The following is a 72,089-nucleotide window of genomic DNA, read 5'->3' as shown; positions in this document are numbered from 1 at the left end:
AGATTGGGCTCTTGCCATCCTACCATCCTTGCAGTTTTAATTTCCTAGCTGCCAAATCAAATACCATCCAAGGGATTGGCTTAAAGACCAAGAATTTAGTGGCTCATGGTTTTGATGCTAGGAGAAGTCCAATATCAAGGTGAACATTGTGGCGGGTTCCACTGACCTTCAGCTTCTGGCCACTCTCTATGGCTTTTCATCTGATTCTCATTCTGTTTATAAAGGACTCCAGTAATCTGGATTAAAACAACCTGATTCATTTGGGCCGCACCTTAACTGAAGTAACATCTTGAAGAGATCTTATTTACAATTGGTCCACACCAAGATGAAGGATTAAGTTTAAGAACATGTTTTTCTGAGGTTCATAGCTCCAAGCCACCACAGTGTGCCCCCTGGACCGCAAAATACATGTTCTATCCACATGCAAAATACATTCATTCCATCACAATATCCCAAAAGCTGTAAGTCATCTCAGTTATGGTGCAAAGTATGAAGTCTCACCAAAATTGGCTGAGTGTAGTATCTTCTGGGGCACAATTCCCCTCTGTCTGTGGACCTGTGAGATCTAGAAAACAAGATATCTGTTTCTAATATAGATTAGAGGAACATGAAGAAGATAAGTATTCCCATTTCCATGGGGAGAAATTGGAAAGAAAACAGAAGTCACAGTTTCCAAATAATTCCAAAACCCATCAGGGCAAACTCCATCAAATTTCAAGGTCTGAGAATCATCAGTGGATTGATATTTGTCCTCTGCGCCTGATGGATTGGCAACTCCAACCTTTCCAAGTGCTTGCACACTGGTCATGTTCTTTCTAAATAATAAGGTGAAGTCTCCTCTCTTTTGAAGCATCAGGATGGTGGCAGTTTTCTCCATGAAGGCTGGAGCACAGTGCAACCCTCTCTGCATTTGGGTGGCATCCCTCTCCCTGAACAATGGATGTAAAGCCCATTCTTTCCAAACACCAAAACGTATTATCTGCCCCTTCCAAACACAATTGGGGGAAACCTACCCTTTCCACATACATGGGTGGGGCAACTCTCTTGACCTGAGGAGATTTCTCTCAGGTTACATGGTTCTGCCCTTGAAGTCATTCTTCTTTCAATGCATTCCTTTTCTTTCCCTTTCAGTCCAGGTTGGCAGTGGTTCTGCTCATACAAATTTTGCAAAAAGCTTGTTGGCATTGCAAGCAGTCCAACAGGGGTCCAAACCATCAAACAATGAAACTTCCATAGATCTTTCTGGCATAACTGCATTTCCAATTTTGACTTCCACTGAAATGGCTGACTGGATGTGTGTTCAGTTAAACCCTCACACTTGCATTATGCATATAATATTTTCTGAGATCCTGACATTTCTAAGATTCTGGTGTAGTCTGTTGCATTTTATCATGTTGCTAACCTGGAGCTCCATTAGCAAATACATTAAGAATATAGAATGTACCTTTGGCAAAGCAAAAACTGCATTTGTGCCAAAGTAACCTGTATATTCTATTTTCTAATATACACACACATGCACATATTTACATGTGCAAGCACACTACATGATAGTTACTCAATAAAAATTTGTTGGATAATTAACTCAATATTACCTTCTCAAATCCTGATTGTGTTCATGGTATTCTAATAAAACCCCATCTTCACTGAAATGTGTCTTCTAAAATCCTACCCATTCTACAAGGCCATTTTCCAATAATACCTACCTCTTAAAGACTTAATTTTAATGTCCCCAAATGGGATATGAAGTTTTCCTTCTACAAAATCCCCTCATAATACTTATTATATCTGCCTCATTCAATAACATCTTCCTTTGATGGCCTACAATTACCAGTGTATTTTGTATTCTTTGAAGACAAAGACTTTGTCTTACTTTAACAGCAATTTTTACATTATAAGAGAAATGTATATGTTTACTGAGAACCTATTACATAGCAAGTAACTTGTAAGAAAAGAGAAGAAATTAATATGTATATAGTTTACACAAGCTGTCCCCTGTTCTATCTTTATTCTCTTTTAATCTTCATGATCAGATTATTAACAAGGTCATGTTACTGCAATTCTGTAGGTGAAAAACTAAAAATGAGAGAAATTAAGTTAATTGATCTTCTCCAGCAAGTAAGAGACATGGACAAGTTTAGTCTCCTTAAACCAAAATTAATGCCCTTCCTATTGTAAAACATTTAATCTTTACTTAGTTCTAAAGGCATTTTTTAAAACAACCTTTTTGGACACAATTTATTTACAAATCAGGAACAAACCCTTCTAAAATAATATGCTTAGTGAGAAAAGACTTTAGTGCCTATTATCATAGTGACAGTGTCCTTGACATCCTTATTCCTGAAACTATAGATCAGGGGATTCAACATGGGGATCACTAGTGTGTAAAACACAGAAGCCACTTTGACCATGTGCCTGGAGTTTTTGGAGTTGGGAACACAGTAGAGGAAGAGGATGGTGCCATGGAAGGTGGTGATGGCAGTTAAGTGTGAGGCACAGGTGGAGAAGGCTTTGCGACCCCCGCTGACTGAGTGCATCTTCAGGATGGTGACAATGATGAACACGTAAGAGGTGAGAATAATGAGCAGTGTGCTCACCACATTAAAGGTGGAAAAGATGAACAGTAGCAACTTGTTGAGATAAGTATCAGAACAGGAGAGAGAGAGTAGTGAGGAGAACTCACAGAAGAAGTGATTGATTGTGTTGAAACCATGAAAATGTAAGTTGAAAGCAGAGCATGTGAGTATCGAGGAACATGCTAATCCCCATGCATATGATCCAACCACCTGCATGGCACAGAATTTCTGGGACATGGCAACTGTGTAGAGCAGAGGGTTGCAAATAGCCACAAAGCGATCATAGGCCATCATGGATAATAAAAAGGATTCAGTCACCACAAAGGTACAAAAGAAAAAGAATTGTAGTACACATCCTAAAAACGAAATGGATCTGTCTTCTACAACTAGGTTCACCAGCATCTTGGGAGCAGTGATGGAGGAAGAGCAGAAATCCACAAAGGAGAGATGGCTGAGGAAAAAGTACATGGGAGTGTGAAGTTTGGGGTTAATTCTGATGATCACAATCATTCCAAGATTTCCTACAACAGTAATGCTGTAGATAGCCAGAAATACCAAGAAGAGAGGAACCTGCAGCTCTGGGTAATCTGAGAAGCCCAAGAGGGTGAACGTGGCCCCACTTTTATTTCCCTCTGACAATACCATGTTTTCTGTCTGTTGAAAACTGAAAGTCAATCCTGGAAACAAAAACATTAAGACAAGTGAGCATATGGGAAATGACTTACTATCACTTTCTGATACTAGAAGGTGAGACCTGACATATATCTTTCAGAATCTCTTTATGTGTTTATTATACAAAATATGCTGAATGTCTACAATTACAAAGGATGATAACTAGTCATCTTTTAAATTTTCTTAATGAAAATCAATTGCAATTTTTGAACTCTTTTTAGTTTAAATTTTTGCCTGTAATTTTTAATACATAAAAATAAAGGAAAATGCGTGCAAGGGTTTTGATGGTTTTGATGATAAGTTTTAATGAAATCATCATAGAACACTTTCAGATCTCCTTGAACATTATGAGTTCATAAAAGACAAGTATAACATTATCTCTAGTCCTAATTTTCAAATATCCCATCAATAAAGATGTCAGTATGGTTATACGCAAGACTGGGACACTCAATGGTCCCATGTGTTCCTGTACTAACAAATCTGAAAATTAAAGATGACCTCAAAAAGCAATCCATCACACAACTAACATTATAATTGTTACATTTTTTTCTTAACACAATATTTCATTCATCTAAAACATTTAAGAATTAAATGTTTATGTTTAATATACTGGCTCTTTTCTGTCTCAACAGTTCTTATTAAGTTGACGGTAATATTTATTATATCGTTGCACCCAGGAAATGTGTTAGTCAAAATCTTCCCTATAATTTCTTCCCATTTTAATGTTTACTTTGCTCCCAGGAGCCAGCATTTGTTCTGGGATTTATAATCTTAATTAAAGCTGGGTCCCTTTTAATTTATTTTTCATGTAAGAGTTCATTCACTCTCTGATTATTCAGCTCTACTTATATAATTTTCTACCTTGACAACTCCTCTAAAAATCCACAGAAGGAAGAAAATACATATTTCTAAAACTCTCAAGGTATCTTCTATTCCTCCATCCCAGATACCTTTTGTTCATGGCACTGCTATTTAGGAGCAGAGCTGAGCCAGCACTTCTATGTAAAACTCTGTTTAGAGCCCAGTTCCTGTTCCTAGCATGTTCATATATGAAAGTACTGTAATGACTGAATATCTCTCCAAAACTATCTTACTCTATAGATAAGTTCCTCCCCCACCCAAGTTGTGTTCTAGACATCCTACACTGAAACTCATAAGGGTATATCTTAAGAATCTTAAAGCAAACCTGGTGATGACAAAGGCATGATCTCTCTTGTCCCTGGAAAGCTTGGTTTGGAGTGATGCCTGTGATCTTATATCTGTAGTCACAACTGTTGGGACATGGACCCTGGACACTTTCTATTGCCTGTTCTCCAGAGACCACAAAGTAAACAATTAAAATTAATCACCTTTCCTTGATGTGATGCTTGTGTTCTAGAAAACTTGAGGGAAAATGTAGTGCAACCAAGAGCTAAAAAATAATTATAACTTATTGAATTGGGACTCAGTTATTTATCAGCCTTATGATATATTGTGCCAACAGCAAATGCTTGTAAGTATTGTAACTCACTGAACTGTAACCCAGGTTCCTTGAAGCTTTGCTTTGTAACTCTAACTGAATAGCCTCCTAATAACCTTTTGGCTCTGGACTTATCCTCTTACCTTCTTTTGTAGCTTGGAATCTTATGATTCAGCTAACAGGCCCCTAAAATTTATTAATGAAGAAAGCTGAGCCAACTCACCTCATTGTGCTAGATAAAGCCTGCTCTAACCAGAAGTAGCCTACCTGACATTCACAGTAGCAAAAAACTTTAGTCTAGAGCTAACTATACCTCACTGTCATACTAAAAATCCATACCCTTCATCATTTTACAGTTGCCATCTTCTTACATGTATCCTACAACTAAGTATGTAATCAATCTGCATATGCCCAAAAAAGTGCCACCTCTTACCTCATCATTTCAAACCACTGGACTTATTATCATGAGCCCACCTTGGCCAAGATGCTATAAAACTCTCAGAAGCTCTTCAGATTGGGGAGACAGATCTGAGGCCTGCGAGCTTCCTGTTCTCCTTATACTGCACTCTGTTCTACTTTATAAAACTCTTTCTCTCTTTCACAACCTGGTGTCATAGATTTGGTCATTATGTGCACAGCGCAGAGTACTCACGTTTTGTCCTGTAACAGTAGCAGTATTAGGAAAACAAAACATGAAACTTGTATATATTTTAAATTCATTTTCCCTAGCCCCATGATCACTCCCGTGTACTCTCAGTTATAAAAATACATGTAATCACAGGATACATCATTACCAAATAATAATGAGTGACTTTATGTGCTGGGTATACCCTCTTCCTCCATACCACCCACTCAATCCATTTTGGAGAGATGTGAAGGGCCAGCTTTCAGGTGATTATGAATTATTGAGAGTAAATACTTAACAATGGTAAATATTCAATTGAAAAAAAAATGGTTTGCTCTCTGTTAAATCTCGTTTCTACTTTATTATTATTTCTCCCTGTGTCTTTTCCTGCTATTTTGACCTCTTTTAAATTCCTTTATGAAATAGCACCCTCTTTCTTATGGTTCTTTCCACTGGTGTTTCCTCTGACTGGAATGCTCGCCTTTTAAGTTTATTCTCAAATGCCTCTCTAGTCAATAACACACACATCCATGAGCACACTAATGCACTTCAGGTGTCATCCTACTACCCAGTTTTAATGATTAGAGTACATAGTAGCCTTCAAACATATTTTTATTGCATTTATTATACATTGTATTTCCTCTAGCTAGAGTAAAATTTCCAGGAAAGCAGGGAATTTCAGTTGTTTTGTACACTGCCCTATTTCATGCCCCTAAACAGTGGCTAGCACAAAGTCAACATTTTCAGAATATTTACTGAGTGATAAATAAGATCTTCCATGGGTCTGGTGATAGAACTATAAACACTAAAACTCTGCAAATTTGATTGTGGAGAGAAGATGGTTCAAAAAACAAAGAAAACTTGGGTTGGTTTTAGAAGTGATTATTGAAATTGGGGAATCAAAACAAAACAAAACAAATAATATCCATTCTGTTTGATTTCCTAGCCCTAGTCAGGTTTATTAAAATAGAAATATTGAATTTTAAAAATTAAATAAAATGATTTAGTGGCATACAAATGAAATGACTTACAAATGAATACCAATATCTCAAATGTTCTCCTTTAGGAAAAGTTTGGCAAAAAATAGCCCATCAAAGTTCTATTGTGGCGCTCACTTCAGTAGCACATATACTAAAATTGCCACAACTCGTGCCCCTGAGCAAGGACGGCATGCAAATTCTTTAAACATTGTATATTTTTATTTTAGGATCTATATATATTACTGGAAAAAACTTTTTAAATGTCCAGCTTTACAAAAGTTAAGTTTTATTGTGTCCATTATTCAACAAATATTTCTGCATAACTATTACATGCAAAGATATGCTATTGATATGAGAAAAATACAGAAAAGAATCACATTTAAATTTTTCTCACAAAGATATATAACCTCTTTGTAGTAATGATAAACACCATGGATCATAGATTGATTGAAGAGAATGTATGCATTAATCAGCATTAAAACAGTTACTATTTTGTGACATTTGTTTCCTAATATGGGAACTAGGGAAAGGAGGTTGAGTAAATAATGATGCTAGGTATGTATTAATTTATTCATTAATTCATTCAATACCTATATATTTATAATATATAGTTTAACATGAGTCAGACACCATTTTAGGTTTTGGGGAAAAAGAGAAACAAAGTTCCTTCCTTAATCAAATTTACATTTAATAGGGAAAACAAAAATAACAAAACTAATATGTAACTATTTTCTAGTAATGAGGAGTGCTAAAGAGATTAACCAGAGTTGTCATTTTTAGTAGGGAGGTCAGGCAAGAACACAATGAGATGCTGTTTAACAGAGACCTTTAGGAGGTGAGGGAGCAAATTATGCAAATATATTGGGTTCCAATGACATCCAGCTTCTTTCTTCTCCCATGGCTTCTCTCTCTGTGGCCTTCTTTGTGAGGCCTCAGTAATAGGATTAGGACCCATTCTGATTCAGTTGGGCCATGCGTTAACTGAAGTAACCTCATCAAAATATCCTGTTTACAATGGGTTTATCTCCATAGGAATGGATTAAGATTAAGAACATGTTTTTCTGGGGTACATAACTCCAAACTACCACACATATCTTCTCTGATATTACAGCTGTAACTCTTCTCTTATGTGGACAATTTTGGTTTCAATGTCATGTATATAATTATTTATATACCTTATACTAAAATAAACATTATGGTACATGAGGTACAGGCAAATACTGTTTTTAAGATCCCTTAAAAATGTTTTACACTAAGGGGTGTGTTTGAAACATATTGGGTTAATTTATCTTGATTTGTTTTCAATTGGTACAGATTTTTTTTTTTTACTTTTTAATATAAATCTATTTTTAAAAAAATATGTAAAATATCACCTTTTCCAAAAATTGAAACTATATTATAAGGTGCCTTCCCAGAAGTTTTCATCCTTAGTTTGCCATTTCATTTAGTTTTTGATTTTCCTTTACCTCCTCTTTCCTACAATTTTCCATACTATAAACACTTTTCAGCATCTTGCTGTTTTCACTTAACAATATATGTTGGCAGTTACTCCGTAGCAGTATATAAAAATAGTTCTCTTTCTTTTATTACATTTATATTGTATTTGATTGTGACCCATATATTATCCAATCATTTTCACACTGAATTTATCCATCCAGTGTTACAAATAATGCTTGTTAATATGTTACTTCATATATTTTGCTACACTATCTTCAGAATGGATTCTTAGATTTGTGACTGCATTGAAAAGGGATAACTGCATATGTAATTTTTCTAAGTGTTTAAAGTCTCTTCTGTAGGAATTGTAGCTTGTTACAACCATGACCACAATGAATAAAAATGTCTATTTCCCCACAGCTTCACTTACAGGATATGTCATTTAATTCTTGTATTTTTGTGTCAATCTGATACAGAAGGAAATGATATCTGAGGGGAGTTTTCATTTGCTTTTCTAATTACAAATGAAGTTTAAACACTTTTCATGTATTTAAGGGCCATTTGTATTCTTGTTATGGGGACTATTTAATCAAATGTCTATTTTTCTATAGGATTCTTGATTGTTTACTTTTCCACTATATGTGAAATATGGTGATATTTTCCTCAGTTATTCATTTGTCATTTTAACTTATTTCTTTTGTTTTTCCCATGAAGTTTTGGTGCATTTACTTAATCTAAATTTTAGACTTCATTTTCTAGAACTCTTATTCAATATGTGGAACAAAGAACATATACAATTCTATTTTTTTCATATAGTTACCTATTTTTCCCAATATGGCACTGTTTTAATATGAAGAACTTCAATAATTTATTTTAAATTAGTAAAGGTTAGCTTTCCTCCTCTAATTTGTTTTAACTTTTAGGGTTTTTCCCTGGATTTTGTGCTTGCTTGCTCTTTCATAGGAAGTTTAGTTCAGACATTTTAAGGTATGAACCCTTCAGTATCCTTACCTAATGATTTAATGCATTCATCCTGGACCTAATAGCTATGAATTAGAGAAGAGAAATCTTGAGATTTTCATGTCCAATAATCCTAGGAATGCAGCCTTTGGAGTCAATACTATTTAATCATAATCTGGGTATATTGAAATGAACTCATCAGTTGTCCTTTCTGAAGTTCAACATTAATTTCTCTGACTTCTTATACTGAGTGCTTCAAGGGTAGTATAGTGAAAAGGCACTTAATTTGGGCTCAAAGAGTTAAGTCCCTGCCTTCACTCAGTCTTTTCTAGTTATATGAACTTGTGGAAATGACAATGTCCTTAATCCTGGATTGTATCACCCACACATCAGGTATAATGGTGTCCTTGTCCTGTGATCTCCTCAAACATTAGAAGTTACTGCCTCAATGGTGAGGACACCCATTCATGGAATTCACAGAACCTCAGGATGGTAAGGAATGAAGGTGTCAAAAAAAACCCTATTCCTCCTTTTACCACACAGCACATCCACCTGTGTCTCCCTTATAGACTCAATGCTTCTTACATGAGTTTGAAAATCACCAGTGACAAGTGAAACTTTAAAGTTTCACTCATTATCATATGCATTAACAAATCAGAAAGCCCTTTTTTACAGTGAGTCAATACTATTCTCTAAAAACTCTATTTCACACATTCAATTAAATGAGAAAACAACACAGCCACTCATAGGATTTATTGACTCTGTGGATGATGGTTTAAATAGATCCATTTAAAAGAATCCTCAGATGAAATAGAATTGTTTTAAGAAACTGATAATGAAAATACCAGGTATTGTGTTACCCCGAACAATCTAGACTTCATGGTATAGGATTATTAGAAGGCTGATGTCCAGCTTTTGGATTTTAACACATTTCACCTTCAAAATAACTTTTGGCTCACAACAAACTTCTGCCAACTCACTGTTTAGCCAGGTTAGAATACTAAAATAGAATTTTAATTAATTAATTAAACCCACATGCAGATATAAACACAACTCCTTTCTACTGGAATAATTATTTCACACAAGAATAAATATTTCAACACCATGAAATAGAAAACACAATATCAAAATGATGTGCCATTCCTTAATTTTTAATAATATGAGAAACAGTGTTATTCTTTTATCATCATTTTTAAAATTCTACCACAGATAATCACCTATCTCTATGAGGCTATACCTGTTTATGGACTAATGTTTGGATACACTGGACAAGAGTCCACATCTGCTGCTCAGAAATCCTGAAGTACTTCATTTAGACCTTCTTGTTCTGCCATGGATTCAGTCACACTACAGCCAAAATTCTGAATGGAGATTAATTAACGCATATACCTCTGGACACATTATTGAAGGAGGCTTGTTCTAGTTTGCTAATGCTGCTGGAATGCAAAACACAAGAAATGGATTGGCTTTTATAAAGGGGGATTATTTGGTTACACAGTTACAGTTTTAATGCCATAAAGTGTCCAAGGTTATGCAGCAACAATCGGGTACCTTCAATGGAGGATGGCCAATGGTGTCTGGAAAACCTCTGTTAGCTGGGAAGGCACATTCTGGTTTCAAAATGGCTTTCTCCCAGGACATTCCTCTCTAGGCTGCAGATCCTCAAAAATGTCACTCTTAGTTGCTCTTGTGGTGTTTTTCCTCTCTTAGCTTCTCTGCAGCAAAAGTCTGCTTTCAATGGCCATCTTCAAACTATCTCTCATCTGCAGCTCTTCTCTCAGGCCCTGTGCATTCTTTGAAGTGTTTCTCTTGACTGTAGCAAGTTTGCTCCTTCTGCCTGAGCTTATATAGTGCTCCAGTAAACTAATCAAAGCCCATGCTGAATGGGTGGGGCCACACCTCCATAGATATCATCCAATCAGAGTTATCACCCACAGTTGGGTTGTTGCATCTCCATGGAAACATTCAAAGAATCACAATCTTATCAACACTAATATGTCCACCCACACAAGATTACATCAAAGATAATGTCATTTGGATGGACATAATTCATTCAAACTGGCACAAGGCTCTTCATGGAGATGTTGACATCACCAATTTAATTCTGCAAATATTCATCAGGTGCTATTATGTATTGGCAAATTGTTATCTACTTCAGGAAGTAAACTGTACCTGTTAGGTATTGTCAAGGAAATTTTAAATATAGATTATCATATTCCATCTTCACAAAAAGCCAATGAATTGGTAAGGACATCTAAGTTCATTGATCAGTCCAGTCCACAGATCCTAGTTAAGGAGGGCAGATGTCAGTGTCAGATGGACCTGGGTTTCAATTTAAATTTATATGGTCTAATTATGGAACCTGGGGCAAACATTTAAACTTCAGGATTCCTATTTGTAAATACAAATACAGGCATAAGGGCATAATCTTATAAGCCATTTAGTATAGAGTCTGACGTAGAAATTCTTAATAATAATAATAATATTGACAATATCAGTGGAGAATAGAAGTAATCACCAGCACTTCATGGGCAATGGGCAGGAGAGAATGGTCCTGCCAATACTGCAGCCCAGATTATATTCACTTTTCTACCACACTAACCACACTTCCTTATATCCACCCACTTCAGCCACATAGAAATTCATGAAATCAATGTGATATTTTACTGTGTGGTAATTTGCATTTGCTATTGTCCCTACATTCAAGATCTTTTCCCCAATCAAATGAAACTAAATTTTATTCTGCCTTCTAGGCATGGGTCATGCACATCTCTTTCTGCAAAGTGGGCCTCAACACCTACTTTCTGCATTAGCAGTCAACTCTTTCAAAAGCTCTTCATGCTCATGCAGTCATTTAGTATATCACATAAAATTTAAAGTGTTTGTGTTTATAGCCTAGGCTTGTGGTTAAATTGCATTAAGAAATGGGTTATTAGAATAAATCCTTCTTTGAGACCTTGTTCTGTAAATTACTAGACATAAAACAATTGGGCCATGAATTTAATCTCTGACATTTTTATGTCACCCTCCTTTGTAAAACAGGGTATTCATATTACCTGAGCAAGGGTTTGTACATAAATCCATAACCTAGTGAAGGGTTCTTTGAGAAACATTTGCTCAAAGAACAAAATATGCTGCTGCTTTTTCCCTATATCCTTGCATCAAATAGAATGTTTAAGATAATGGTTTTTTTCCAAAGAATAAGATAAGATGGTAGAACATGTGAAGAAAGTTTAGCAATCCCATTAGCACCTTTCATTACATAAAGACTACTTCTCTCATTGATTACCTCAGTTGCTGAGGAGTTGATGCTAAGGAAGGCAATGGCCTTCTTTGATTCAAAGTGGAGTCATCTACTTAAAAAAAAAAATATATATATATATATATATATATATATATATATATATATATTTAAAACTTTTGGATGCCAAGATTTTTCAGACAAAATTCTAGCAATTCTAACCAGAAAGTTATCTTTGTATATGAATTATAGCACATTGAGTTAGTTTTTATATGAACGTTTATGTACACTGATTTAAGATATGTATGAATATGATACAGATAACTATACATTTCTAGATGGGAAGTTTATTAAATTTTTGTGAAATGATTGTTAGTGGATAATAAAGCCAATTATTTTCTGAGTATCAACTTCTTATTTAATATGATTGGATCCAGTTTTGGATAGCAATTACAGTAACTTAACATAAAAGGAAAAATTAAAGACCCCAATTACTCTATCAGGAAAATCATATTTTCACTGTTTCTAAGAAAATCTGGAGCAACTCTCATGCTACAAACAGGTGACTGCCTCCTGTTTCTCCGTAAGCTGAATATAACTGGGGCATCATGGATCTTATACCTAACTCTATAGTCCTTGGGGCTCAAACTCTGGAGAATCACTAGCAACTCATTCCTCACAATCTTCAAATCAAGTAATTAAGGCAAATTCTGGGTATCTAACACTCTTTTTAATGACTAGAACTTTCTTGTAATTACACAGAAAATTTGAAACATGAAATTGATTACCAGGTTTTATTTGTGTATCATTAAAATGCTCTCTGGAATTAATAAAACTAGGCTAAAGAAGGATTTCTCAAGGGGTAGTCCCTACATCATCTATAACAGAATTGACTGGAATTCTGGGTTATGAAGATTTCCAGGTCCAAATAAGATTTCCTGCATAAGAATTCCTAGCAATGGGATCCAATACTGTCTACATTAAAGAAAGAATTTGGGTGACACTTACCATCACTAAAGTGTGAGAACCACTGATTTTATACACACACACACACACACACACACACACACACACACACACACACATATATATATATTTTAAAAGGAATATTCAGAAAAATCACTTGGTTTTATCTTCATGAGATGCAGTGTGACAGTTTGGATGCATTATAGCCCACAAAACACATTATCTTTGATGTAATCTTGTGGGGGCAGATGTATGAGTTTTGATTAGGTTGGAACCTTCTGATTGAGGGTTTCCTTGGAGATGTGACTCAATCAACTGTGAGTGAAACTGAAGTAAATTTCCATGGAGGTGTTACCCCACCCATTCAGGGTGGGTGTTAATTGAATCACTGAAGTATTTTAAAAAGAGCCACATAGGCCAATATGCAGTGAAGAAGCTGCAGCTGAGAGACACATTTTGAAGATGGCCATTGGAAGCTGACACTGACATTTTGGAGATACTCATTTTGAAACCTGGACTCTGGAGCAGATGCCAGCCATATGCCTTCCCAGCTAACAGAAGTTTTCCAGATGCCATTGGCCATCCTTCAGTGAAGGTTCCCAACTGTTGATGCCTTACTTTGGACACTTCATGGCCTTAAGATTGTAACTGTGCAACCAAATAAACCCCCTTTATAAAAGCCAATCCATTTCTAGTATTTTGCATAACAGCACCATTAGCAAACAAAACATGCAGTATTTAAAATCTGTATATCTAGCAGGGTGCTAGAATATGAGAATAGAACAATAGATTTTAATTCACCATAAATTCAATACATTTTGAATACCTATTATGCTTATTATTTCACATTTGCTTCTCTATGTCCACTTTCTTCTCTTGTTCCTCTCACTATGAGCTCCAGAAAGCTGTTATAAATGGGCTGTATCACCCAAACTCCCATTTTATTGAGCTTCAGATAGGGTCCTCTCAATCGATGGAACTGACAGACTATTGGTGTGAAGGAGGAAACTTGAAACCACAAGTCTTTTGTGGTTACTCCATTCCCTGAACTGTTCTCTTAATGTCTTGATTTAGTTTTTTTGCTCTTGTATCTTCTTTGCCTACTGAAAATTTCTCTTTCTCTTGAATTTTTTTCATATTTTTGCATTGTTCCTTCTTAAAGAGTGATGCCAGAAAAATGACAAAGTAGGGAATTGAAAGGTCCAACCCTCCACAAAAGCAAGAAGTATACTGGAAAAATCTGCCAAAATAAACTTTCTTTGGAATTCTGAATGCTAATGAAAAACTTGCAGCAAGGAAGTTGCACTAGTTTGGATCTATGATGTCCCCCAAAAAAGTCATGTTCTTTTAATCCAATCTTACCTATTGTGGATGGAATCTTTTCATTAGATTTTTTTCCATGGATATGTGACCTTATCCTTTCAATGTGAGTCCTAACTAGTTTACTGGAGACCTTAGAAAGCCCAGAGCCAACATAGACCATAGAGTCAACACAGACCCAGAAGTCTGGACATGCTAGGCCAAGAAATGAAGACTGGAATCTGCCATAGAAAAGCTAAGTGAGAACCTACAGGCGCTTAAGGAGAAAGCCATGGAATCAGAAACTGAAAGCAACACAACCTAGGAGCAAAGGATGAGCAGATGTCATCCACATGCATTCCCAGCTGGCAGAGCTGTTCCAGACACCATTGGCCTTTTCCTCAGAGAAGGTATCTACCTCTTGTTGCCTTAATTTTAAATTTTCATGGACTTAGAACTGTAAATTTGTAGCATAATAAATCCCCATTAAAAAAGCAACCCAACCCACATTTCGTATATTGCCTTTATACCACCTCTCCTGGGATTTTTAGAGTGTTGAGGTGGATATCCAGGGAATTAAAACATTTAAATTCAAATGTATTAGCCACTGCTGCCTGTGGAAATAGATTACAGTAGGGAAAATAATAGCCCACATAAAATCTTGGGAGATGGCTGGGTCATGAGATGCTTTGAAAAGCTCAGACATGTTTATAGGAAAATAGAAGGCCATGTGCATGCCCAAGCCTGGGTGATGCTCAGGAAAGATCTGAGAGGGCACTGACCTCTCATCTCAGGCTGATGTTTAGGCTAAGTTTAAGCCTGGCTGAGTGTTGAAGGCATGCATCAACACACATGACACTCATCTGGAAAGACTGGAATATTATTCTTTTATTGCTCCAGGCATTTAAGGAACTATCTATTCAATCACTTGCTGACCACTAGTGTAATGGGACAGAGTGACTTTTTAAATCAGTAATCAGTATTCAAAACCAAATGGTACTGAGGTATCAATAGACAAATAGATAAAAAGAACATAATTGAGAGTCCAGAAATAGTCCAGACATTCTCATGGTTTAAATGGGATGGAAGAATGTTTAAAACATCATTTATCATGACAATAAATTAGCCAAGAAATTTGGGTTCTGTGGTCTGATATTTAATTGCTGTTTTAGTTTCCTAGAGCAGCCCCAACAAATTATCACATACTTTGTGACTTAAAACACCAACAATTTATTCTTTCACAGTCCTGGAGGCCAAAGTATAAAACAAAGTTGCTAGCAGGACTGCACTCTTTCCAAATGTTCTAGAGTTGAAGGCTTCCTTGATTCTTCCATATTCTGCTTGCTCCTGGTGTTCCTTCATTTGTGGCAGCCTAAGCTCATCTCTGTCTCCATCTGCACATGGCCTTCTTTCCTATGGGCCTGTGTGTCCTTCCCAGCAATCAATGATCCATTGTGATCTCATCTGGATTCTTATCTTAATTACATCTTAGATGGCCCTATTTTATAAAAAGTTCACAATCCGATATAATGATGTACAAGATATTTTTGGGGGGGTCATTATTCACTCCACTATACTTGTATTACTTCACATATGATTCAAAGTTATTTTATTAAATATTGAACTTAACAGAAATTAAATGATCAGATACCCAGTCTGTTACAATAGATTTTAAAATCCATCCAGATGAAATGAATAAAATAAGTTGATTCATCATCTCTATTGGAAACTGTTCCAGTTTACTAATGCTGCCATTATGCTAAATACCATAAATGGATTGGCTTTTTGTAAAGGGGGTTATTGGGTTACAAAGTTACATTCTTAAGGCCATAAAGTGTCCAAGGTAAGGCATAAAAACAGGGTACCTTCACTGAAGATTGGCCACTGGCATCCAGAAAACCTCTGATAGCTGGGAAGACACATGGCTTGGCATCTGCTTGCTCCCAGGTTGCCTTTCAAAATGGCATTCCCCAAAATATTGCTCTTAGGGTGTTTTGTCCTCTTAGCTGCAGCTCCTCTTCAAAATATCACTCTCAGTTGCTCTCTAAAATGTTACTCACAGCTGCATTGAGTTCCTTCTGTTTGTCAGCAAATTTATATGGCTCCAGTGATTTAATTCAGACCCAACATGAATGGGTGGGATGATGAATCCATGGAAATTATACAAAGTCATCACCCACAGTTGGGTGGGTCATACCTCCATGGAAACATCCAATAAAAAGGTCACACCCTAATCAAAAATATTAATCAATATGCCCCCACAAGTTTGCATCAAATTTAATGGTGTTTTGGGGGCCATAATACATCCAAACTGGCACAGAAACATTGAATAATCCTAAATATAATCAATCATACTCCTTTGGAAATAAATCTTCAGCACCATTTTAACAGTTGATTCATTAACTTCCTGAAAGTCTCCTTTATATCTCTGTTCCTGAGGTTGTAGATCAAAGGTTTCAGCATGGGGATCACCACTGTATGTTACATAGAGCCTACTTTGGCAATGAGCCCTGAGTTTTTGGAATTGGCACATAATAGTGAAGCAGGAAAGTCCCATGGAAAATGGTGATGGCTGTCACATGAAAGGCACAGGTGGAGAAAGCTTTTTGTTCCCCAACAGCAGAAGTCATTCTTATGACAGTAAGAAAAATGAAAATATAAGAAGTGAGGATGATTCCAAGATCACTCATTTCATTGAATATGGAAATGACAAATCAAAGCATTTGACTGATGTAGGGTTCAGAACAAGAGGCAGAGACAATGACAGAGTGCTCACAGACAAAATTGTTTATGATGTGAGACCCACAGAAAGATAATTTTAGGAGAAAATAGGCCAGTATCAGGGAAGAGACTATACCCCTTATGTAGGGTCAAGTCACTAAGGATGAACAGAGCTTTGGGGACATGACAACTGTGTAGAGAAAAGGGCTACAAACAGACGCAGAAAGGTCATAGGACATCACTGCCAACATGAATGTTTCTGCCACTGCAAATATAGAAGATAAGAAGAACTGCATGATGCACCCAGTGAAGGTTATTGTTCTGTATTGCACAACCAAGTTCTCCAAGAGTTTGGGTGTAACTATAGCAGAATAACAGAAATTTGCAAAGGACAACTGTCTGAGAAAAAAGTTCATGGGGGTGTGTGGAATTTGGGATTGATGTTGATAATAATGATCATTCCCAAATCCCCCACCATGGTCAGAAACAACAGGAGAAGGGTATCCTGGAGGATGGGGTAATCTTAGAAGCCTAAGAGGATGAATGTGGTGCCAGTGCTCTAATTTCCTTCAGCTAACATGATTGTTCTTGAAGAATATCTTATAAAATGACACTAAAATAATAAAAATATAAATGATGCCCATACACTTATATAAAACATTTATCATGTGTCAACATTGTGCTCAAACATTAAAACATCTTAATTAATTTAGGTCTCTGAAAGACATCATGAACAATAAAAGTAGCCCATGTTTCACATAAGGAACCTGAGCCACCTATAAGTTAAGGAAGTTGTCTGAAGTTGCATAGCTAGTTTGAGTTTGCTGGATTTTGAACCCAAGAAGGTTTTCCTAAGAGGCAGAACTTAAAGTAAGGAGTTTCCTTAAAGGAAATAGTTTTCTACAGTGTTGTAGAAAACACATGCTTTTCACAGTTCCATCATTCTGAAGGTCAATGCTTTTTAAGAGTATTAACATAACAACAAATGTAAATTCAGTGCTATAAAGCTTTATGGAAGGATCTGGTAAAACTTTAGAGGAGATAAAACTGATATAGTTATGATATACAGAGAGAGAATCACCGGAGGTAACCTGGCCCTAGGAAAGTAGTCTTTTTGAGTCCCCCCAGGAATTATTGAGCTCTGAAAAACATGTGGATATTGAAGGAAACATAACCTTGTATATTTTGAAGTTTTCATTAATTCTCTCCTGATGCTTTTATACTTGCCTTACTGTTCTGAAAATAATGAAGCAACTGGGTGATGTGATGAAGTAGCATCATTTTTGACATGTTGCTTTTTTACTCCTTTATTTTCATTCCCCTATTATTTAGTGTTTTCTTAGAGTCACCCAATGCTGTCAAAACACTAACAGAGAACACTTGATCATTGGCTTTGTTATACAGGAATTTTATTGAGATACATTTACACACCATGCAATTCACCCAAAGCATACAATCAATGGCTAAAACATCACTTAGTTGTACATTCATCACCACAGTCAATTTTAGAACATTTTCATTACTTCCCCCCAAAACCCCAAGACATCCTTTACCTCTTGTTCCCCCTTGAATTGGTATAGTACATTTGTCAATGTTGATGGAAATATTAAAATATTACTGTTGCCTACAGTCCAGTTTGCACTGGATGCATTTTCCCATATACCACTCTATTATTAACTGCTTAATATGTACAGAATTTTTAACTAGGTTAAATTTAAATGTTTGGGTCACTGTCTTATATATGTCTTATTTTTTTTAATCTGACAAATTTACTACTTGTATTATAGTATTGAATGACTGTACTGTTATATGAATATACATGCTGGGCTGGAGGGTAACTGAACATGTGTTTTGTCTAAGTATTCCATATCTTCCCGAGAAAGATCATGAAGGATTATAGATTGATACTGGGACACTGCCTCATTGAGCATTTTTTTAATTTACTTTTTTTTATGTAATAGCTTTTTTTTACTTTGTCAGAAAAATAAAAAAACACAATTCAAACAAAACAAAACAAAGGAGTAAGAAAAACAGATAATTTAAAATAACTGTATTGCTTCCAAAATGTCCCTACCATATCCCAGGAAAATTAACAAATCATAACAAAACAAACGAATATGAAAAAGAAATAACCTAAAATAACTACATAGCTTCCAACATATTCCTACCCTATCCCAAGAAAATTTGCAAACCATAATATCCCTGAGCATTCCCATAACACTGACATTACCCTCAATATCTTATCTGTTCTTATTAGATTATTATTCCCCCTTCACTAATTGCTATCTCTACCCTTACATTCTACAATATAAAATATTTATTTTACATTTTCATGGAGTTCACATTAGTGGTAACATACAATATCTCTCTTTTTGTGTCTGGCTTGGTTCACTCAGCATATGTCTTCAAGGTTCATCCATGTTGTCATATGTTTCACAACTCCATTCCTTCTTACTGCCACATAGTGTCCCATCATGTGTATATATCATACTTTGTTTATCCACTCATCTGTTGAAGAGCATTTGGATTGTTTCCATTTCTTGGCAATTGTGAATAATGCTGCTATGAACACTGGTGTGCAAATATCAGTTCATGTCACTTCTTTCAGATCTTCCAGTTACATACTAAGAAGTGAAATTGCTTGATCGAAGGGTAACGCATTATCTAGCTTTCTAAAGAACTGCCAGACTGTCCTCCTGAGTGGCTGTACCATTATATGGTCTCACCAACAATGAATGAGTTCCAATTTCTCCACATCCTCTCCAGTATTTATAGGTCCTTTGTCATTGTTTAATGACAGCCATTCTAGTTGGTGTGAGATTTCTCATTGTGATCTTAATTTGCATCTCCTTAATAGCTAAAAACGATGAACATTTTTCATCTGTTTTTTAGTCATTTGTATTTCCTCTTCAGTGAAATGTCTTTCATATCTTTTGCCCATTTTATAATTGGGCTGTTTGTACTATTGTCATTGAGTTGTAGGATTTCTTTATATATGCACAATATCAGTCTTTTGTCAGATACATGGTTTCAAAATATTTTTTCTCATTGAGTTGGCTGCCTCTTCATTTTTTTTTGACAAATTCCTTTGAGATACAGAAGCTTTTAATTTTGAGGGGTTCCTATTTATGTATTTTTTTTTATTTCATTGCTTGTGCTTTGGCTGTAAGGTCTAAGACACAACCTCCTAATACAATGTCTTGAAGATGATTGCCTACAGTATCTTCTAGGAGTTTTATGGTGCTGTCTCTTATATTAAGGTATTCAATCCACTTTGAGTTGATTTTTCTGTAGGGTGTGAGGTAGGGGCACTCTTTCATTCTTTTGGGTATGGATATCCAGCTCTCCCAGCCCCATTTCTTGAAGAAACAGTTATGTCCCAGTTCAGTGGTTTTGAGGGCCTTATCAAAGTTCAGTCATCTGTAGATCTGGGAATCTATCTCCAAATTCTCAGTTCAATTCCATTGATCAGTATGTCTTTTTGCCAGTACCATGCAGTTTTGACTACTGCGGCTTTATAGTAAACTTTGAAGTCAGCAAGTGTAAGTCCACCCACTTTGTTTTTCTTTTTCAGAATGTTTTTAGCAATTCAAGGCATCTGTCCCTCATTAAGTATTTTTATACATTTTTCTCAAGTGCTCATAGATCATTCTTCAGGAGAGATCACATGTTGGGTCACATATCGGGATTTAATAAATTACAAAAGATTGAAATTATACAAAACACTTTCTTCTATGATAATGGAATGAAGCTGGAAATCAATAACAGGTGGTTTCCTGGAGAATTCACAAATATAAGAATGCTAAATAACACATACTAAAACATCCAATAGGTCATGGAAGAAAATTACAAGAGAAATCAGTAAATATCTTGAGTCAAAAGAGCACACCACATAAAAACTTATGGAATGCAGTGAAGGCAGTGTTGATAGGGAAATTTACTGCCCTAAATATCTGTATTAAAAAAGAAGAGGCAAAATCAAGGATTTACCTTCACACCAGGAGGAACAAGAAAAAGAACAGCAAATTAACCCCAAACCAAACAGGAGGAAATAAATAACAAAGATTAGAGCAAAACTAAATGAATTTGAGGACAAAAAAATAATAAAGTATCAACAAAACCCAAACTTTGTTCTTTGAGAATATCAATAAAATTGATGCACTCTTAGCTAGGCTTACAAAGAAAAAAGAGAGGGGATGCAAATAAATAAAATCAGAAATGGGAGGGGTGACATTGTTAATGACCCCACAGAAATAAAAAATATAATAAGAGGATACTATGAACAACTGTATGCCAAAAAAATAGTTTAGATGAAATGGACAACTTCCTATAAACATACAAACAACCAACACTGACTCACTAAGAAACAGAAGACCTCATGAAACCAATCACAAGCAAAGAGACTGAATCAGTCATCAAAATCCTCCCAAGAAAGAAAAGTCCAGGACTGGATAGATTCACATGTGAATACCAAGAATTCCAGGAAGAATTAGTACCAATCCTGTAAAAAAGTCAATAATGTTTCTATACACTTGTAATGAGGGGTAAATCAAGAAAAAAAAATCCATTTACAATGGTGACCAAAAGAATCAAATACCAGGAATAAATTTACTGTGGACATAAAGGTACTATGTGCAGAAAGTTACTATACATTGTTAAAAGAAAAAAATGTAGGGAAATGTCTTAAAGATCTTATGGTAGGAGGTAGTTTCCTAGAACTTAAACCCAAAGTGCAAGCAATGACAGAAAAATCAGATAAAGAGAATCCTCTCAAAATTGATTATTTAAGTACATCAATTGTCAAGAAAGTAAAAACACTATGTACTCACTGGGAGAAAATATTCAAACACCACATATCCAATAAGGGTTTAATATCCATAAGATGTAAAGAAATCCCAAAACTCAACAAGAAAAAGACAAACATCTGATTAAAAAATGGGCACACTACATGGATAGACATCTATACAAAGAGGAAATACAAATGGCTAAAATATATATAAAAAGATGCTCAACTTCACTAGCTGTTAGGGAAATGCAAATCAAGCCACAATGAGATACCATCTCACACCTACTAGAATGGTCATTATATAAAACAAACAAACAGAAACAGAAAACTCTAAGTGCTGAAGAGGATGTAGACAAATAAGGACAATTATTCTCTGTTGGAGGAAATGTAGAATGGTGCAGCTGCTCTGAAAGGCAGCTTGGCGGTTCCTCAGGAAGCTAAGTATAGAATTGCTATATGATCCAGCAATTCCATTACTAGGTACATACTCCGAAAAACTGAAAACTGGGACATGAAGAGAATTTTTTGCACCAATGTTTGTAGTATTATTATTCATGATTGCCAATAGATAGAAATAGCCCAAATGTCTATAAACTGACAAGTGGTTAAACAAATTGTGGTATACACACACACAAAGGAATATTATGCATCTGTAAGACAGAATAAAATCATGATGTATGCAACAATGTGGATGATTTTTTAGGGTATTATGTTTAATGAAATAAGCCAGAAACAAAAGGACAAATACTGTATGGTCTCACTTATATGAATTAACTATAATGAGCAAACTCTGAGAGTTAAATTTGAGAGCAAAGTTATCATGAGATAGAAAGAGGGTAGAGATTTGGAAATTGATGCTTGAGGAGTAACAAATGTTTTATAAGTTTGATTGTAAATGTTCAGAAATGGATAACACAGAAGTGTGTGATGGTATCACAATATTATAAGTATAATGAACAATAGCATGAGTATGGCTGAAAGAGGAAGGCTATGGGCATGTATGTCACCAGAATGAAAGCTGGAGGATAAAAACAAGGACTGTATAACAACAAAACCTAGAGTGGTGATGACAGTGGTTAATAGTATCCATTAAGAAAATTTTTATGTGAACTAGATTAAATGTATATCACTATTACAAAGTGCTAAAAATGGAAAGGTATATGGGAAAAATACAAATTAAGGTCTACAGTTAACAGTAAAATTGTAATATGCTTTCATTAATTGCAACAAAGGCACTATTCCAAGGGTGAACACCAATAATAGGGGGATATAAGGGAAGGTTCTGGGATTTTTTAAACTCTTTTTAGAAATTATGAAAATATTCTTATGTAGATTGTAGTGGTGAATGCATAACTATGTGATTGCACCACTGATGTACATTTAGGATGGATTTTATGGTGTATGAATAAATCTGAAAAAAAGAACTGTGTCTTCTCCCCTAGCATCTCCAATACTTCTTACTCCGCTCACTTTTTTTAACATGATGATGTTCTTCTTCTAAATACCAAATTATTTACTGCTATATTATGTTTATTATAAATAGTTTATATTACCCCACTAAAATGTTACCTCCACATGGGCAAATATTGTTATCTTTGTTCACTGATGAATACAATTCACATGCAACTCTTGATCAAATGGAAGAATGAGTATATCACATTCTCTTCCATTTCTTACTTCTGACAAGTCCTTTCCCCACCAATTCATTGATGAAACATGTATTATATGTCTATTTTATGGCAAATCTGGCTGTATTATTTAGGGTTCCCTAGGAAAACAGAACCAACAGGAAGTATCTGTAAATATGAGATTTTGCAAAGGAGTCTCATGCAACTGTAGGGATGTACAAGTCCAAATTCCATAGGGCAGGAAGTATGAGTCCAAATTCTATAGGGCAGGATGCACAAGTCCAATTTCCATAGGGCAGGAAACATGAATCCAAATTCCACGGGGCAGGATGCACAAGACCAAATTTCATAAGTCAGGAGGCACAAGTCCAAATTCCATACAGCAGGCAGCAAGCTGGTAAACTCTGATGAAGTTCTTCAATATACTCCCCAGGAGAGGCTGGTTGGCTGAAAAAGAAATGAAAGTTCTCTTCTACCTTAAAAGTCTTCAACTGATTGGATTAAATACAGCTGATAGAGTTCTCTCATTGCAGAAGACACACCATTCTTTGATGTAATCAGCCACAGATGATTTAATAAACCATCCTTCTGGTTTATTAACCAGACACAAATGTCCTTGTACAGGACAGTGCTTGCTTGACCAGACACCTGGGCACCATATCCTGGCCAAGTTGACACACGAACCTAACCATCACACTGGACATGGGCCTTAAATGTATGAAAGTGAATATGACCTTATTCGTACCATCAAGAAGCTTCTAGTCTTGTAGTAAGACAGGCAAGTAAATATTTCTTTGTAGTGAGATTTCCATATTATGCAAATACTAAGTGTTCATAATAGGGTGGTATGTGAGAATGCTGTACTTTTTGCATGATTGTTCTGTAAACACACATCTTCTGTAATTAAAAAATAAAAGAAAGAAAAATGGAAAATAATTGGGGGACAAGGGATATGGGATGTTTTGAGTTTTCTTTTTTTATTTCTTTTTCTGTAGAAATAAAAATGTTCTAAAATTGAACATGGTGATGAATGCATAACTATGTGATGATATTGAGACATTGATTGTATATTTCAGACGGTTTGTGTAATGTTTGAATGTCTCTTAATAAAATTTCAAAAAATATATTTATCATTCCTTTCCTTACTTGATCATGGTTTTGTAATCTATGCACCATTCTTTACCTAAACCAGGGACCTCAAGATTTTCATCTATGTATCATTCTAAATATTTCACATTTTTATATTTTGTAGAGATATCTGTGATCCTTTGTGAATTAATGGGTGCATAATTTGTGACATACAGGCTGAAGTTAATTTTCTGTGGATATAGTTGTCTAATTATTCCACCAACATTTTTTGAAAATGCTATCCTTTCTTCAAGGAAATACTCATGACACTTTGCTCAGATTTAGTTGACAGTATATGTGTGGTTTTAATTCTGGACTCTCTAGGCTATTCAATTTTTCTAATGGCTCATTTTTATGAAAATGCCACCTTAGTTTGATTACTGTAGTTTTATGAAATACCTTGAAATCAGGAAGTGGAATTTTTCCAAATTTATTCTTTTATAAATTTGTGTGGGCTAGATGCTTTGCATTTCCATACACATGAGAATTAGGTTTTAAAATCATGATGAGAAAAACCAGTTTGTGTTTTGGGGGTGGATAGCATTGAGTCTAGAAATGGTATCTTAAAAATGTTGAGTTGTCTAATTTATGAATACAGAATGTTAATCCATTTATGAAGGTGTACTTTAATTTTCCTTATCGCAGTTATGTAGTTTTCATTTTAGATGTCTTTCTCATGTTTTGTCAAATATTATTAACTATTAAATTACATTAACAATTAAATATTTAAGTATTAATTGTTTTGTTGGTTTGTCATTTTAAAAATTTAATTTCTGACTACTTGTTATGAGTAAACTTTACAATCAGTTTTTGTATATTGATCTCACATCCTACAAACCTTTGAAGCTCACTTATTAAAAGAAATAGCACATCCAGATTGGATAGGAAGAAATAAAGCTGCCTGTATTTACTGGATATTGGTTGTGTAAGTAGTAAATCCTAACAAATGTAAAGGAATTTTATTATATTTTATGAGAATAAAAGAAACACTGGACTGCTAGAATGAGTTAAGATACTGCCCATTCCCTTCTATTCCTTTGTCTGGAAGTGTTTGTGTAGAATTGGTATTTCTTTTTTCAATGTTTGACAGAATTCACAAATGTAGCTATAGGGATTTGGGGGTTTCTAGTAGGAAGATTGGAAATATAAAATTGGATTTATTTAAGAGATATGGGGCTATTGAAATATTTATTTTTTTTGTTATTTTTGAGTATTTGTAGGTTTACAGAAAAAAATCATGAATAAAGTACACAAAATAGGGAGTTCCTGTATACCATGCTATTATTAACAACTTTCATTCACATGGTATATTTGTTACAATTCATTAGAGGACATTTTTATGATTGCACTATTACCTATAGTCCATCATTAACAATAAGTTCATTGTCTTGTACAGTTCTATGCTTTTTATAAAAAAATTCTAGTAACATATGTACAAAATTAAAGTTTACCTGTTTACCAAAATTAACATAAATAATTCTGTGGTGTTAATTACATTCACAAGTTTTGCTACCATCACCACTATTGATTATGAAAAATTTACAACCCACCCAAAATGAAACTTGGTGCAATTTAAGCGTTAGCTCCCCATTCCCTATGCCCTGCCTGGTCCCTGGCAACCTATATTCTAGATATTGACTCTATGATTTGATTATTCTAATTATTTCATATCAGTGAGCTCATATATTTCTGCTTTTGTGCCTGAATTATTTCACTCAAAATGATGTTTTTAAGGTTCATCCATGTCATTGCATGTTTCAGAACTCCATTCATTTATGACTGAATAATGTATCATTTTATATACCATATTCTATTTATCCTTTCATTGACTGATGGACATTTTGGTTTCTTCTATCTCTTGACAATTGTGAATACTGTCAATATCAACATTGGTGTTCAAATATTTGTTCAAGTCCCACTTTCAATTCTTTTGTGTACATACTCAGAAATAGTATTGCTCAGTCATATAGTAATTCTATTCTTGATTTCCTGTGTAACTGACAAATTGTCTTCCATGGTGGCTGCATCATTTTACATTTCCATTAGCAAGTAACGAATGCTCTTATTTCTCCATATCTGCTCCATATTGTAATTTTTCTTTTCTTTTTTAAATACTAGTCTCTCTAGAGCATTTGAAATGGTATCTCGTGGTTTTGATAGGCATTTCCCTAATAGCTAGTTATGTTGAGCATCTTCTTTTTTTTTTCTCTTTTTGGCCATTTGTGCATCTGCTTTGGCCTATTCAAGTCCTTTGCCCTTTTTAAAATTGGGCTCTTGCCTTCTTATTGTTCAGTTGTAAGTTTTCCCTACCTATTCTGGACTCTAATACTTACTGGATATATGGTTTCCAAATATTTTCTGCCATTGTGTAAGCTGTCTTTCCCAGTTATGGCAAAGTCCTCTGATGCACAAATGATTTTTAAGTTTGGTGAGGTCCCACTTATCTATTTTTTCATGATTTCCCTTGCTTTGAGCAGAAAGTCTAATAAACCATTGCATAACAGAAGATCTGAAGGTGCTTTCCTGTGTTTTCTTCCATGAGTTTTGTATTCCTGGTTCTTATACATGGGGTCTTGGCTCCATCTTGAGTTAATATCTGTATATGGTGTGAGACAGAGGCCTGCATTTTTTCTCTTTCATATGGATATCCAGTTCTCACAACACAATTTGTTGAAAAGATTAGTGGTTCCCAATTGGGTGGACTTGTCTGCCTTGTCTAAAATTAATAGTTCATAGATGTGAGGGCCTATTTTTGAACTCTCAGTTCAACTCAGTTTTTCTATGTATTTATACTTCTGTCAATGCCATGCTGTTCTGACCTGTATAGCACTGTAATTAATTTTAAAGTTAGGAAGAGTGAGTCTCCCAACTTTGTTTTTATTTTTCAAGATTGCTTTAGCTTTTGGGGCCCCTTATCCTTCAGAAGAATTTGATGATTGGCTTTTCCACTTCTGCAAAGAAGGACATTGGAATTTTGATTGGGATTTCAAAGAATTTGTAAATCATTTGGGCACAACTGACATCTTAATATGTAGTCCATGAGTGCAGAATGTCCTTCTACTTATTTAGATCTTCCTTGATTTCTTTTAGCAATGTTTTGTAGTTTCCATATATAAGTACTTTGCACTGATGGTTACATTTATTCCAAGATATTGGATTATGTTATTTGCTGTAGTAACTGGATACTTCTTTATTTCCTCCTTGGGTTGCTCATTACTAATGTATAGAAACACCACTGATTTTTGTGAATTGGTTTTGTACCCTGTCACTTTATGAATTTATTAGGTCTAGTTGCTTTGTTGTTGTTTTTTGGGATTATATGTATGCAAGATCATGTCATCTGTAAACAGTGGAATTTCACTAATTCCTTTACAATTTTGATAAATTTTATTTCTTTTTTCTGCTTAACTTTCTGGCTAGAACTTGCAGTACAGTGTTGAATAATAGTGGTGACAGTGGTTAACCTTTTATTAGAGGGAATGTGTTTCATCTTTCACCATGAGTATGATGTTAACAGTGGGTTTTTCATAGTTGCTCTTCATGATATCAATGAAATTTCCTTCTATTTCTATATTTCTAAGTGTCTTTATGAGAAAATATGTTGGGTTTTGACAAAGACCTTTTTCTGCATCAATCAAGGTGATCATGTTAATTATGTTAATGTGCTGTATTACATTAATTGATATGCTTACATTGAAACACCATAGCTTAATGTGCTGTTGGATTTTGTTGAGGGGTTTTGCACCTATTTTCATAAGAGGAATTCATCTATGATGTTCTTGTCCTGTAGTATCTTTATCTGGCTTTGGTTATTGGCATAATGTTGACCTAACAGTATGAGTTAGGTAGTGTGCCTACTCCTCAACTTTTAGGATGAGTTTGAGGAGGATTGATATTAATTCGTCTTGGGATATTTGGTAGAATTCAGCTATGAAGTATCTGCTCCTGGGTTTTTCTTTTGGGGGGAGTTTTTCATTTTGGATTCAATCTCTTTATTGTAAATGTTGTGTTGAGATCTTCCATTTCTTCTGGAGTCAGAGTACATTGTTTTTGTGCTTCTAGGAATTTGTCCATTTCATCTGGGTTATCTAAATTGTTGTCATACAGTTGTTCATAGTATCCTCTTATGATCCTTTTTTATTTCTCTGTAGTCAGTACTATGACTCACCTTCATTTCTGATTTTATTTATTTATGTTCTCTCTTTTATTATTATGTCAGTCTAGCAATGGATTGTTAATTTTATTGTTCTTTCCAAATAACAAACTTTTAGTGTGCTCCTGAGAAATATCTGTAACCTGCTGTTTTTGAGTACAATATGCTGTATATATGATCATTCTAGTTCATTTACTATATTATTCAAGTTCTCAGTTCCATATTGATTTTCTGTCTTGATGTTTTAGCTATTGATGAAAGTGGTGTACTGAATTTTCCAACTATTATTCAGAGGTGCTTATTTCTTTTTAAATTTTGCCAATTATTACCTCATTTATATTGGGGGACTGTGTTTAGGTGCATAAATATTTATGGTCACTCCACATTTTTTCTCCTCTGAAGTTTTAATTTGTTCCCTTGAATGAGGCATATCTTCCTGTGTCTTAGTATGGCTTGTAATTTTTTGCTGATACCTGGACATTTGATTATTTTGATGGGCAATCTCCAAAGGTCAATTTCTCCCTCTTGCCTTGGATTTTAGTGTAGACTGGCTATATGTGAAGGCTCTTCTTTAACTCTTGGTGCAACTTATACTGGACATTTAGAGTAGTCAGTATTTAACTGTGTAGGTTTTCTCATGTCCTCTGTATTTGATTCTTGCCCTGGTTATGCAGTACAAGTTTAATGATTGCCCTTTTATGAAAAATTGTTTCACCTCCAGGAGAAAGCTTCCTTCCCTCTGTTCCTTCTCTGGGAATCCTGTTCTGTTCTATTTGTTTCATGCAGAATTTTCTCTCCATCTCCTATGATTATTTAACTTCTCTCACTCACTCAGTTTCCCCTTTACACTACACTTTACAAATTTGGGACCCATCATCCCTTACAGCTGTTAAGGTTTTCCCATTTTTTTCTTATGAGGCTTTTCTCCCTCTAGTCAATTCCCCAATGGGGTAAACAGCCCCATGGTGCAGATGGGTTAAATTCATAAAGGTTTATTTTCATATAGGTGATCCAGCAATCAGAGAATGAGTTGAGTGTGTCCACTTCTGGTTAATAGTTTTGCCACAGTATTTTTTATTTTCTGGGGTACTTTTAATATGCATATGTTTTTCATCCACTGTGTTCTGTCCCAATTCTCTACAGCCTTGATTCCTGTGCCTGGATACACGTGGGTTTCTAATTAGTTGCTGTGAGTGGCTCAAAGGTCTTTCCATAGTAGGGGGTATCCAGCTGGACTGCCTCTCTGAAACTTAAGCTGCTAAGGACTAATTGAGGAAGTGGGTTTCTGACAGGTCCTGTTCACAGATGTCCTAAAATTTATTGGTGGTTTCTTTTTATTTTTCTTTGATTCAGCATGTATAGATTCCATGTCCAGTCTTGATGTCCTCCAGAGTTACAAGCAAGGGGGTTTGTCCATTTATTCATTGCTTCTGAGAGGATATTTTCCCAGGGGATGTCTTACATTGCCATTTTGATGACATCAGTCTCTATTGCTTAAATTTAATGTTATTTTGTAATTTATATCATTCAAGGAATTTACCAATTCTAAGATCTTTTTTTAATTTATTAGCTTAATGTGTTTATATTATTCCCTTATTTTCCTTTTTAAAACCTGTGCAATGTGTAAGGATATCACCTCTATCATAAAGAAATAAAATGTTTGGAAATCAATGATGTAAGTTGCCTAGGAATCAAGATTTATGAAAATAAAAGCCGATTAAATCCAAACAACATAGAGAGAAGGATAACAATAAAGAAATAGTTCAATTTCATAACTAACAGTTTCAAATAGACATTATTGACAAAATTAAAAATTGATTCTATGAAAGGATTCATAAAAGCCAGAAGGCTTTAGCTTGATCAAAAGAAGAGAGAAAAAATACATATAACCAATATGATGGAATTATTGCATGCTCCTTTTGGTGCAAAACTGAAAAAATATACTAAAGTACTGTTTGAGGCTATCTAGTAAATATATCATAATTTATGATCCAACAATTTTATTTACAGACATTTATTTACAATACTGTTAATTTGCATGACTACTACAAAAGTATCCTCAATAAGAAGTAAAGTTCCATACCTGGCCTTAACATAGAATGAGTCTAATGAACATATCCTTATACATCTAGCATGTCTGCTCTTCCTCACAATCAATTTCAAAGAGCCAAAAAGCCAAATTAATTTCAAAAAGGGAGAAATAAATTACCCTTTGGTTTAAAGTGAGATTATGTATGCATTTAACAGACAGGAGCCCAAAACTCTTATGAACTGCATTTTCTCTGATGGTAAGGGTCTTTCCCATGATCCCTCATCAAGAAATGCTAGCCCACCCATGCAATCCACACAGATTAAATTCTTTATAAACACACAGCCACACATGCACATGGACACACTTCTTTATCAATGTCATTACAGCCTGTAATATTTTTGACTATATAGATAGTGAGGCAAATCCCTGTAAAAGAACTGAAGTCATAAGTGAAGAAAGGAAAGATATATTATATAGCAGTGAAAGTGTTTAAACAGTGGCAACACAAACAGATGCAGAATTGTAGAGGAGTGAAAAATAAACTGAACATTGATCTCATTGCATAATCTTCTTCAACCTCATTTTTGTCAATTATACAATTAATAAAGCCTCACATAGTTCAGAAATAGGGGGACTACATGAGGAAGTATGAACAAACAATATGTGGTATGTTCATGCCATGCATTTTTTAAAAACTTTTTCTTCTTAGATTGAGAACTTTGGAACCAGTAAAATTGTCCTGAATATATCTAACAAATTCTAATGAAGAAAAAAGTAGGGAAAGAAATAAAAGGAAAGTGCAGTATATAGTTAATGAAGGTGATCAAGTAAATTTCAATTTTTACAATCCATTAGAGGAAAATAAATTATTCAAATGACACATTGATGATTTTAGGGGCATTGCTAACACTAACTCCTAGCCTGATTTTTTTTTTTTTGTATCAGGATAAAAATATAGTGAAATTATTACTTTTATTCTTTGATAGACTGAATAAATATTCTGCATGTCCTTTTTTTTCTAATATATAAATTGGCATTTATTTTTGTTTTAGCTCTTAAAATCAATTGTGTACTGAGAGATATGCTGGAGGAAGATGTGGCTTGGAAAAGAAAAACATGAGTAGAAAATACCAGAAATTGTCTCAGTAATTCACATGTAAGAGGAAGAGACATGGAGGGAGAGAATCTGTCTCTCCTACTTCTTCTCTTAGTTCCCAGGGTGGGATCCGGTGCCCCAGAAATGGGAGCCAACTTTTGGGCAGAGGTGATGACAGCCTTTGTGATCTCTGGCCTGTGTAAGTGCAAGGCTCTCCACATGGTGGCCATAGTCCACCCCACAAGCCACACACTTCCGTAATCCCTCTCATATAGTCACCCATAGAGAGCCACTGTCACTAGGCCAGAGGACAGTCCACTTTTCCTCAGGAAATAGTGGTCATTCTCCAGGTGAGCTGCCCAGGGACTTCCAGGGTCATCCCTGAAGTCAGAAGCAGAGGAAAGATATAAAAATTACTGAAATTCCCCACAGATGAAAGTCAAATATTCCTGTGGCCTCTGAGATCTCTTGCCCACAGGTGTCAAAGCCAAGACCCCCACACTTGGCCAGGGTGCAAACTTGAATGTAGTAAGTGCTGTGCACCGTGTGAAGGCCATCAAAGATGCCCAGGGCATAGAGTTCTTTGGATAGTTCAGGCCTCTGGTAAAGTAAATAACAGCAGAGGCCTTTGCATACATGTGGAGAAAGCCTTCCTTTCCCCATACAGGGACCAGGGTCAGAGGAAAACATGGGAAGTGTGTCCATGTTCCATTTGGTGGCTTCTTCACAATGGACTTCCTGAGCATCCTTCTCATAGTACAGATCACCTGCAAGATTTTTAAAAACTTACTATGGGATAAATCTATTCTACCTGTTGCATTCTCTGTAGCAATGAGACCTAGTGGATTTTTGGCTATCTGGGCAATGATGAGGTGACCTTGGAGGTTTTCCATATCATGGTACCAAAAGGACTTCAGAGGGGTGTGTATGCCACTCCCTGCCATCCCCAGAGATGAGTGATGGATGTTGGCTGCCAGCACATTGATGCCAAAGGCAATACAGCTAAAGCTTGTTGAATCTGAATAGCCACCAAGAGTGGGAGCTGATTCATCCAGGCAGTTGGAAACACCATGTGCTTTACTTCAGAGTCTCTGAGGAGTTTGATGGTAGGGCCAAAGAACAATATGTCAAAGCAAGTGAAGATGCCAAACTTGCCAGCAAAGGGGTATCAAAGGTAATGTGATCCACTTTGACAGGGGTATCTAAAGCTGCCTCAAAGTAGAGGTTGTACTTGTGGTAGTGGTCAACAAGGGTTCCATTATCACTGAACACGACATTGGTGTTAAACTGGTATCTCCCATAGTTAGGGCACCCTGGGTCACTGCTGTAACAAGGCTGCTTTGTCCCGAGTTGGCTACCGTGAACATCTCTCCCTTAGAGGCCATACAAGTCAGGCACTGGAGGACCTCTGTGTCATTGAAATGATGGGGCTCTAGGCATGGGTGCCACCTCATCAATTGGGGAGATGGCATGAAGTCCAAAAATGGGTAAATGGATGTTCTTGCAAAGTTGAATCCATGAATGCCATCTTCTGGAAACACTATAATCTGTACACCCTTTTGGGCTGCATTCATCACTTGCTCTTCATAGATGTCGAGGTTCTGGTTCATTAGCTCCAAGGCCTGCTTGTGAGTGGTGAGAGCTAGAGGGTTTGGACTCAAGATGGACTGGTGCTCATACATGGCGGCAAAGTAATGCTCAGCCATGAGATATTCAGGCACAGAATGCTCCATGCCATGGACTCCCAGTGCAACCATGAAACAGCTGCTGAGGAAAACAGCAATCTTATTGCTGGCTCCGGACATAATGCAGACCATAAATCAGGTCTAGTGCATCGAAGTCAGGCAGCTTGCTCTGCAGGGATGGGCTAGGGCTGAGCAACCGACTTGGCAACAACTCAGGAATCTATACGACACAGGCCACAGCCTCCAGCTAATCCCGCCTCCTTCTGACACTCTAAATGGCAGAACCGGGAAGAGGGCAGGGTTCAGATAGGGGAAAGGCTGGGTTTACATTCTCCCCTCACCCAGAGACCAGGTAGATCTTTGCCCTGTCTCTTGCATGTCCTTTTCTTGTGTGGTATAGCATAAGAGCAAAAGATACTATTAACATTGCAATATAGTTTCCATTATAAGTTTAAATTTTCTCCTAGTGCTAACAGAAATCACCATGCTTTTAACCTACTTTAGTTGACACAGATGAAACTAGTTTAAGAAGACAGGTTGTTTGAAACATAGGGAGTTCTTCTTTGTGTTAATAGCAAATGTAAATGGAACTCTACTATTCTCAGCTGGAATATGACTTGTCTAGAATGTGCAATTAAGACTGAAGTGTGCAAAAACAATTTTATAGCAATACAATCATCTTACATTATAAGAGATGTTATGGTCCAAAGAATGAAATTACATAGAATAAAGGTAACTAGCACATAACCACCTGAAGATGTGGTCAGTGGGGCACTCTCCAAACTAAGGTGGCATAGATAATTCACTGACCATCAAGTCTGTGTGGCCTTCAGGTTAGATTTAGACTGCATTGGGAAGAATACCTCCTGAGATACTATGCCAGTTCTTCTCCATTACCTAAATCTGAAGTAAATGCAGAGAATTACGGACCAATAACTCAAACACAACTAGTTTAGTTCTCAAAATTATTTTGGAAATCTCAAAATGCCTTAGAAGCTTCTATAAGTTTGCCAAGGGAATGGACTTTAAATAACCACTAAATCCATCAGGGCTTATAAAGATCCATGTGGATCTTCATACAATTCAGATGCAAGCTGGGAATTTTGAATGCAGATGTATTTCTGCACCATAGCTCAAACTAAAAATTAATCAAAAGATTTTGAAAGACCAGTAAACACTAACACACATACTTATGTCCTAGGCCTCATCTATTTTATGCTTAAAATGTATTTGGTCTGGATGAGCAGAAAGTAAACATTTGTGACAATGCTAAAATTAATGTTTCTGATAGCTCTCAGGAATTATATTCCCAGGACACATCAAACCAGATCCTTGCCAAATGTCCCTAAGCTGCTGTCCAAGGCAACATCCCTTATGCCTTTGGGAATTTCTTTACCAACTTTGACTTGGCCTGGCTCAGGCACTGATTCTCTGGAGGCCCCAAAATTCTGCAGTCAGATCCAGAGCAGTTCAGAAGACTGCCTGCTCTGTTTTAAGCATGCTTTCTGAAGAAAGGAGGAAAGATAATGTAGCCTGGATTGGTATTAGTTTAGCTAACTGGGACATCTGACATTAAGAAGTACAAAGAAAACTAAAGACAGCCATCACAATCCAAACATGGATCATTATCAAGAATATCCTAGACGTATAGAAGAAGATAGATTAATAAAACCAGTGACCTACAGGATCATGGCTGGATCCAGGTTATATGTTTGACCAGGGACAAAGACTGCTGGCAGATACAGTTGGGGATGGAAAGGGAAAGGAAATAAAAGAAAAAAGAGAAAAAATTTCCTTTGTATGTGTATCTGGGCACAAAGGACATCATTACATGAGAATTTAATGAAAATTTCAGAAAAAATCAGCACTCAAAGTACAGCAAGGCTTTCATTCTGTTTGCCACGTGACTCTTTCTCCTATGTCACTACTTTGGTGCAGATTGTAGAGTCTCAACCCTAAATGCACAAATTGTAATTAGCTCTTCCCTCTCTTCCACACACAAATTTTACATTAAAGTGTTTCTCATCTATTTGGAACTTCAAGACCTATCTGGTTCAGATCAACATTCTTAACAAAAGGAAATAACAATGATTTATTGAGAAACTATTGAGCACATTAAATTTCTTTCATCAATTACTCCTAACAACAATGCATGTTCTGAAATACGATGAGCTCTATTATTGATATAAAGACAAGGAAACTTTGTGAGTCTAATAAACAGCTCAAACAGATTTGAAGCATAGAGCACGATTTTGTTTCCTTATTTAAATGAAATAGAATGGCATTTCTAAGTTTAATGCTTGCTTCCATTCTTTGAAAATTAATGACCCCTTAGTAAATGATGTATTCTAGTGCTTCAAATGAAGGACATAAGGACACAGCATTTGGTCACCCACTTCAACATAATGCCTGAGGTTGGTCACTCTAATCAAGTTCTCCAGTATTAATACACAGAGGAAAATAGCTGTTCCTACCTTTAACCATCCTTCCTACACAAACACATACCTGGATAGATACACATCTGCAGGGGCCTCATGTGCAGTGGGGTAGATTGAAAACTCGAACCTGAAATCACATCTAGTCATTTCAACATTTGTTGCCCCAAAAGTTTTAATTTTGATGAGGTTAATTTATCTCTTTTTAAATAAACTTCAATTTGGTAGCATATTTAGGCATTTTGATCTAATTCAAGGTCAGATAGATTTTCACCCCCGTTTTGTTCAAAATATTGGTACTTCTACATTTTAGGTACAGTTCTCACATACATTTTGAATTAATTTTGTGTAATGAGTGTGGTATAGATTATATAATTGTTCCAGCATCATTTATTGAAAATTTATCCTTTGTCTGCTGATAGCGTACATACCTTACTGAGATTTAAGGATATATGTTCAGGTAGACAGCTACACATTCTAATCTATTCCATTGACAAGTTGTTTATCTTTATGGAAACCCCACACCATTTTGATCACTGTGGCTATATAAAATACCTTAATATCAAGTATTGTATATTCTTCAATTTTTAATTTTGTAAAGTATCAGGATAATATAGGTCTATTGCATTTCCCCATAAATATTAAAATAAGTTTGTAAATACATGAAAATAATACTTATTTGGATTATGTTCAGGATTACATTGACCCATAGGATAATATGAAAAGAGTTTAAATGTTAATAAGGTTGAGATGTCAAATCCATGGGAACAAAATTTCTCTCTATTTAGCATCATTCTATAGTTTTAATGTCCATGTCTTGAACCCATTAGGAAAGATTTTATCCTTAAGAGTTTCATATTTTTGATCTATAATAAGTGACTGTTGAATGTGAATTGTTTTCCTCCAAAATATATGTTCAAAACCTAACACCTGGTCTTGTGATTGTGACCTAATTTGGTATGTTCTTTTACTCTATTTAACATAATAACAGGTGTTTCTTTTTTCTGAAGTGTATTTTACTAATTTGACTGTGCCAGAAAGTAATCTTATGTCTTTCTCTTTTTCTGTGTCTCCCTTTTCCCCAGAAATCTGCCTAAGAGAAAATAAGATCTCACTATATCAAGTAAATGATACTATTCTCTCTTTTTATTTATTCATACATACTTCTCACATATGTGGAGCATCCCCTTATGCCATTCATAATTATGTATGAATAACAAATAAGTGACATCTGAAGGATCCAAAACTTTAGCCTATCTCTCCAAGCGTCTCTCGGGGAGGAAATGAAAACCCAGCAGATTATCACCCACACCCCACACCCTTGATTATCCTTTAAGTTATTTTCTGCATCACATTGTTATTAGTCTTCCAATTAGCACTCACCTACATCTTAAAATCACATAATGCATTCCCAGCTCTGTGCTTTACTTCTGATTTCACTATATAATTCTTCCTGTTGAGGCATGTTTTGGTTTGCTAAAATTGCTGGAATGAAATATATCAGAAATGGGTTGGCCATTACAATGGGGATTTATTATTTACTAGTTTACAATTCCAAGGCCATGAAAATGTCCAATTTAAGGCATCAGTAGAAGAATACCTTCTTGGAAGACCAGTTACCAGTGAGCTTGGCCTCCTCTGTCAGACAACAAGGCACATGGTGACATCTGATCATCGTTCTCTCCTGGGTTTTTGCTTCTGCTTCTGGTTTCTCTGTCCGTGGCTTTTTCTCTAAACTTCTGTTGGTGTTTCTCTGAATTTCAATCTTAGCTTCTGTATTTGTTTATCCTTTTATAAAAGACTCCAGCTGGAGAATTAAGACCAACACTGAATGAGGCAAGTCACAATTCAATTGAAGTAATCTAATCGAAGAGCCCCACCCACAGGAGGTCTATAACCACAAGAATGCATTCAAAGAACATGGTTCTTAATTGCATGGAACATTAAGTAGGGTGTGAGATGTGGTTTGTTTGTACAGGTTAGTGTGAAGCCCTGATACATCCCAGATTAATTTGGGCAGAATATAAAAAAAGTATTCAAAATGCCCCCTTGAAAGACTGGGGGAAAATGTGAAAATATTAAATTTACTCAACTGGGGAATTCCTTATATTATTACAAACATTGGGAACTACCAATTTAGTAAGCTGAACACTTGATCTTGTGGCTTGCTCTTAGGAAGCCTGTTACTGCAAAGGAGAGGCTAAGCCTACTCATAATTGTGCCTAAGAGTCACCCCCAGAGAATCTCTTTTGTCGAAAAATGGGGACAAAAAAAGTAAATGAATAATGGGGGTGGGGGAAATGGGTTGTTTTGGGGTGTTCTTTTTAACTTTTATTTTTGTGCTTATTTTAATTACTTTTGGAGTAATGAAAATGTTCAAAAATTGACTGTACTACTATATGATGATACTGCGAAAAAACTGATTGTACACCTAGGATGACTGCAATAAAATTGCAAGGAAAGAAAAGAACATGGCCTTTTCTGGGGTGCATAAAAGCTTCAAACTCCCACAAGGCATTTTCCTTTTCTCAACTAAGTGATTGCATTGCTTCCTCACAGTGCTACCTTCATTGAATTACTCCCATCCAACAGCCAGGGCAAGGCCTGGGAAACAGCAGAGAAGTAGTAATGTTATCTGTAGTACAAGGAAAATCTTTTTGGGTGTTTCACATGCTGGGGTCAAATTAATGACCTCTTTTCACTTGGAGCCTTGGAAGTCTGTGGAATGTAAGGAAAATTGTTTTGTTCCTTCCAAAGGAAATTTAGCTCTAATATATCAATAGTTCTCTTTGACTTGGTTTAATATGCCATTTTTCCAAGGAGTATGACATTTGTTCAAGTACAGAAAGGTGGAGAAGTACAGAAAGGTGGAGTTGCACACACACTGGTGTGTGTTTGTGTGTTTGTGTGTAACTAAGTGTATGATAAGAGTGTTTCTGTGTGTATGATATGGGAGACTTTTGGGGTTTTAAGGATGGTAAAGGAAAGTTCTATCTCATAAGAGAGAATGCTTTGAAACAAAACATTCATCTTTTATTAAAATTAGTTTTATTTTGGTTCTAAGGTGCCACAGAATTTAGCTGATTGAAAATAAGATGAAATTATCTATTAAGCCCAAACCTGTAATCTCTTGAACTAAGAATACTTATCTATTTCATAGTAAACCTTTCTAGCTTTCATTTCCCAGCCTGGAACTCTATGACAGATGTTGGTAAAACATGTCAAATAAATGTATGGTGAACTTGAAAAATTGATTTGTTCAGCATATGAGTGTAAGAACAGAAAAATTAAGACATATTTTGGATCATAAAGGTGTACTTTAAGAAAGTCTTTCCATTAATGTGACTTTTTTAAGAAATTTAAAGTCCACCATACTAAATTTTTTTTCAGGGATACCTTAGCCTAGCTTACGAACACTCAAATTACACATGCACATTACTTAAGCCCCAACACAGTCAGAAAGAGGTGTAGAAATCTTGCTGGGGAGGTTTGCTAAAGCATAGATTGGAGGCCAAAGTAAACTGTGAGTTACCTAATTCTATATTACTTGCTGCCTGGGTCACAGTCTTCCTATCACATTCCTTTTTCCTCAAGCCTATATCTGTCCCTACATATCAATTGATAGGACATATTTAGACACATCTAGGCTATTACAGGTCTTCAAAGACTGAAAGAACCCTGTGTTTGCTGTCACAATATATCCAAGACATTTCAAAGCAATCATAACAATAAGTAGTTCATTCTTTCCTCTCACCTTAAAACATCATCTTTCCCAGAACATTTTATTTTACTAAATGTCTCCTAGACAATCTCTTTCACCTAAGCAATCTCAATAAAATCAATATATATATAAAAATCATATTTGGTTCTGTTGTTCTGTTATTTTTAACTGTTAAATGGGCCATCACCCACATTGGACCCACCGTAATGAAAATAAGCCTATCAACTGTTTTCTTTACAGAATTTCATTCACAATGGATCATAGATATCCATACAGATGATGAAAAGTAAACTATTTAGAGTACAACACAGGGTGAAATCTCCATGACCTTGCATTTGTGAAGAGTTGTTAGGTACAATATGAAAAGATGATCCTTAAATAACAAAAAAATGATAAATTGGAATTTATCAAAATGAAAACTGGTGATATGAGAATAAGATTGTTAAAAGAATGAATAAGTAAGTTACACTCAGAGAAAATAATTTGAAAACCATATAGCTATTAAAGAACTACTATCCAGAACATATAACATGTCTCAAACTTCTATAAGAAAGATAAAGGAACAGTTCAATAAAAATGGAACAAATGTTTTGGACAAATACTTTATCATATATCATACACACATAAAAATAAGTACATGACAATAATGACAATATTCTAGACATCATTATTCATTACATAAACACAAATTAAAACTGCAAGTGTACTTTGACCTACTCACTAGAATGCCTACAATTGCAGACTAACATTATCAATCAATGGCAAGTGTGTGGAGCCACCAGATGCTCATGCATTGCTAGGCAGACATCAAATGGCACAGCCATTTTTGATAAAATTTTGGAAATTCCTTAAGAATTTGAATATACATGTCCCCTTTGACCAGACATCCTACTGCTGTACATTTACCCAAAGTGATGCAAGTATCTGTTCATATAAAAATTTTTTCATTAATGATGAGGCAGCTTTATTAGTGATAGCCATAATATGGACACAACAAAAAGTCCATGTACGGAAAAATATATGGGATTTTCAAATACCAGAATATTCTTCAACAATTAAAATGAAAGAACTATTGATACATATGTGGTACGTATGAACTCAGGATATATAATTTGAGATAGAAACAATTCCAAGCCAGAGAGTTGTTCATAATATATGCTTCCATTTACAGTATTCTAGAAATGAAAATTAGCCCAAGGTACCAGAAAGCAGATCAGTGTTTTCCTGAGTATTAGTGGGAGAATGGTGTTGGGGATTAAATTGCATTCTTCACAAAAGAAGTTTCAATTCTCAACCCCTGGTGCTGTAGGTGTTAACCCATTTGTAAATAGGACCTTTGAAGATATTAGTTAAGCTGTGTCCAAACTGAAAGGGGGGGGGGGGGATCCTTAATACAATATGGCTGAACTTATAGTAAAGCCAGTTGGGCACAGAAAGAGAAACTACAGAAGTAAAAAGCTAGATGTCAATGGAACCCAGCAGAGAGAGCAGGTGATGCTGCCATGTGCATTGCTCTGTGACTAAAAAGCCTGGTAACTCTAAGTTGGTAGGCAGCAAGAAGATACTGATCCCTGGAGAACATAAGCCTTCTAGTGTCAGAAACCATGAGCCAATATATTCCTGTTGTTAAGCCAACACATTGTATGATATTTGTTTTAGAAGCTAGGAAATCAAAACAGGCTGGAAGATAGATTTACAAAGGGGGAAATCAGAAAAACCTGGAGGGGAATTGATGGTAATGCTCATTTTCTTCATTGGGATTATTCTATATATATATTTTATTGGGATTATTCTATATATATGTGTATATATATATATACACACACATATATATAATTTAAAACTGTTCACATAGATTATATTAATTATGTACTATTTTGTCTGCCACCTCTCCTCTTGAACCTCTCCTTTACCTTCAGTGTAGATTTCTGGCTAACCAGAGACTTAGTTACAGAGAGATAAAAAACATTTCCTACAACAATTGTATGACCCAGCATTTCTCTCTTTACTTGCTGACAAATGGGGAGTATTCACATTCTTGTCCATGGCTTTTGACCAACCTTCTTGGCCTGAAGTGTGTGTTTTTGCATTCTGTTGCTCTACTGTTCATGATCTTCAATTTACATTACTGTGGCCCTAATAAGATCAAACACTACATGTGTGATGTGGAGCTTCTTTTAAAACTGGAATACACAGATATTTGCATCATTAGTACATTCGATATTTTAAATTCAGTGATGCTGACAAATGGGGAGTATTCACATTCTTGTCCATGGCTTTTGACCAACCTTCTTGGCCTGAAGTGTGTGTTTTTGCACTCTGTTGCTCTACTGCTCATGATCTTCAATTTACATTACTGTGGCCCTAATAAGATCAAACACTACATGTGTGATGTGGAGCTTCTTTTAAAGCTGGAATACACAGATATTTGCATCATTAGTACATTCAATATTTTAAATTCAGTGATGGTGGTTGCATTTTTTCTTGTTCTGATGACTTCTTACATACTCATGCTGTACAATCTTGGAGCATACTCATCTGCTGTGTGATGCAAAGTACTCTCAACATGTAGCTGTCATATAATTGTTTTAGTTTTGTGGCTTCAAGCAACAGAATTTTGTTGTCTAACAGTTTGGGTGCTAGCAGTCCAAAATTAATTAGTCAGCAGGGCCATGCTCCCTCAGAAACCTATAAGAGAGATTGTTTCCTTGCCTCCTTGAGCTTCTGGCGTTTGCTGTCAATACTTGGTGTTCCCTGGCTTGTACATATGTCACTCCCATTTCTGTCTCCATCTTTACATGGAAATCTTCCCTTTTTTCTGTTTCTGTGTTATTTCCCTCTTCTTACATAGAAGTCGTATTATATTAAGACTCACCAAAATCCCTGTGTTCTAATTTCCCTCTTCTTACAAGGAAGTAATATTGTATTAGGACCCAAAGTAATCCAGTTTTATCTCATCGTTAGTGATTACAACTTAATACATTCTATTTTATTAGCAATAAAAACACAGGGGAAAAAGCAATTATAGGCATGTAATTTTAATGTGCTTTGCAATTATTACATTTTTTAAATTGAAGATTGCACTTAATTTTAACATGCTTTGCAGTTATTGCATTATTTAAATTGAAGATTTGTGGCAACTCAGCATTGAGCAAGTCTATTAGTACAAGTTTTCCAACAGCATGCAGCTACTTTCAGTCTCTGTGCTACATTTGGGTAATCATTGCAATTTTTCAAACATTTTCACTTTATTATATCTGTTATGGTGATCTTGGTCAGTGATATTCAGTATTACTTACAGTAATTGTTTTGGGGCACCATGAATTGCACCCGTATAAGATGGCTAACTTATTGATAATAGTAGCATGTGCTTTGATGGTTCTGCTGACCATGATCCCCATTTCTATCCTTCTCTACAGGCCTCCCTATTCCTTGAAATGCAACAATATTGAATTTAGGCCAATTAAAAACCCTAAAATGGCATCTCCATGTTCAAGAGAAAGGAAGAGTAGCATACCTCTCAATTTAGATCAAAAGCTAGAAAAGATTAAGTTTAGTGAGGAAGGCATGTCAAATGTGAAAACAGGCCAAAAGTCAGGCCTCTTGGGCAAAATTGTTAGCTAATTTGTTAATGCAAAGGACAAGGTCCTGAAAGAAATTAAATATGCTACTCCAGTGAACACATGAGAGCCAAACAACCTTATTTCTGATATGGAGAAAGATTTTGTAATATGGATAGAAGATCAAAGCAGCCACATTAACTTAAGCCAAAGCCTAATCCAGATCAAGGGACTAACTCTCTTCAATTCTATGACAGACGTGAAGAGGCTGCAGAGAAAAAAAGTTTGAAACTAGCAGAGGTTGGTTCATGAGGTCGTGGAAAGAAGCCTTCTTTATCATATAAAAGTACAAGGTGAAGAAGCAGCTTATGATGAGGAGCATTAAGTTAATTAGAAGATCAACCTAAGATAAACATTAAAAGTGGCTGTACTAAACAACAGATTTCCAAGATAGATGGAACAGCCTCATATTGGAAGAAGATGCTATCAAAGACTAGAGAGGGAAATTCAATGCCTTGTTTCAAAGCTTCAAAGACAGGTTGATGCTCTTGTTAGAGTTTAATGCATCTGGCAATTTTAAAATAAAGCCAATGGTAACTTATCATTCTGAAAATCCTAAGGCCCTTTAGAATTATGCTAAATCTACTCTGCCTGTGGTCTACCAATGGGAAAACAAAGCTGAATGATAGCATACCTTTTTACAACATGGCTTACTGAATAAATTATGCCCATGATTGAGACCTGCTATGCAGAAAAGAAAGCTTCTTTCAAAATGTTACGGCTCATTAACAATGCATCTGGCCATCCAGCAGCTCTGATGGAGATATGCAATGAGATTACTGTTGTTTTCATGTCTGCTACTACAACATCCTTTCTGCAACCTAGGGATAAAAGAGTTATTTTGAATTTCACATATTTTTATTTAATAAGTATATTTCCATTACTATATATCAGTGATTCCTCTGATAGATCTGGGAAAAGTAAATTGAAAACCTTCTGAAAAGGATTCACCATTCTAGATGACATTAAGATCATTCATGATTCATAGGAGGAGGTATCAACACTGACAGGGATTTGGAAGAAGATTCCAACCCTTATAAATGACTTTGAGGGGTTCAAGACACAGCTGATGTAGTAACTGCAATTGGGGTAGAAACAGCAAGAGAACTAGAATTTGAAATGGAACCTGAAGATGTGAATGAAGTGCTGCAATCTCACATTAAAATATTAACAAATGAGGAGTTGCAGTTTATGAATGAGCAAAGTTGTTTCTTAAGATGGAATTGACTCCTACCAGAGATGTTGTGAACACTTTTAAAATTACAAGAAAGGATTTAGAATATAACATAAACTTAGTTGATAAAGCAGCAGCAGATTTGGAGATGACTGACTTCAGCTTTGAAAGAAATTCTGCTGTGGGTAAAATGCTATCAAACAGCATCACATGCTACAGAGAAGTCTTTTGTGAAAGAGCCAACTGATGTAGCCAACTTTATATTGTCTTATTTTAAGAAATTGCCAAAACCACATCAACTTCAGCAACCACCACCCTAATCAGTCAGCAGTCTTCAACCTCAAGCATGACCCAACAACAGCAAAGAGATTTGGACTTGTTGAAGGATTAGATGATGGTTAGCATTTTTAGCCATATAGTATTGTCAGTTAAGATATGTACATTTATTTAGACCTAATGCTATTGAACACTTAAGAGAATACAGTAGAGTGCAAATATAAATTTATATGCACTGGGAGACTAAAAAACTCATATTGCACACTTTATTGTGATATTCACTTTATTAGGATCTTTTTGAACCAAATTCACAATATTTCTGAAGCATGCCTATAATTCTGGTCTGTTGATAAGTATGCAAAATTCTCCTGGAACACAGCATAGAAGAAGTAGTGCAAATTATATGCAAACATAACCCTCAAATCTAGGGGAAGAATCATCCTTAGAAGAGAGAGAGCAAAAAAAAAAAAAAAAAACAAAACCTAAAGGTGAGAGATCAGTTTGGAAAATGCAGAGGAGTAATGTATAGACAGTTTAAATCATCTAAGCCAAGGAAAACAAAATAAAAAGGTAGAGGAGCAGAAAAGACAACATGTGTCTATTATGTCATATGCCATGCTAAAGCTTCATGTATGTTAGTTAATATAATCTTACAGTGTCTTTAGAAAACATAATACGATCCAAATTTCAAACACACTCCAAAAATGAGAGCAATCAAAATGTGGGAAATTGCCTAGAAACATAGATAAAAATTGGCAAGGCCAATTACAGATGCAGGTAGATTTGATGTGAAAATCTATTATTGTGGTGCAACATCATAATTTTCTCCAAAGCAGTAATTTCTAAGATGAGCAAACTGGATATGAGCCAAATTGGGGATATTTCTGATTAACAAGAGGGAAGGTTGGATTTTTTCCAAGGAAAATATTCTTCCTTTTAAAACTTTGAAGAGTGGAGTGATTGGATTAATGATGAAATTTAGAGAGACATTTCTTAATTTCTTCAACTAAGATAGGACATACCTGGGGCAATTGTCCCACTGAAGAGCATGTTGCTATATGAATAATAGAAATTTGTATTTTTGGCTCCTACAATCTCAGAAATCATGTAGTCCAATTCCCAAAGAAAGCTTAACTTCATTCTACACTGACCTTAATAATAACTACACTAGGGACACAGGATGGGAATTACAATGAACATCACTTATTATCTTTAATTCTCAATGTACCACTTCTGGCCAAACTTTTTGCAATGCAATTTTTATCTCCATATTTCTCAGTGTATAGATGAATGGATTCAGCATGGGGGCAATCACAGCATAAAACACAGAGATTTCCTTGTTCTTTATCTCACTTTCAACAGGTATAAAATAAATATAGATACCGGGCACAAAAAACAAAGCTACAACCATTATGTGAGAGCTACAGGTTGAGAGCTTTGTGTCATGCTACAGAGGTGTGTGTTCTAAGATTTTACAATATGAATATGTAAGAAGCACCAGCAAAGGAAAAATAAAAGCCCCTGAAACCCCTGAATTGAAAATAATAAAGATGCTAGAAACATGAATATCTCTGCAGACCAGTTTTAGAAGAGACTTCACTTCATGCATGCAGTGATTGATCTGATTAGGGCCACAAAAAGGTAAATTGAGGACTATGAACATTAGAGCAAAAGAGTGCCAAAAACCTATGACCCAAGCCATGATGATCAGTATTTTACACCTCTGCCAGTTCATGATGACCATGTAGTGCAGGGGCTTGACAATGGCAACATAGAGATCAAAAGTCGTGGACACCAAGACTAATATTTCTACACCTCCCAGCATGTGGAAGGTGAAGAGCTGGATCATACAGTTGTTATAGGAAATAATTTTTCTCTCTGAAGCTAAGTCTATGATTAGCCAAGGAACTACAACAGAGGTAAAGGAGAGGTCCATGAGTGAGAGATGGCTGAGAAAGTAGTACATTGATTGTTTGATTAGGTGGCTGCAGGTGATTGTGAGTAAGATGATGAGGTTCCCCTTAAGGACAGCCAAGTAACAGAGCAGGAACAAGAAACAGAAAAGTAGCTCAATTTGCTTATTCTCCCACAGGCCCAAGAAGACAAATTCAGTGACATTGTTCTGATTTTCCATGAGGTTAATGTGAGTCCAGATTACACACTAGAAACTTAATTTACCTGAAATAATTCATAACATGGCATTAAACACTTAACAGCATTATTTACCTTGGTGTGATTTATAAATTGAAAAATGAGGCAGGTTATAGTGGATGCATTACAGACCTTAATCATTTAAAATCTATTTTAGATTATGGAATTTTAACATTTCAAATGATATTGAAGGAGAGCAAATTTTAATCTTAGTATTTTATAATTATTTTACAAGTATTAAATTCCATAACCACTCATGACTAGAAGCTAATACTCTTATGTTCATTTTATATGTGCAGTATTAGAGGCATAGGAGAGTTCAATTAATTACATCAAATAAATAAGTTATAAAGTACCAGATCCAAGATTTGAACCTGTATTTGATGCCAGATTTCATGCTCTTCACAGAGATGCTGCTATCCAAAAGCCAAATGGACCCAGGTGTTTCCCATCTCGGTAAAATAAATGCTGTCTTTCTCCATCTCTGCAACTGACTACCTATAACATGCAAACAACTCCCTCCCCTTCTCTATGCTACATATAAATTATCTGGATTTCCAAATCAATCTAGAATTCAACACATCCACTGTAACTAAATACTTATTCTTGATATTAAAAAATACACAAAGGCTTTTAATCATATCTGAGAAGTATTTATTTGCTGGAAATTTCAGTGACTCTACTTCTTGTCATTTTTGGTCAAAGTTCAGGATGTTGATTGGGAATCAGCACCAGTAATAACTAGGTCTCAGAATATACTAACATGGGATATTCTTAAATAAAAGCCTCACCTTTCTACTAATTATGTAAAAGGAAGAATTTTGTGTCTGCTGCTAGAAAGACATTATAAAGCTCTTTTAATCTCTTGCCATGATTAATGAATTAATGAAATGAAGGCATAACCACTTGTTTGAATATACATTTAGAAGGCTGCAGAATTCAGATACAGTGTATCTCAGAGGCAGGAGTTAATATGCTGAAAGCATCATCTTTATCTCATATATCACCTCATTCTATCTGAGATTTCTTATCTAACTAACAAGTGCAACAAATGATAATGGAACTGTTTTCCTTCTGCCAAGAGCAAAGGAATGAAGACAATGTAAATAATTCACACAAATAAGGGCTTTAAGATTCTAAGTTAAATGAAGTCTTGGGTAGACAGTCCCTGATTTTTATTTTTATTTTTTTTGCTGAAATAAACAACTGTGTAATGAATGGTATCCCATCATAATAAATTAATTGGTCTGCCTGCTGTTTTACTCATGTTATTCAAATACTTAGTATAAGAAAAAACATAAATATTGGGATAAGTTCATTCTGGGCTCAAAGTACAGCTTAAAATTGCACATTTTCATAAACTGAGAATATCCTAAACTGTCCTCTGTGTATGTTGATTAATCTGATGAATTAAAGAATAGTAAAACTATAGAAAATAGTCTATAACTTTAGAGATCCAAAGTCTTGGTTAAGAAAATTTCCATACCATTGGTGCAAGCTTCCACATATGGGTCTAGTCATGCTGTAGCTACAATGATTCCTCATCAGTTGGGAAAAATAAACTTAATTTAGGAAAGCATCCTTCAAAGCACCACCCAGAGATTAGTTACTGGGAATTCTCTTAAAAAGCAAAGTCATAGGGGAGGAGCTAAGCTGGTGGCATAGAGAGGTGTGGAAGACTGTTAGTCCCCCTGCAACAAATCATAGTCAACCAAAAAACTAGTAAATTACCTGGAATAACTGCAGGGAGACAAATGTGACTGTCCACTCATCAATCATCCACCAACCTGAATTGGGAGGAATGCCTGAGACTGCAGCATAAAATCTGTAAGTAAAAACTGTGGACCACACTGAGAGTCAAGAGCTGAGAGCCCCTCCCTCACAGAAGCCTCATAGTGCCAGAGAACAGCACCCACCAAACAAGCTAGTGTACCTCATCCCAGCTCCAACTGGGGTTTTAATGTTAACTGCTCAATACAGACAGTGAATCCTCAACAAGCAGACAGAGGCTTTTGGTGATGACTGACCTTGGGAGAGTCAGGGGTCATATCTGTCTTAGGACAGGGAGCCCAGAGGACTGGGTGCTATCTCTGGCTGATGGGTGAATCTGGGAGCTTTCTGTCCCTTTCTCTCTCTGTGGAGAGAGCCTCAGCCATTTTCAGCCCACAGCGCTTTGCAGTAAAGAAAGCCTCAGCCATTTTAAAATCACAGCACTTTGACCTGTAGTGTCAGAGAAACAAAAAACTTATTGATATCCAGATGACCTCTCTGGAGGGGGCACAGCTTCCCAAGAGGAAAGGGAGAGGCCTAGCTCTACTGCCTGCCTTTCTGGAACCTCCTGGGGGAGGAGAGCCATGGGCCACACACCCTTACACTAGCTGGTGACAGGCTGACAGGTGCACCTGCAAGGCAGAAAAGCACAGGGGTTGTCAATCCTCTAAGAATAACCATCAGGGAAATATATTTCCTCCTTCTGTGACCTGAGCCTGTTCTTATCTGGGAAAACCTGATTGGGGTGGCCTAGGAGGTCAGATGCCTAGACAACAGAAAACTACAACCTACACTAAGAAAAAAAGTTATGGCCCAGTCAAAGGAACAAATGTACACTTCAACTGAGATACAGGAATTTAAACAACTAATGCAAAATCAATTCAAAAAGTTTAGAGAAGATTTGGTAAAAGAGATAGAGGCTGTAAAGAAAACACTGGGCATACATAAGGCAGAAATTGAAAGTTCAAAAAAAAAAGCAGAATCTATGGAAATGAAAGGCACAATACAAGAGATGAAAGGCACAATGGAAACATACAACAGCAGATCTCAAGAGGCAGAAGAAAACACTCAGGAACTGGAGAACAAAACACCTGAAAGTCTACATGTAAAGGAGCAGATGGAGAAAAGAATGAAAAAATATGAGCAACGTCTCTGGGAACTTAAGGATGAAATAAAGTACAAGAATGTACACATCATTGATGTCCCAGAAGAAGAAGAGAAGGGAAAAGGGGAGGAAGCAATAATAGAGGAAATGATCAATGAAAATTTCCCATCTCTTATGAAAGACATAAAATTACAGATCCAAGAAGTGCAGCATACTACAAACAGAATAGATCTGCATAGGCCTACACCAAGACACTTAATAATCAGATTATCAAACATCAAAGACAAAGAGAGAAACCTGAAAGCAGCAAGAGAAAATCAATCCATCACATACAAAGGAACCTTAATAACACTGTGTGCAGATAGATCTCTCAGCAGAAACCATGGAGGCAAGAAGGAAGTGGTGTGATATATTTAAGATACTGAAAGAGAAAAACTGCCAACCAAGAATCCTATATCCAGCAAAGCTGTCTTTCAAATATTTGGGAGAGCTCAAAACATTTTCTGACAAACAGACAATGAGAGACTGTGAACAAGACACCAGCACTACAGGAAATACTAAAGGGAGCACTACAGAGCAATAGGAGAAGACAGGAGTGCGTGGTTTGGAACACAATTTTGGGAGATGGTAGCACAGCAATGTAAGTACACTGAACAAAGATAACTATAAATACGTTTGAGGGAGGAAGGTTGGGAGCATGTGAGACACCAGAAGATAGGAGGAAAGATAAAGACTGTGACTGTGTAACTTGGTGAAATTGAGAATGTTCATCAATTGTGATAAAATGTACAAATATGTTCTTTTATGAGGAAGAACAAGCAAATGTCAACCTTGCAAGGTGTTAAAAATGGGGAGGCATTGGGGGAGGGATGCAATCAATGTAAACTAAAGACTGTAACTAACAGAATCATTGTATTATGCTTCCTTTAATTCTAACAAAGGTGATAAACCAAGGTAAATGCAGATAAGAGGGGGGATAGCGGAAGGGTGTGAGACACTTGACATTGGTGGTGTTGTCTGTCACTTTACTCTACTTTGATTTCAGGATATTTTTCCTTTTGCTGTTTACTAGCTGCCATTTTTTTTTCCTCTTTCTTTTTCCTTTTTCTTTTGCCTCTCTACCTTCTTTGACTCTCCCTCCTGCCTTGTGGAAGAAATGTAGATGCCCTTATATAGATAGTGGTGAAGGTGGTGAACACATAAATATGTGACCATACAGAGAACCATTGATTGTTTTCTTAGGATGGAATGTATGGCATGTGAACAAAACCATCTAAAAAAAAATAGGTTGATGATGAAACCTCGAGGACAATATACTGAGTGAAATAAGCCAGACACATAAGGACAAATATTGCAGGGTCTCACTGAAAGGAAATAATTATAATATGTAAACTCATAGACATGAAATATAAAGTACCAAGATATAGGATGAGGCTAAAGATTGGGGAGCTGTTGCTTAGTATGAGCAGAATGTTCAACTAGAATGAACTTAAATGTTTGGAAATGAGCAGAGGTGTTGGTAGCAATATATGAGAATAAGTAACAGTGCTGAATGGTGCATGAAGGAGGTGGAAAGGGGAAGCTCAGAGTCATATATATCACCAGAAGGAGAGTTGGAGGTCAAAAGATGGAAATGTATAAAACTGAATCCTATGGATGGCAATGTCCATGATTAACTGTACAAATATTAGAAATCTCTTCCATGAACCAGAACAAATGTATGACAATAGAATTATAAATTAATAATAGAGGGGCATATAGGGAAAAATATATAACTATATATAACTATTGCAAACTATATACTACAGTCATTAGTATTTCATCATTCTTTCATAAACAGTAACAAATGTACTATACCAATACTGTGAGTCAACAATTGAGGGAGGATCATTAGGGATATGGGAGGAATTGAGTTTCCTTTCCTTTTTTTTTTTTTTTTTTTTTTTTTATTTTTTTTTCTTTGGCTTTATTTCTTGTCTGGAGTAATGGAAATTTTCTAAAAATTGAACAAAAATTAAGCGTGGTGATGTATGCAAAGCTGTATAAGGGTACCAGAGGCAACTGATTGTACACTTTGGATCTTTGTATAATTGTATGGTATGTGAACAATCTCAATAAAAATTAAAAAAAAAACTCAAAGTCATGCTTAAATGTTTCCAGGAAACATCCTGATCATTACATCTTTGGTCTTTTTCTAATATTTAAAATCACTCTGAGCTATATGCTATATTCAAATTTCTCTCTCTCTCTCTTCCTCCCTCCCAATTAACCTCTTTTACACACACAGACACACACACAGACACACTCACATTCACACACCTCTATATGGACACCTGCAAATATATGCATGGTTTTGGAGAGAATTTTGTGTATACATTTTTCCTAACTCTCAAAGTGTCTTTTCCAAAATTCCCTCTTTCCTTAAAAAAAAATCCCTAGAGAAGGATGATGTTGGGAATTACTTGCAAACATGTGTCACTACATTTTTTTTTGATGAATGATAACTACATTTTTTACACTTGAAAGGTGATGAAAACCCACTACTAGAAAATCCAACGCCTCAGTTGAAAATTATGGTAACCAAATTTACTCATTAAACACTAAGTTTTCTAAAGCAGAACTTCAAACCATCCAGCATGCATGTTTAATGTAAGTACTATGGATTCAAGACCGAGTATACGTTACATGCATCAAGGCTAGATTACAAATTATCATCATCATCGTCATCATCATCATCATCATCTTCATGCTTTCTTTTCAATGCATTTGATGATTCACTGGCAGTATTTTGTGATGGCACCATGTTAGTAGTAATAAGAATGTTTTTGTACCCAATTAATGATGGATTAATCAGAACTTTCTGAACTGCTGACATTGCAGGAATGGATGCTTTTACAGCTGGGGACTGTGAAGTGGGAATATGCACTGTAAACCTTTGCCCTGTGAGGGACATTGGAGCCCCTACTTTAGTTGAAAGAGACATAGTTTGTGGGGTTGGTGTGCCTAGTGTGGGAGTATTAGGTATGCTAGTAACTGAACCCACACTTAACTGGGAACTGTTATTCTTCCTGCAGAAGTAGATGCATTTTTTTGTCAAGACTTAAGTTTATAGTTTGGAGCAGTTAATCAGTATCTATCAGGTGGCAATCTCGGACCTGAATATGGCTTGATCAAAGGCAAAGGGGTTTGATTTCTTTGCTGTGCAATATCTAATAAAATATTTCTCAGAGGAGGAGAGGTAAAAGATTGGTCAGCTTGACACTGGATTGTCAATTGCACATCATCTGCATCAACAGTATCTTTCTTAGCATGGCTTGAATAAATTTTTGCATCATCTACAATTGTGGTCACATATCAGAAGGCAAACTCCCACATCTGATTTATAACTCTTGGTTTATATTCTGTAATCCCCATATTCTTCAGGATTTGTGCCAACATCTGTGCATCTTTCAGCATGCTCTTGGGAGAAGCCATCTTGCCAGACTCCATGATATCCAGTGAACAGAATTCTTTAGTTAAATCACCCACATTAATGTATTTCAGTCCTGATCTTTATGCACATTCTTTGTCTAGTGTAGTTTTTCCATCCCCTGATATATTCAAAAGATTAAGCCACTTGTCAAATATGAGAGCTCAATCTCCCTCCCTCGCTCCACCTCAGCATGCTGCCTCTGGCCAGTGTCACTACATTTTGAAAGAAGAAAGAAGATTGAAGTAAAAGAAAAATAAAATTTAAGAAGAAAGGAGAAAATTGAAGAAGGTAAAAAGTTGTTGAGAAGTGGGAATTTGACTAAGTTTATGAGAGGCTATGGATAGGTTGAAATTCCAACAATGGCAAATATAGCTGCTTTTTAAGATTCTTTAACTATTTATCACATCTATTATAAGGAAATGATTGTGAAAGTAAAACTCCAGTATTTAATTTTTGATGGATTTAGAATAAAATGTTTAAATACCATAAATTAAGTAATAATATTTTCTAGACACTATTAGTTGTTTTATATAAACCAACTAATTTCTCTTCAGTATGACCTGATGAGGGTTTATTACTACCCCAATCATTTTTAAATACTTACATGATTTTTTATCTTCTATTTAAATTATTGGTATATATACTGGTTTATTACAATCAATACCCAAAGCAACCCAAATGCTAAAGGAAGGTCTATCTCATGTCATGCTGAATGATCCTAAAGCTCAAACATTTTCCAACGTGAATAAATGTCATCTCTCAAATACAATTACAGGATAAAAACATAATTTGCTCCCAAATTACCATCCAGATGTTCTGAATGACCTATCCTGAAAATAGCCAATAGGTATACCTGCCAGAGGAATATAAACTTATAAATTTGAAAATGTGAAGATCAAGTTTTATATAAACAATGGTTTTTGAAATCCCAATTTTACCCCAAACTTTTTTTTTTAGTTGATGAATACTAACCATTATTGTTCATTCTTATGTAACACTTTATACACATCAAGGTGGTCTTTCAGACTCGGTGCTTATACATTTTCAGAATGTGCTATGAAAGCAGCAAATTGATGTGTAAACTTCCGACTCCTACAGAAATCTTCCATCAAAGAGAATCTTTTAGGAGAGCATAGCTGGGAACACCATGAATTAAAAGGCACAAGAAGAACCAAGGGAAAAACACCCATGGGCATTTTGCAGCAACCAATGTATATGTACTTTTATTACAGAAGTAAAGCCAATACTATTATAGTGGTTATATATACTGGTTTAGAGCTTTTCTCCTTGCATTTATTTATTCACAGACATCATATAAAATGTTTAGAAATACTTTTATGTTATGACACTGATGAAATAATGTGGATACATGTTTTTCCATCTCTCTTCTATCTTAGACTAATTATCTCAATGACTAGATTCACTGATATTTACCATGGTACATTATACACACTTAAGAAATGTTGAATTCTTCTTTATCATCCAGTTAGATCAATGTGCTAAGAGACTATCAGAAGAGACTTAAGAATTTCCTCATCAATACAGTATTGTTGCCATTATGATGGAGATTGGAAGATGTTTATAGAAATTTAATTATACCCAATTTAAAAGCAAATAAAGGCATATTTAGGCATATACAATTATAAATCCCACAATTTAAGAATACATATACTTGCATACAGAGGGGGAATATTTTTAAAATACTTATTAGAGCATTAAAAAAGTCTCAAAAATTTTTAAAGATGAGACATATGAAACTATGAATTTAATGTAGAGATTATATATATTAGGAAATTGAAAGGATATCATGTCTTTGTAAATTCCTGTAAGTGAATGATAATGAACAAGTGTCAGTTCTGACTTATAAAGAGCTTGGATAGTCATCACTCCCACTCTTTCAACAGGAAAAATGCTGAAAAACTGAAAATTAACAAATCATATATCCTTCATAGCCCTGAGGTTTCAGGGAAAATGACATCCCCAAAAACCGGAAAAACAGGCAAATGCAAAGAATCACTGTTTACCTGGAGTAGAAGCCATAACAGCTGGGAGTCAGCATTGGGAAGGAAAACCAAAGGGTAACTTAGCATGGGCTAGGTTAAGAGACAAAATGTCCAGCAGTCCTAGCCTCAGGGAACCTCACACTTACTAGTCTTCCTTCCCCTCCAAGAGCCCCACTTAGTGCCCCTTGAATTTCAGAGAAAAATCCTCTCATGATTCCAGCCATGGAGTGGCCACTTTGAAATAATACCAGAGGAGTCTGTTCTCATTAACAAGTTCTTGCCTATTTTACCACAACCTAACCAAAGTGTTTCCAGAGCCTTACCTACTTGGGGAAAGAGAAATACCAAACTGCAGCTCTTTCTAGCCTTCCTGTCTAACTAATGTGTGAAAAATATTGTATGAGATTTCTGTGTTGCATCTCTTCACCAACACTTTCTATGGTCAAACTTTAATTTTAGCCCTTCAAGTGGCAAGAAGTGATATCATTTGCATTTACTTAATGACTAATGTCTAGCATCTTTTCATGTATTATTTGCAAAGCTTATATCTTCCTTGGTGAAGTGTCTATTCAAAACATTTGCTCATTTTTAATTGGGTTGTTCAATTTTTATTTCATTCACATTTTATTGAGTTTCTCTAATTTTATTATTTATTTGTAATACATTTTTATATTTTGACTCATTTTACTTCTTTTTATATTCTAAATAGTAGTTATTTTATAATTATATGCTTTTCAAATAAATTCCCCTAATGCACAACTTTTTTTTTTCCTTGTGTTTAAAATCTCACTCTTAGACAAAGCTTTCACTTTGTTAAAAATTATTTATCATGTCTTTTCTGGATCATGGGTTTGTATTGTATCTAACAATTCTTTGCCTTTTCCAAAGACCCCAAGATTTTCTTCTGTTTATTCTAAATATTTCAAATTTTTATATTTTGTGGAGAGATCTATGATCTATTTTGAATTAATGTGGGTATAATGTGTGAGGAAGAGCACAAGTTTCATTTTCTGTATGTGCAGATATCCCATTGTTCCATGAACATTTGCTGAAAACACTACCCTTTCTCCAAAGAATTACTTACAGTCATTTGCTTAGGTTTTGTTGACCATATATGTGTAGATCTAATTCTGGGCTCTTTAGGCTATTCAATTATTACAATTGTCCATCTTTATGAAAATACTATACTGATTTGATTTCTGTAGCTTTATAAAATGCCTTGAAATAAGGAAGTGTATTTTTCCCTAATTTATTCTTTATAAATTTGTGTCATCTAGATGCTTTCCATTTCTTTACTCATGTTACAATTAGGTGTTAAAATTCTGAAGAGAAAATCCAGTTTGTATATTGGGGAAGGATAGCATTGAATCTAGAAACTAATTTTGTGGATGGTTCAAATAGCATCTTTAAAAGGTCGAGTTGTCTAATTTGAATGCAGAATTTTAAACCATTTGTTCTTTAATTTCCCTCATCAAAGCTACGCAATTTCCAATTTAGATGCCTTGCATATTTTTTGTCAAATGTCATCAGCTGCATCATTTTACATTCCCACCAGCAGGGAATGAAAGTTCCTTTTTCTCCATATCTGCTCTGACACTTGTAAATTTTTTTTTTTTTTCTACTAGTAGTCATTCTGGTGGGTTTGATTGGTATTTCATCCGGGTTTTAATGTGCATTTCCCTAACAGCTAGTAATGTCTAGCATCTTTTCATGTGTTTCTTCCTTTTGTATACATTCTTTGATGAAATGTCCATTCAAGTCCTTTGTCCTTTTTTTTTAATTGGGCTGTTTGTCTTTTTACTGTTCAGTTGTAGGATTTCCCTATATATCCTGGATATTAAACCCTTATCAGATATATGGTTTCCAAATATTTTCTCCACTTGAGTAGGCTGTCTTTCTGAGTTATGACAGTCCTTAGATGCACAAAAGTGTGTGGGGATTTTTTTGTTTTCATTTTTTTTTTTTTTAATTTTAGTGTGGTTCCATTGATCTGTTTTTTTCTCTCATTGGTTATGCTTGGTGTAAAGTCTAAGAAACCATTGTGTAAGAAAAGATCCTGAAGATATTTTTCTAAGTTTTCTTTTGTGAGTTTTATAATCCTGGTTCTTATATTTAGGTCTTTGATACATTTCATGTTAATATTTGTATATGGTGTGAGATAAGGGTCTGCCTTCATTCTTTTGCATATGGGTATCCAGTTCTCACAGCACCATTTGTTGAAGAGACAGTTGTTTCCCAATTGAGTGGACTTGTCTGCTTTGCAAGAAATCAATTGGCCATAGATGTGAGGGTCTATTTCTGAGCTCTCAATTTGATTTGATTGTTCTAAGCATCTATGCTTGTATCTGTAACAGCAGTTCTGAGCACTGTAGCTTTGTAAATTAGTTTTTTTTTTAGTTTGCAATAGGTATATATATTTTTTCCTATATTCCTCTCTATTATTACCTTCTGGTTATAGTGTCATACATTTGTTCTAGCTCAGGAGAGAGATTTCTAATATTTATATAGTTAATCCTGGACATTGTCCAAAATAAGATTCACTGTTTTATATATTCCCATCTTTTAATATCCAGCTTACCTTCTGGTGACACCACGACTTGGAGCTTACCCTTTCCACCACCTTCACATGTGTTTCAGCATTGTCAGTTATCCTAATGCTACCATCACCCTTGTCCATTTCCAAACATTTAAGTTCACCCTAGTTAAATTTTCTGCTCATAATAAGCAACTACTTCCCATTCTTTAGCCTCATTCTATATCCTGGTAACTTACATTTCATGTCTATGAGTTTACATATTATAATTACTTCATATCAGTGAGATCCTGCAATATTTGCCTTTATGTGTCTGTCTTATTTCACTCAATATAATGCCCTCAAGTTTTCTTCATCAACCCATTTCTTTTAAGAGTTTTTTTCACACACCACACATTCTGTCCTAAGTAAACAATCTTTGGTTCCCTGTATAGTCATGTATTTGTGTATTCAGCACCATAACCACTATCTATATAAGGACATCTCCATTTCTTCCATAAAGAAGGAGGAAGAGTCAAAGAAGGCAGAGAGACAACAGAAAAAGAAGAGAGAGAGAGAGACAGAGAGAGAGACAGAGAGAGAGATGAGAGCTGGAAAGCAACAAAAGGAAAGATAGCATTAATCTGAAGTGGAATAAAGAATCAGAGAACATCACCAATGCCAGGAGTTCCATAAACTTCCCCTGTGCCCCGCCATATGCATTTAACTTTGGTATATTGCCTATGTTATATTAAAGGAAGCACAGTACAATGTTTCCATTAATTATAGTCTCTAGTTTGCATTGATTGTATTTTCCCACCAATCCCACCCTATTTTTAACACCTTGCAATGTTGACATTCATTTCTACTAACTCATGTAAAACATATTTATTCCTTTTCTTACAATTGTTGACCACCCTAGGTTTCCCTGAGTTACACAGTCCCAGTCTTTACCCTTTGTCTTTTGTTCTGGTGTCCCACATGGTCCCAACCTTTCTCTTTCAACCATATTAACAGTCAACTTTGTTCAGTGTACTTACATTGCTGTGCTACTGTCTCCAAAATTGTTTTCCATACCTCTCACTCCTGTCTTTTCCTTTCTGTCTGCTGTGCTTCCTTTAGTGTTTCCCGTAGAGTAGGTATCTTGTTCACACACTCTGTCATTGTTTGAGAATGTTTTAAGCACTCCCTCATATTTGAAGGACAGTTTTGCCAGATTTAGGATTCCCAGTTGGTGGTTTTTCTCTTTCAGTATCTTAAATATATCACCCCACTCCCTTCTTGCCTCCATGATTTCTACTGAGAAATCCACACATAGTCTTATCATGCTGCCTTTGTAAGTGATAGATCAATTTTCTCTTGCTGCTTTCAGGATTCTGCCTTTATCTTTGACATTTGATAATCTGATTAAGTGCCTTGGTATAGGTCTATTCAGATTTATTCTGTTTGGGGTACAATGCATTTCTTGGATCCATAATTTTATGTCTTTCATAAGAAATGGGAAATATTCATTGATTATTTCCTCTATTATTGCTTTTACCCCTTTTTCCTTCTCTTCTCCTTCTGGGATACCCATGAAACATACATGATTGTTTTCCATTTTGATCTTAAGTTCCCAGAGAATTTGCTCATATTTTTTCAGTCTTTTCTCTATCTGTCTTTTGTGTGTAGGCTTGCAGGGGCTTTGTTCTCCAGTTCCTGAGTGTTTTCTTCTGCCTCTTGAGATCTACTGTTTTATGTCTCCACTGTGTCTTTCATCTCTTGTGTTTTGCCTTTCATTTCCATAGATTCTGCCAGTTGGTTTTTCAGACTTTCAAGTTCTACTTTATGTATGCCCAGTGTTTTCATTATATGGTTCACCTCTTTTGCCATATATTCCCTCAACTTTTTGAATTGACTTAGTATTAGTTGTTTAAATTCCTGTATATCAGTTGAAGTGTAAGTTTGTTCCTTTGACTGGGCCATTACTTCATTTTTCTTAGAGTAGGTTGTAGTTTTCTATTGCCTACGCATGGTTTCCTTGGTTACCCCAATCAGGTTTTCCCAGACCAAAATGGGCTTTGCTCCAAGAAGGAAGAACTATTCAGTATCTGTTTTCCCTGAGGGTGTGTCTTAGAAAATTGGTACACCCTGTGAGGTCTCAGGTCACTGTGCTTTTCTGCCCAGCAGGTGGTACCTGTCAGCCTGTAACTCCAGACTGGTTTAAGGAGTTATGCCCATGGCTGTTTTCCCCCATGCTCTGGGGTCTGGTTCATAATGGAAGGCAGGTAGTAGAGATGGGCCCAACCTCTTTCCTTTAGAGAAGATAGATACCCTAGGGAGAGGTCATTAGCATTTGAATGGTCTGTCTCTGCCTGTGCTATCTCCAACCTTGTCTGGGTCAGAGAACTGGGAAATGAAAATGGCTGAGGCTTTCTCCACTGAGCTGAAACAGGGACAGAAAGTCCCTTTCAGGGCCAGTCCATGGCCACCCTCTGGCTCTCCAAGGTAAGTCATCACCCAAAGCCTCTGCCTGCTTGTTGGGAATTCATAGTTTTTATTGAGCAGTTCATGTTTGTTACTTAAAACCCCAGATGGAGCTCAGGTGAGTTGTATTCATTTGCTCAGAGAGAGCTGCTCTCTAGCACCATGAGGCTTTGCAGCTTGGGCCATGGGGAAAAGGGGCTCTTGGCTGGAATCTGCAGTTTTTACTTACAGATTTTATGCTGCAATCTCAGGCATTCCTCCTAGTTCAGGTTGGTGTATGATGAGCGGACGGTCATGTTTGTCCCCCCACAGTTATTCCAGATTATTTACTAGTTGTTCCTGGTTGTTTATTAGTTGTTTCAGGGGGACTAACTAGGTTCCAATCCTCTCTATGCTGCCATCTTAGATCTCCTCTGTAATTAGTTTTAAAATCAGGAAACATGAGTCTCCCAACTATATTTTTAATTTTCAAGATGGTTTTGGCTATATGGGCCCTTCACACTTCCAAATAAATTTGATGATGGCTTTTCCATTTATGTTAAGATGGATGCTTGTGGGAAACCGAGTCTTCCTTGTTGCCTGAGCCATATCTAGGGTGGTGGCTTGGAATGCTAAGCCACAGGCCTGCATGGAATGCCATGCAGGCATGCCTTGTAAAGATATGTTTCTTGTGACTATGATGACAATGTTTACCATTGTCCTAAATGTAGATTATTCCTTCTGATATGCAACAGGATGTAAACATAGGTATCTGGTGGGCTCTCCCACGCCTGAGGACATTTAGCATATACTCCCTTATCTTCTGAAATAAATAGCTGGAGCAAAGGTGCATTATCATCCACTTAGCACGAGATACAGTGGGCCCCCTGCTCCCTTAATTCTTAACTTTGTGTCTGTGTCTCATTCCTGCACTGCCCTGTCAGCAACAGATGTTGGGATTTTGATCGGGATTGTATTGAATCTCTAAATCATTTGGGTAGAACTGACATCTTAATACGTAGTCTTCCCATGTGAGCATGGAATATCCTTCCACTATTTAGATTTTCTTTGATTTATTTGATTTCTAGTTTTCAGTTGATCCTCTGCACTAATGGTGAAATTTATTCCTAGTGTTTGATTCATTTGTTTGCTATAGTAAATGGGTTATTTTTCTTGGTTTACTCTTCAGATTGCTCATTATTAATGGATAGAAACACTATTCATTTTTGCATGCTAATCCTGTGTCCCACCATGTTGCTGAATTCATTTCTTAGTTCTAGGAGGTTTGTTGTAGTTTTTTGGGAGTGATCTTTATATAGGATCATGTTATCTGCAAATAATGAAATGTTACCTCACCTTTCAATTTGGAAACATTTTATTTCTTTTCCTTGCCTAATTATCTGTCTGGAGCTTTCAGTACAACTTTGAATAACAGTGGAGACAGTGGTCATATTTATCTAAGAGGGAAAGCTTTTAGTCTTTCATCATGAGTATGATATTAACAGTGGGTTTCTCATAGATGTCCTTTATCATGTTTAGGAAATTCCCTTCTATTCCTATTTAACTAAGTGTTTTTTAATCAGAAAGGAGGCTGGGTTTTATAGGGTCCTTTCTGTTTCAATTTAGGCAATCATTGGTTTTGTTTTGTTTTGACCTTTGTTCTGTTAATGTGGTGTATTGCATTCCTATATATTCTTATGTTGAACCAACCTTTCTTACTTGGGATAAATCCCATTCTATAATAGTGTATAATTATTTTAAAGATCTGATGGATTTGATTTTCTAATATTTTGTTGAGGATTTTTTCATGTATGTCTATAAGAGAAATTTGTCAGTAATTTTATTTTCTTGTAGTATCTTCATCTGGTTTTGCTTTGGGATGACATTGGCCTCCTAGAATTAGTTAAGTAGTAACCCTCTTCTTCAACATTTTGGGACAGTTTGAGCAGGATTGATATTAATTCTTCTTGGAATGTTTGGTAGAATTCATCTGTGAAGCCATCTGGTCTAGGACTTTTCTTTGTTGGGGGAATTTTTGATTACTACTTCAAGCTCTTCATTGTAATTATTTTGTTGAGGGTATCTATTTTTTCTGGAATCAGTGTAAATTGTTGAGCTTTACTATGTGTTTGTCTATTTCATCTAGGTTGCCTAATTTGTTGGCATTCAGTTGTTCACAGTATCATCTTATGTTCCTTTTTATTTCTTTGGGGTCAATTGGAATGCCCTGTTCTCCTTCATGATTTCACTTATGTGGATTGTCTTTAGTTTTTTTTTCTGTCTCTCTAGCTAAAATTCTATTACTTTTATTGATCTTTTGAGAGAGCCAACATTTGGATTTGTTAATGCTGCCATAGTATTTTTATTGTCTATTTCATTTATTTCTGCCCTATTCATTATTTATTTCCTTCTACTGGCTTTGGATTTAGTTTGTTGTTTTTTACTAGTTCCTCCATGTGGGCAGTTAGGTCTTCAGTTTAACTCTTCCTTCTTTTTTTGATGTAAGAATTTAGGCCTATAAATTTCCCTGTTAGCACTGCCTTTGCTGTACCCCATACATTTAGATATGTTGTGTTTTCATTTTTGTTGTTCTCAGGATACTTACAGATTTCTCTTGTGATTTCTTATTAGGCCCATTGATTAACTGTTTCATTGGATACTCATATATTTGTAGATTTTCAAGTTCTCTGCCTGTTACTAATTTCCTGTTGCATAGCACTTTGTTCAGGGAAGTTTCATTGTATAATTTTAATTTTTCTAAATTTATTAAGACTTGTTTTGTGACCTAATATGTGCTCTATCCTATAGAATGGTCCATGTGAGAAGAATGTGTATCCTGCTGTTTGGGTGTGCAATGTTCCATATATGCCTGTTAGCTCTAGTCATTTATCCTATTATTCAAGTTCTTAGGTCCATATTGATCTTCTATATAGATGTTGTATCTAGTCACTAAAGGGTTTTTTTTCACATTTTCCAAATATTATTGTAGAGGTGTCTATTTCTCCCTTCAATTTTGCCAATGATTGCCTCATGTATTTTCAGGCACTGTGATTAGGTGCATAAATATCTGTGATTGTTATTTTCACTGGTGAATTGAAGCATTTATTAACATATAGTGTTAATCTCTGTGTCTTGCAATAGCTTTGGACTTAAAGGCTCTTCTATCCCATATTAGTGTAGCAACTTCAGCTCCTTTTGGTTACTATTGGCAAGGATTATATTTTTCCTTCCTTTCACTTTCAACCTCCTTGCCTATTTGGTTCTTAGGAAGTATCTTATAAAACATATATTTGTATCAAAATATTTATCCATACTACCTACCCATGTCTTTTGTTTGGGGAGTTTAATCCATTAACATTCAGTGTTACTTTCCAAAGACTAGACTTACTTCAGCCACTTTGTCCTTTTTTATGCCTTATATCATCTTTGACACACTTTTCCTTTATTGCAGTCTTCTCTTTTGTAGAGTTGATCTTTCGTGATGCATCTGATGATCCCATTCTCATTTCTGTTACTCTATATTTTTAAAATACTATCTTGGCATTTACACTGGAGTCTGTATTACAGAAGTTACAGCAATCTATGACCTGCAAATTTGAGAAGACAGCCAAGTTATCTTCAATAGTATACACATTCTCCGCTCCTATATCCTCCATTGCCCTTTTTGTTTTATGTTCCACATACCTCTTTATATTGTGCATGTCCATTATGAGGAAATGCAACTATTCCTTACTCACTTGTATTCTAACTCTTATAGGAATTGAAGAATAGATTTGTATATTGGGGAATCCAGTACTATTCCATTTTATAGCTACTCATTTAGTTACCTTCACTGAAAATTTTCACTCCATCACATGTCTCCAAGCCACTCTCTCCTGTCTTTTCATTACAACCTGAAGATCTCCCTTTAAAAGATCGCTTTTAAATTCCATTTATCTGTGAATGTTTTAAACTCTCCTCCACTTTTTATAGACCATTTTCCCAGAAGAATAATTTTTGCCTGGCAGTTTTCTTTTTTCATTTCTTTAAATATGAGATACAAGTGCCTATTCATCTCTGTGGTTTGTGATAAGAAATTGGCTTTGGTTGTATTGAGAATTCCTTGTGTGGGGTGAACAGCTTTCCTCTTGCTGCTTTTAGAATTTTATTTTTATCATTGGCATTTTTCATTCTAATTAGTGTGTGTCTCACAGTAGGTCTATTAGGGTATAGTCTGTTTGAAGCATGTTGCTGTTCTTGAACATGAATATTTATATCTTTCATAAAAGTTGGGAAATTTTCAGACATTATTTCATCAAATATTTTTTCTGACTTCTTTCCCTTCTCTCCTCCTTCTGGTTCTTCCCAGATGTGTATCTTGTTTCTCTTCATGCAGTTACTCAAGTCCCTTAGACACTGCTCAATTCTTATTTTTTCTCTATCTGTTCTGTTGACTTTACGATTTTGATTTTCTTGTCTTCTAGTTAGTCCTTTCCTCTGCTTTTTCAAATCTACTGTTGTATGCATTAGTGTATTTTTAATCTCTCTTATAGTGCTTTTCATCACCATTTTTTGTTATGTTTCTTTTGATACTTTCAAAATCTTTATGCTCACATATTTTAATATCTTTTAATTATGTATCCTCTATTAGTTTTATTCTTTCCCTATTTGACTTAAATAAGGGGAATGGGATGAACTGGCAGGTCCTGTTCATAGATCTCATACCATTTTTTGGTGTTTTCTTTTTCATTGTCTTTAATTCAGCATTAATGGAGTCCTTCTCCAGTGTCTATCACCCTCTAGAGTTTGAGGCAAATGGAATTTGTCCTTTAATCAGTTGTTTTTTAAAGGAGACATTACCAGGGGAATCTTACATGACCATATTGATGACATCAGTCTATTTTTATTTTTAATGTGCTATTGTAACTTACATCATTCAAATATTTTACCAAATCTATCAAAATTTTTAATTAGCTTAATGTGCTTATAATATTCCCTTATTTTCCCTTTAAAATGTGAAAGATGTGTAATGATATCACATCCATCATTAAGAAATTAAATATCTAGTAATCAGTGACCTAACTGTCCTAGGAATCAAGACATACAAAGTAAAAGGAAAGTGAATCCAAACAATATAGAGAAAAGACTATAATAAAAATGAGGAAAAATCAATGACATAACTAACAATTCGAAATAGAAAATATGAACAAAATTAAAAGTTGGCTTTATGAAAGGATTCATGAAAATTGGAAGGCTTTCACTTGATCAACCAAAGAAAAATAAAAAATACAAACTAAAATATGGTGTAACTAGTGAATGTTGCTCTTAGTGGTGCAAAATTGCACAAATACCTTAAATACTGTTTGAGGATCTCTATTAAATCTATCATATATTTTGACCCAACAATTCTAATTCTAGGTATTTATTTATAATACTATTAACTTGCATAACTATCATCAAAGTAGCTTCAAAAAAAATAGAGATTCATGCCAAGTTTTAGCAGGGAAAATGAGTTTAATGGATGTATTCTCACACATCTAGCATGTGTCTGCTCTTCTTTGCAATCAATTTCAAAGAGGAGATGAGCCAATTAATTTCAAAAAGGGAGAAATAAATTGCCTTTAGTTTTAAAGTAAGATTTTTTATACATTTCAGGGAAAAAAACAAAAACTCTTATGAACAACATTTTCTCTGATGTCAAGAATCTTTTCTGTGATCCCTCATCAAGAAACACTAGCCCACCCATGCCATCCATGCAGAAAAAACTCTATATAAGAAACACAGTCACCCCTACACATAGAGACATTTCTTTGTTTTAAAAATATGCATATTTCCAGGAAAAAAATAGTACATTAAACTCAAACATAACTGTGTATAATGATCTAGTCATAGTTAATGTCCACTGGAATAGAGGTGAAGCATCAAAAGAGGAGATACAGGCACTGAAAGCAAATGTTGCTGCCAATATAGCAGTTCTTGGATCTCTCCCTGGCTGTGTAGCAGGAGTAAGTTTTTCAGGGAAGAAGTACATGTGGAAGTAATGCAAACATTGTGTTCAAAAATGACAAGTGCCTAGGCAGTGAGAAAAGACTAGAGAAATGGGAACCAAGACAAAGAGTGAGATGGGTTCATGTACCTGATAAGAGGTGAGGGTCAGGATTAATTGGGAAAATAGTGTTTCACTGATGTAGAAAATGAATAACTAAAACGATATCACAGGAGACTGAAAATCAACAGAAATTCATTCCATCCATGATTTATACTTGTAGATATCTGTTAAAGTTTGGGGCAGTATTCAGACATCACGTATTTCATTATTAAGTCATGTTTGTTACTGACACAGGAAATATTGCATATGTGAGCAAAGTGTATAGATTCAACTAGAGAAATGTTAGGTTTGAATTCTTGTTAGAAAAAAAATCATGAAATATCCATTTTGTAATGCCATTAGTTCATTAAATGTGAAAGTTATATTTCTCTCTTCCCTAAATAGTTAAATTCAAATATTCAGCTAATAAAATGCTTCATGTTCCAAACCTTTCCCTAAAACCTTTAGACATTGCCATATTTTCCTTTGATGGTTTCCCAAAGAGAATTTAAATCTGACAATGTTTATTATTAATGACAACTAATAATTTCTCCAATTCATTCTTCTAATATAAGAGGTCTATTTAAAATTATTTCCATCATTGTGTTTAGTCATTTATCATTCTTTATACAGATTATAACTGCACAATTATACAGTACAAATTATAAACTTTGCACTATTTATACATACTCTGAAAGAATTTATAGGCTTTAATTATCTTCCTTTTAATATAATCCTATTATCTATGCCTTCTTCTCTATGATAAATTTAATATGATTAATTTTTACTAATATTAAGGATACAGGAAAGGCATTTTGACAAAATTTCTTCTGATTTCTCTAGGAAATTGACCCAAGAATTCTCCCTTTCAGAATAGTTACAAGATGATTTGCTTCATCTATTATACCTCAATCTTTTTTTGCTTTCAGTTTTGTTTTCTCAACTATAATTTTTTCTTTGCTTATTGTTTTCATGTTAATAGGAAATGTCTTTGTTTCTGGAACCAATGACTAGCCATTTACTTACCAATTTTAGGTAGGTATTGTTGGGTCAACACTTGTATAACTGAGTTCCCTAAGTTTTATGGGAAATCATTTTCAATTCTGGTGGAGCACCAGTTATTGTGTTATCAGAACTCTAAATTGTTGATTTTCAATCTACCTGCTTAATCATTTGTTTTTTTCAAATGGGAAGTCAGGGGAGTTGACCTCCAGAAACCACTTAAAGTCAAATCTATTATACTGGTTTCTTTATTGTTCAATTGATTTTAAATAGCACTAGAAGATATATGGATAAATATCAAGTATACATATTTTTGTTGTTGTTTAAACTACAGAATGAACTTCTCCATTACCACAGAAAGTGGTAATCTGTCACCAGTGGTCTTCCTGGCATGCCTGAAAATTTTAATAAAATTATCACTAAATTTAAATTAAAATTCACTGCTCAATATACCATTGAATTAAATGTTTTGACACAAATGATATTTTTGCAGGTACCCTACCTAATCCATCTCAGTAGCCTAAAAAAATAACTGTTTCCAAATCATTTTTGTATGTAGATCAAATTAGTGTTTGATTTGTAGTACTTGACTTGTAAAATTGGTAAGTAAATGGCTAGTCATTGTTTCCAGAAACAAAGGCATTTCCTAGTAACAGGAAAAAAAAATAAACATAGAGAAAAAGAAGTTGTGGTTGAAAAGCAAAGAAAACTGAAAGCAAAGAAAGATTGTGGTACAATAGATGAAGCAAATAATCTTTTACTACTAATCAAATTAATATTTGATTTGTAGTTGCTTGAAGTCTCTAAGTCTTGTTACTCTGTTCATTGCATTCATGAACTCAATGGGACAAGTAATATCTGAAGTGTTTTCTATGTACACAAATGCTAAGGAAAGGTTTCTATCTGTGCCATGCTGAATTGTTCTAAAGCTCAGACAATTTTTGCTATGCTTAAATGCCTTCTCTTAAGTAAAAATATTAAGCTGGAAACCTTAGCAGTTTCCCAAATTACCATGTAGATTTTCTGAATGACCTCCTCTGAAAACAGCCAATGGTATTATGTTCCATACAAAATTGAAGATACAAAGATCAAATTTTATATAAAATAGGAGTTTTTGAAATATCAATGATTTTATTCCAAAATTTTATTTTAAATTTATGAAAGCCAACTGTAATGTTCAAGTCTTGTACAATGCATTTCTTTTCTGTGGAACATCAAGTCCGTCCTGCAGACTGGTCCTTTTGTGTTTCTGAACTGTGCTACAAAAGCAGTAAATTGATGTGGAAAGCTTTTGACTTTTACATGAATCTTCCATTGAAAAGAATCTTTTAGGAATGCATTGCTGAACACCTTGAATGAAAAGACACAATAGGGACAACAGGGAAAAACACCTATGGGCATTTTGCAAAAACCAGTGTCTATGCACTTATAATTACAGAATAAAAGCCAATACAATTATTGTGGTCATATAGACTGGTTTATGGCTTTCTCTCCTTGCATTTACATCTTCAGGGACATGATATAAAAAGTTTAGAAATACTGTCATATTATGGCACTGATATTATGGATATTTGTTTTTCCATCTCTCCATCCTAGACTGATGTCCTCAATGAATATATTTGCTGATATTTACCATGATACACACTTAATAAATGTTGAATGCTTCTTTATTATCCAACTGGATCAATGTGCTCAGAGAGGATCAGAAATGCATTAAGATTTTCCTCAAAACAATTTTTGCCATCATGAGGGAGATTATAAGATATTTCTAAAAATTTACTTATACCTATTTCAAGCCTCCAAGTCATGTACACAATTTTGAGTTACTATGTATCAGAGACTCTTAGGATAATAGAATTAGGAATATTCAAAATACATAATCAATTTTTATTTTACTTTTTGAGATTTTTTGCTCAAATAATGAGTTATTTTTCTGCTGGTGTTTGGCAGAAGGACACTGTCAATAGAATCAAAACAGAACCAAGTTAATTTAATCTTACCCATTGTTTGAGAGCCAACTATCTACAACACCCTATCTTCAAACACATGGAGAAACACAAGGACATGTACACAATGCCACATTTCTTTAACTTAAAAAATGATACACTCCTTGAAAAAAAATGACATATTAAACCAATTCAAGGAGAACTATGAATATATTAGTCAGAGCTAATTTCCTATGGAAGGAACAGAATGATTTTCTTTATATTCCAGAGATTTCCATGCCTGCAAGGGAAAATAATTCATTAGTTTGGCCCCAGGATGTGAAACATCCAAAAAGATTTTCCTGGGACTAACGCAAATATCACTGTCTTTATGCTATTTCCTAGGTCTTGCCATGACTGAAGGATGGGACTAACTCAATAAGGGAAGCTCATTGTGAAACAAATTATATATTCTATTGAGAAAAAGGAAGATCCTAAACAGGGAGACGTGTCTAGAGAAATGGGAACTGTTCTAGTTTGCTAATGCTGTGGATTGCAAAACACCAGAGATGGATTGGCTTTTATAAAAAGGGGGTTTATTTGGCTATACAGTTACAGTCTTAAGGCCATAAAGTGTCCAAGGTAACACATCAGCAATCGGGTACCTTCACTGGAGGATGGCCAATGGCGTCCAGAAAACCTCTGTTAGCTGGGAAGGCACGTGGCTGGTGTCTGCTCCAAAGTTCTGGTTTCAAAATGGCTTTCTCCCAGGACATTCCTCTCTAGCAAGCTTGCTCCTCTTCAAAATGTCACTCTCTTCAAAACGTCACTCACAGCTGCACTGAGTTCCTTCTCTTTCAGGCAGCTTATTTACATGGCTCCACTGATCAAGGCCCACCTTGAATGGGTGTGGCCACACCTCCATGGAAATATCCCATCAGTTATCACCTACAGTTGTGTGGGGCGCCTCTCCCTGCAAACAACCTAATCCAAACATTCCAACTTAATCTCCACTATTATGTCTGCCCCACAAGATTGCATCAAAGAATATGGCTTTTTCTGGGGGACATAATACATTCAAACCGGCACAGGAACCAAAGCACAGAACTGAGAATGCACTGTAAGATGTGGGGTAAGTTCTAATTGGAACAGTAATAACACTTTGATACAGGAAATAAATAAAGGATAATAAAAAGGTAGAGAATTATAATCTGCTTGCTCATTTCCTCTCTGATAGCCACTTAAGGAAATATGCTTAAGTTTCTGGCCCTGCAGATGTCCCTTATTTTGTTACACATATGTGATTGTTAATGACAAAAGGGGATTGTCCACATATGTGAGAAACTTTTATGCAGTCAAATAAAAAGAGGAGATAGTATCAGTTCATTCAACACAATGAGATTTTATTTAGGTCTTATTCTGTCCTAGGCAACAAGAGAGATACAAAGCTAAAAATAAACACATTGCAGATTACATTCTAGTTCAATCACATTAAAAAAACAAATTTCATAAAGAAGAAACACCTGTTAGTGTTTGAAATAGAATAAAATTTTAAAAATATATTATTTGTAATATAAACATAAGGGGGAAAAAGGAAGTACAGGTGTACCTAATTTTATTACACTTTGCTTTGTGATGGTTTGCAGATATTGTGTTTTTTAGAAATTGAAGTTTTGTGTTAACGTTGCATTGAGCAAGTCCATTAGCATCATTTTTCCAACACCATGTTCCCACTTCATGTCTCTGTGTAACATTTTGGTAATTCTCACAGTATTTCAAAAATTTTCTTTATTATTTTATCTGTTACAGTGATCTGTGCTCAGTAATCTTTGAAGTTACTATTGCAATTGTTATTGATCACCATGATCTACACCAAAGTAAGAGAGCAAACTTAGTCAATAAAGGTTGTGTGTGTTCTGACTGCCCCACCAACTGTCTGTTCCATTGCTCTCCCTTTCCTCTAGCCCTGATATTCCCTGAGACACAGCAATATTGAAGGTAAGCCAACTAATAACCCTACAATGGCCACTAAGTGTTCAAGTGAAAGGAAGAGTCACACATCTGTCACTTTAAATCAAAATCTAGAAATAGTTAAGTTTAGTGAGAAAGACATGTTGAAAGCTGAGATAGGCTGAAAACTTACACCAGTTAGCCAAGGCAAAGGAAAAGTTCTTGAAGGAAATTAAAAGTACTACTCCAGTGAACACATGAATGATAAGAAAGCTGAACACTATTATTGCTGATATGGGGAAAGTTTTAGTGGTCTGGATGGAAGATCATAGTAACCACATTCCCTTAAGCCAAAGCTTAATCCAGAGAAAGGCCCTATCTTCAGTTCTATGGAGGCTGGGAGAGGTGAGGAAGCTGCAGAAGAAAAGTTGAATCCAGCAAATGTTGGTTCATGAAGTTTAAGGAAAGAAGCTGTCTCCGTAATATGAAAGTACAAGAAGAAACAAGTGCTAATGTAGAAGCTGCAACAAATTTACCAGAATATTGAACTAAGATAATTGATGAAAGTGGCTACACTAAAGCATCAGATTTTCAACATAGATGCAACAGCATTCTATTGGAAGAAGATGCAAAAGAGGACTAACTTGGGTAGAAAGGAGAATTCAAAGCTTCAAAGGACAGGCTGACTCTTTTATTAGAGGCTAATGCTATTGGTGATTTTAAGATGAAGCCACGGCTCATTTACCATTCTTAAAATACTAGGACCCTTAAGAATTATGCAAAATCTACTCTTCCTGTGCTCCATAAATGGAAAAAACAAAGCCTGAATGACAGCACATCTGTTTACAACATGGCTTACTGAATATTTTAAACTCACTATTGAGATATGCTATTCAGAAATAAAGATTCCTTTTAAATATTATTGATCATTGACAATGCACCTGGTTACCCAAGAGCTCTGATGGAGATGCACAACAAGATTAATGTTTTTCTCATGCCTGCTAATACAACATCCATTCT

The 72,089-nt window shown here is 35.4% G+C and overlaps 1 protein-coding gene and 4 pseudogenes across 1 annotated transcript; all 5 read right to left on the bottom strand.

The window, feature by feature from the left end:
- Nucleotides 1-2,276: 2,276 nt before the first annotated feature.
- LOC119517960 (olfactory receptor 5D18-like) lies at nucleotides 2,277-3,218 on the bottom strand. The gene has a single exon (XM_037815052.1). It carries the CDS (start codon nucleotides 3,216-3,218, stop codon nucleotides 2,277-2,279), a length of 942 nt encoding a protein of 313 aa, XP_037670980.1.
- Nucleotides 3,219-16,585: 13,367 nt separating this feature from the next.
- LOC119518106 lies at nucleotides 16,586-17,513 on the bottom strand (annotated as a pseudogene).
- Nucleotides 17,514-17,642: 129 nt separating this feature from the next.
- On the bottom strand, nucleotides 17,643-33,561 carry LOC119518105 (annotated as a pseudogene).
- A 12,325-nt stretch (nucleotides 33,562-45,886) lies between these two features.
- Nucleotides 45,887-46,801, bottom strand: LOC119518104 (annotated as a pseudogene).
- A 5,593-nt stretch (nucleotides 46,802-52,394) lies between these two features.
- On the bottom strand, nucleotides 52,395-53,182 carry LOC119517800 (annotated as a pseudogene).
- Nucleotides 53,183-72,089: the final 18,907 nt, after the last annotated feature.

This window comes from Choloepus didactylus, chromosome 21 (assembly GCF_015220235.1).
Source record: "Choloepus didactylus isolate mChoDid1 chromosome 21, mChoDid1.pri, whole genome shotgun sequence".
Lineage (NCBI taxonomy): Eukaryota > Metazoa > Chordata > Mammalia > Pilosa > Megalonychidae > Choloepus > Choloepus didactylus.
This window is presented reverse-complemented; position numbering and strand designations above follow the sequence as displayed.

Bases quoted from the DNA above. Each gene is read 5' to 3' on its own strand.
- LOC119517960 (XM_037815052.1), bottom strand. From the start codon at position 3,218: ATGGTATTGTCAGAGGGAAATAAAAGTGGGGCCACGTTCACCCTCTTG.